The following is a 72,089-nucleotide window of genomic DNA, read 5'->3' on the forward strand; positions in this document are numbered from 1 at the left end:
AAGGAAGAGTTGCCTATAGTTCTTTGTGTAGATTTAAGGCCTCAGAGTGGACTTTGTCCATTTTGCCACATCAGCTGGTGTTATCAAGGTTCAGCTACCTATGATGTGACTGTGCATCCCGTTGGGGAATTCAGTCAGAACAAGTTCACAGAAGAGAAGTCTGAGCCAGCACTGTCCCTTTATGCCACTTCCTGATACGTTCTTCCTCCTGATGAGGAAAATGGCGATTAAAATAATATGATGTGTGTTAGAGGAATGAGAGTGATTGAAAAAGAAATCAATCCTCTTGAACAAACACTGGATATAGTCAGATGTCAGCAAGGCCAAGTAGGATCAAATTGGATTGTTGCTCTTGAACTTGTTTAAGTATTACTAAAGTCCCTGAGGGAGAAATCGCAGTGTTTGGGAGTTCTAAGCTCTACCTCCAGCCCCCTTTTTGATCAAGATAATTTAATACGTGATTATTTCAAAGCGAGACAAGCTACCTGAAAAATCCCAATTGTATAGCAGAACATGCTCATACATGTTCATAAACCTTCCAAAGTTCTATGATTTCAGACATCATAGCAAACAGCACACGAAAAAACCCATAGATGATATATTTTCTTACAAAACCCAGTAAAGTTCTTCGGAAATGTATTTTATTTCTTAATTTAAAAATTAAGAAATAAAGTCATCAGGGCTGCCATAGGGGCACAATGCAGAAAGCTGGATCAGCATTTGTTTCTTTCCACAAGGTTTCAAGGACAGCATTTTGTCGTAGGATACCACAGCTTGGTAACCTAAACGGGGAAGAATGTGGGCTCTTCCTCTCCAGTCTTAATTCCTAATACTAATTCTTCTATAACAGCCAGTAGACATGTCTTTATCTACATGCATACATATATGCAAATACCTATGGGTTTCGGAGTGAATACAAATCAAAAGATGCTGTGATGGAGTCCAGGGGGCTTCAGGGGAAGAGGTTATTGATGAGATAAACAACCAGGTCAGTTGGGGGGAGCTGCGACTATAGCTGCTGCTCGAGCAGATGCGAGCAGGTTTGAGAAGCTGCTGAGTTCAGCTGTGGGTGAAAAGCCAAACCAGAGTCTGAGATCAGGAAATGGTGGGTTAGGATCCAGACAAACACATGAATGTACAGGCAGTTGAACTGGCTGTGTGTGTTAGCAGCGGGGGACAGGGCTGAGTCAGAGCTCTAGGAATAAGCGTCCACAGTACTTGATGTGACCACCACCTATCAGGAGAGAGGATGCTGTGATGCCATGCCATCTTGGAATTAGGTGTCTGTCACTTGATGGGGTCCAAGAGCGGCAGTTACAGCCTTCCATCAATGGTCGGTCCAACAAGCTCTTGGGCCTTGTTTCCCTAATATTATTTTAATGAGCCAATGTACTCTTACAGTTTCAATTCACCCCAATTAATTTATAGAATGCCTTTCTTTCTATTCTCAGAATAAAACATTCACCTGTCTGTGATGGATGTGGGGCGTCTGAGAGATGATGCTGTTTCTGGATCTACCCAGGAGCTGTAGTCATCTTTCTCCTTCAAAATGGAGTCAAAGTTGCTTCAAGGTGGTGGCTCCTAAGACAGTTCACAGCCTAGAAAGCCACCGTTTCTACAACAGTGACTAACTAGAGAAGGACAGAGCCTGATCTCAACAGGCTCTGATGGCTAATTGTAACTGTCGACTTGATGGGTATTTAGGATCACCATGGATACATCATCTGATCACATTTGTGATGAATTATCTAAAGATGGGTTAATTTAAGAATAAAGCCCTGCCATGAGTGCGAACTTTATCATCCCATGGGCTGACGTCCTTGACTGAATAATCAGGAGAAAGCAAGCCGAACACAAGTATTCATCACTGCCTGTTGCTGACAGCTTCCACCAGCTTCCTTTTGACAGTGGGCTGTGTTCTCCAAACTGTAAGCCAAATTAAATCCTTTCTTCTTTTCTTAATGCTCCTTAGCCAGGTGTCCTGTCACAGCAACTAGGTGTGTAACCAGTACAAAGGCCACAAGAATGCAAGAGGATACAATAGTAAAAAAGACATTACTAGGCGCTCGGAAGGCAGACAGTAAGGAGCAGAGAAAGCTGGACACCAAATACAGAGACAAGAAGGTGACAATGAAACGAGCTGTCTCTTTCTGTAAGAACCCAGAGTAGCCCAGGCACTAGAGACACCAGCAAGCTAGATGAGCGGGAGTATTGAATTCCTGTGATAAGTCAGACGGTTCAATTCTCTTTTCCATTTAACACACCCAGGCAACTACCTTTTCCCCGCTGTAGCAGATGACCAGAGATTCTGACGCAGATTGCAGTCAGAAGGACTCCAACCCTTCTTACCCAGTGTTCTGGAGGAGATGTAGTCCGATGCTATAAAACATCCATTGCATATCATTCATCAACTTGTGATATAAATTTCTAAGCCAGGACCAACTGTGTCACATTCTTGGGAGAACTGGGGAAAATGGCACATCACCCTAATGCTTTTCAGTAAAGGACTGTGTAGGTTTTCCTTTGGGAATATAAGTAAGGGATTATCTCCATTAGTCATAAGTCCACCCCAGTGTCCAGAGCACCATTCCCTGTATGTGAGATCCTGGGTTGATATAAAAAGCCTTAACATGCATACATTGGTCTAGTCCTCTCTGTCTCGACTGTTAATATAAGGTGACTGTGTTCTTTAAGTTCCTGCCACCTTGACCTTCCCATGACGATGGACTATGACCTGGAGCTGTCATCCAAGTGAGCCCTTTATCATTGTAGTTGCTCTTGCTGGCACACTTCCCAGCAAGAGGGAATGACACTAAAATAGAGAGTAAAACTGGGCCAAGCTAAGACGAACACATAGTTTAAGATCAGAGACCAATGCTAAAACCAAATAGAAAAGTAGTCCCTGTGGACTACAACGAACTTATACAAACTGTAAAAGTGGAAGTCTTTTTCCTGTCAAAAGTCTTGTTGAATTATTTGACCTTTGAACCTGTATACACATACCCTGGTGATCATAATGTGTGTGTTATTAAAAACAAGGTATTCTGAGAACAGGCATATACTATACTATATTATACTATACTCCTTGGCATAGAAGGTATTTTTTTAATATTTACTGTTTTTAATACATTTGTATTTTTGGAATATTTAAATGTCTTTTGATTCTTTCCCAATCCCCCTTGATTTTTTTAAAAAATAAGATATGAGTATAAAAAGAAAGATGGAGAAGAACAATAAAAGGAATAATTAGGTTTGACTAAGTTCACAAAATGACAAGGTTCAGGGACAAGCCAGTTCCATAACTTGTTTTAGTTTATGAAAGTTACATTCATACTCTGAAAGGGTATGTGGCAGCATCAGTGAGGATATGGCATGGAAGAGCTATACCACAAGCATTCAGAGTCTCCAGAACCAAGACCTAGCATTCCTATAAATGCTGTTAAACTTAAGGCAACGAGACGAAATGGCTCCAAAGAATCCCAAAGAACCACAGAAGAAGTGTAGCGCCACTGGTCTACATTCAATGGAGAAGGTAAGGAACAAAGAGCTGCAGCCTAGGAGAAAACTCATAACCTTCAGCTAGTTTTAAAACATCAACAAAGGTGGAATTATGAAAAGACCTTAGCTGTGGCCCTTTCTGTGTTCTTTCGATGAAACCACCCTATGGATGCCATAATATCTATCTTCTAGGGACAAGTAGGTCTCAGGACTGACGTGATACAAGGGGTAGAATATAATTTTCCAGGTGCTTTGACTTAGCCAATGTTTAAACCTCTTTAGGATAGTGACTCGTGTCATCACACAAGAATTAAGAATTAGAAGGACTGGGATTATACCCAGTGAGTGTGGAGCCAAGGCTAAGAGTCATGCAAGAGGCCATAGCCGTAAAGGGCAGCTAACAGACAGAGGCTACACAAGATGCTCGCCCTGTGTTGTGGGAAGATGCTAGACACTGTGTAGGGTTCTTACCATACAAGCGTAAGTGACAAATCCCAGCATTTCAATGTCTTTGATGATATGATAGAATAAATGTGCATTTTGGGGTCTTAACAACTTGCTTTAAGTTTCAATCCTGCTAGGTACTGCTATTATTAAATTCTTCATTCAAAGTGGAGGCATTGCCATAATAAATAGTAGGGAGGAAGACATTATAGATTTTTCCATTTAAAGTCTGACCTACCAGTGTAAGGCCATACTACCCTGAATGCTTCTGATCATGCAAGATATGACCTACAGGAAAATCTGATAAATTATAAATCAGATGACTTCATAGTTTAAGCTGTCTCATCTCTAGTGTGTCTGTAGAATATGCATTCAGGGGAAGGGTGCTATTCTAAGACTACATTAAAAACTATCCTCTTACGTCTATGCTTTTCAAGACCAAGATAGACATTAAATATGGTGTGGGTCACAGTAGACAGTGGACATCTTAGCCGCAGCCACTCTCTCCCTCTTAGTCACAAGATGCTGACTGGAAGGTAAGACGTGATTCGGCAGGAGGAGAGCAAAACCTTGGAAGTTCCATTCATATCCTTACAATCCTGGAGAAATTGTCACTTCACAATTTCTAAGAGAAAGGGAAGAGGAAAGGGTAAGGTTGGATCTTTTAAAACTGGGTCTTTCCCCAGGGGAATTGGCACTTAGTTTCAAGAACTAGAAAGCAATACCTAGCAATACATTCTTACTAGTTGTGTAAGTCCCCCTTGCAATTGATTCCACCCCCTAAAGCAGTATCCCACTCTTTGAAAAACACTATTTAATGACATTGTCTACCTTGGAAATTAAAAACAAACAAAAATGTTTTATCTGTAAGGTGGCTGATGACATTGAGTTTAAATTCCACACTTGTGCGTGCAACAGTTGCCAGTCAACTCTAACACCAGAGATAGTTTAGTTGGAAACAATAACAGAGATATAGAGTGATGTATATCCACGTCCTTAGTATGAGAGGGAGAGGCATTTGGGGCTTATTGTGGTGACCCACTCCTAGTCAATAGGCACAAACCAGTCACATCAAAGAGTAGGAAAGGTATCCAGTTCTACCTCATATTATACTATTACATGCAGATCCTAGAGAGTGGGCTATACAGTTAAGAGAACTCACCTCTCTTGCAGAAAACTTTGATTCAGTCCCAGCACCCACTTGGTGTTTCACAAATACCCATATTCCAGTTCCAGGCTACTCGATGATCTCTTCTGACCTTCAAAGGCACTGCATATGTGTTGTACACATCTACTCATGCAAGCACACCAATCACGCCCATACTAAAGTGCAAACATTTCAAAGAATCTTGCATGGATAGGTTTTCTATTCAAATCCACTGAAATGGGAAGAGTTCGGAAATATTCATTGAAGCCACTTACAATTCTGATCGCTAAATGACCCAATATCTGAAAATTGAACAAATGTATCTGACCTTGTTTATGATAGTGTAAACTGAGCTGCCGTATGATAAACTCTATCCAGACCCAGTCACATGGTTCTCCAGAATACTGCAATATTAAAGTAATAGCGAACCCTCAGTGACTTACAATAATAAACATTTATTTTGGCCACAGATCAACTGTGCACCTGGGTAGCCCTTCTGCTCTAGCACAGATTTAACTGAGTTTGGCTGGATCTCTTTGTGGATCTACATCAGCTGGAAGTTGAAAAGGAGGTTGGCTGGTCTTGGTCTCTGCACTTGGTTGGCATATTTGCTCTCTATTTCAATTCAGCAAGTGAAGGGGACTTCTCTTGAAGCAGGTTAGGATTAAGAGAAAGAACAGGACCTCTTGGAACACAGCAGGGTTCCAATGTGTGAGGGCCAAGATTCCAAAGTAGTCTCCAGTTTACATAAGAAGTGCTAAAATTTCACATTGCACAGAACATGCTTACAAGGAAGGATGATAAATACACACCATTTGGGCAATCAGTTTATAATAGCAGTCTCTCAGCATCACAAAATTTACCCTGTGATTAAATCAAAAGAACTTAGTTAATGTCAATATGGTATCCTCAAAGGGAAAACATTAATTGCCAGAGAGCTGCTGAAAGCTGGATAAGGTATAGTTAATGCTAATATCCTTTCTTTCGTTTTGACAGTTCACCACAGTTATTGAAAGAGGAGGTGGGTAGGAGGGGATGTGGTATATCTGTTCTGTTCACGTAACTTTCCTATAAAGCTGAAATTATTTCTAAGCTACTCATTTAGATTTTGGGACCCATGATTAAAAAACTAACTTGGGACATCAGCAGTTTGATGGCAGTGCTCTTGACTCCATCCTGACGGAGACACTCCTGTGAGCTGGGAAAACTGAGCAGCATGAAGACCCCCATCAAGCAGGAAAGGGGCTTGGTCAGAGCCATGTCTCTGCGGGCTTCCAAGGCCCCAGCTCACACCTAGCCTCGGGTTTCAGTTGTGAGATGACAAGAGAAGCAGGGCAGGGGCTCTGTCAGTATCCTTTCTCAATGTGATGGATGACTCAGCTGGCTATGGTAGTTACAGCAAATGACACAGGGCTATTGGGCTGCAAAGCTGGGAACTTGTTTTCCTCCCCATTTAATGGAGTAAAAAGTAGATTTCATCACTTCCTTGTAATTTTGTAAGAGCGATAAAGTGTGTTCTTTTCCCCTGTGTGATACCTTTGAGCCCAATGTTGAGTCAAATGAGAAAGATAAACACAGAGCTACAGTATGAGGCAGTCAGCTTGAACAGTAGACACGGACTTTGTCCCTGTTCAGTCCCCTTCCTTCAAGGAACTCCAAACCCCTTCTAATGTGGTTATCAAGGGATCTCACCCCTACCTTTCCTATTACATCCTCCATGGAGTAAACTAGGACACACATCCCAAGACTAGCTGCTCTGAGCGTCCCTCCCTGGTTACTGGAATTAGCCAAGGGATTTTGATTGCCCTTCAAACTGAGCTAATTATAATTTCTCCATCATGTTTCATATAGGACCACTTGGAAGAGAAGGGTTTTTCTTTCAAATTGTAGCGCCTACTGTAAAGTTATCCGAGACTAAAGACTATCCGTGAGGAAAAACAAAATACAGAGAAAAATATCCTCATCATAAGGCAATTTACACCCCAGATGAAGGCAAATGGGGCCAGGGACACTGCTAGGACTTCAATATTTCTAGCTGGCTTTCTTCTACTTGTAACCCAAACAACCTATCATAATAAGAACACAATATACAAATTGTGGTATTGGAATGAACATATATGAGGATGTGGGTTGGGCTAAGAACCGATAAGGTACTAGGCAATTGTACTGTGTTTCCTTAAGTGGGAGGTCAGTGGTGTTTGTTTAGTAGCAGAATAGCTAGGGAAGATTTTTGCTTGTGTTCTGGAACTCAACTTTGTGTCTGGGGGACCCAGGTGACAAAGTTCAACTGAGGTGACCATGTTTTCCAGTCTTCATTAACTCTCCCAGCAGCTCTACTTCAACCTGTCTCTCTGAGGTCAGAAAGACCAGGTCACACCCTACCAAATAAAAAAGATGACATGAAGAAATGTTACTGCAAGCGTCATCCTTCGGCTTGAAAATAAATAACACGAGGATGTGGTGATACTGATTTCCTAGGTCCTCATCACAGCCTGCTAGCCCTCCATTCCCCACCTGTGAAGGCAAATTCTTCCCCACCTGTGAAGGCAAATTCTTCCACCTTCAAAGAGACATGGACAAGGATGCACCTCTACCTCAGTGTCCCGGCTCAATGTCCCAAAACTGGGAGACAAGAGGAGGAAACTCCCAAACCAAGCTGGATTTCAAGACCACGCTGTCCTGCAATCCTCTGGTCTAAAAGACCAGCTCACCACGTTTCCAGAATCAAACAGGTTGCTCCCTAAGATTTACAGAAGTGTCTCAGGTCCTACAGTTGTATCCAGTTGAGCCATAAATCCCCAGGGCCGGAAACAAAAGGAAAGGAAGCCCAGTATCTCTCTCAGTGGCTCTTTGTAACCTCTGGTAAGCTTGGGGAAAGGACTGTAATCTCCACATCCCAGCCTCTTACCCCATCACCTCCCTGCCAAGCCCCGTAGCATTCTCAGCAGCCATTGGCTATTGCATTTTCACCTCATTTGCTTACATATCTAATTCACGATCGACCCCAAAAAACATCAATAAAGGAAGAGGGTCAGCAATTAAATTGAACTCCCAACCCTTGAACCAAGAAGCTGACATTTTATTTTGAAGGCTTTAAGAGGCTTGTCACCAGTTCCCAGCAGGTTTGAAACTGAAAACACGGACACGGTGTTTTGTAAAGGTAACTGGCACGGTGCATCAGCCGGCGAAGACTGGAAATGAATCGAAAGGTTAGTAAGCAATGGGAGAGTGAGGACGGCTTGAGCTCATAGAGTCACTGTGAGCGAGCGGGAGAAGCACTGGAGGATGGGAGAGCTTATGCAGAATGGAGGGTGTGGCCAGAGAGGATGCTCTGCAGAAGCTGCACACCCTCCAAGAGGCAAACATCAAGCTTTGCGGGCTGTGCATGAATGCAGTCTTCTCTTGTTTTTCCTTTTGTTGGGGGGAAGCAAGAAACAAACAGCTGGGGTTTCTGTCTGAAACGGAAGGAAAGTTTTGAGAATCCCTGTTTATTTTTTTCACTAAAAGAGGATTTGTCCTGAAAATTGTCAAGCTGTATAGATGCTCTTAAGGGATTTTAGCCAGAAAAATACACACAGCTAAAAGTGCGTTGGCTAGCGGCCACATAGAAACCTAAATTTTAGTGGACATTGAGGGGCCTCTAGGTTTTCAGTTAGAAAAAAAAAGGGGGGGTGGGAATTGCTTCCTTTCTGAGTTCTTAATTACCAGGATGAGAATATGGTACAAAGGAATTCTGAATAGCACACAGACTATAGGAACACACAGACTAGAAACACTTACACCAAAACACACTTTGTGTTTACGAAGGCTAGAGGAGATGCCCAAGGGACTTTTTCATTAGCTTCTTTGCAGTGACAGTCATCCCTTTACCCACTGAGATCCTAGAGCATACTCATTCCTCTGCATACTCATTCCTCTTCCTTAGTCAAAGTTTTACTCAGTTACTAAGTAGGGTCAATTAAACGTCCTTTATATCTTAGTAAAATGTAGATTGAGTTTAGCACTTGTAATCCATCCATCACAACAAATATGTGACTGGAGTGAATGCAACATTTTAGTTCATGTGCTTCCTTTAGTTCGTGGAATATTAAGTGCTCACATGTGTGGTAGCCACACACGATCTCCTGTACTATTGGAAACTGCTGGGTTCAGCTGCTAGAAAGTTACAACAAGATTATCTTTCTTATTGGCAAGCCACTTGGCTTCCATGATCTTATGTAGATCTTGTGCGTGCAGGCACAGAAATAGTGAACTCATGTGTGCACCAGAACGCACATGTTGTTCAAGAGCTGTTTTCCCACAGATATCTGATACCTTAGGATCGTTTGATCTTTATCACCTCTTCCACAATGATCCCTGCACTCTCAGCATTGATAAGGAAAGGATTCATGAGTTCCCACTCACGAACTGAGCGGCCATTGACAATCAATGGCTACTAGAAAGAATCTAGTAGAATTTCTTCTGTGATAGAATAGCTTAAAAGCTACCCATCCTCCAGCAGATGGCCCTACGCCCATGCACATACAGAAAGTGCTATGTAGGCTTAGTGAGGGTTTTGTCGTGTTGTGTTTTGTTTTTAGAGCACAACTGGTGAGGAGATGGGGGAAGAATTAAAAGAAAGAGAATCGAAGTAAATTTGATCAAAAACCTGTCGTATGCAGGTATAGGTGAAACAAATGAAGGGAGAAGGTGGAAAGATAACTAGTGGTTAAGAGTGATTCCAGGTATCCAGAGTTCAGATCCCAACACTCAAGTCAGGGGCCTCACAATTGCCTATGACTCTAGATCCTGGGAATCTGATGCTATCCTCCACAGGAGCTCATACACACATAGAAAACACAGACACAGACACACACACACACACACACACACACACACACACACACATGATAAAACTGAAAATAAATCTTTATTATCAAAAAGGAACCTGGGAACTTAGAAGCTTAGAAAAATACACATTTTTTTGTAACTAAAGCATCTAGCACACCCCGGCTAGGTCCGACATTACTATTGATTGCACTTATGCTTCGAACTCCTTCTTACAAAGAGGAAAACTTATTTCTCATCAGCAGTGGGAAGTTGTGAGGCTCTTTCCCAGAAGTGGATTGAAGCTCTTTCCCCAAGTTGGCCAGCTACACTTGAATTCAGGGTATCCACCCCAGAAAGAATGTATTTGTTTCCCACTGGAATGAGTCACGAATTCTAAGCAGAAAAGTTTTCATGTCTTTAAGAGGAGCAGCAGCAAGGAGTTCCATTTTTATCCCAAAATAGTGCAAGAAGCAGACCAAAACTAGAGTCTGTCCCATCTCATTTCCTCTTCTCCATTCCCTGCAACGTGAGAGGCAAGGAGGAACTGACAAAATGAAAAAAAAAAAAACACTTGAACCCTGGCAAAAGGCCACTTGGCTTTGTAGACTCACCAAATAATCTTGGCCAAAAGAAAACGGTCCTTGAAGAACAGTGTGGAACAGTAAAGCCCTCTGGGATGCTCATTAAATGCTCATTATCTGTCTGTAGAGAGTCCTAAACCCCATTGAGTCATGCTGTCCTATTAGTCGCCTCTAGCTCTTTGGACGGCCCCACCCCCACCCCCATCTTCCTCAGAGTCTATCTCTAAACCTCCCACCTCCATCTTCCTCAGAGTCTGTCTCTAAACATAGGTCACTGGTTTTGAGACTTCATCTCTCGAACGCTAACCATGTGGTGATGAGGGATTTTATTAAGTGGTTTACTGTCCATTGTTATTTTTCAGATAAATCCAGACTTACACATGTGTAAATAGCCCAGGATATTTTTTATATAGTTGTTGAGGATGGGCCAGTTTCCTGTTGGGAATGTTTTTCAGAGTATGTCTTTGACTAATCACTGTATCTGCCCTGGGAAAGGTAAAGGATGCAGCAGTCATTGCACTTGGTGCAGTTCTCTAGCAGGCATTCAGTAGAAGGAGCTACTCTACTGTGCGCTTTGGGAAACATAAAGCTGAGGACACAGTCCCTGCTCTTAGCTTCTACTCAAGGAAAGGGAGCAAAGCAAAAGTCTATAAAGATTTCAGTTGTTAGCCAAAGCAGAAAATACTGAATGAATGCAACTAGGAGAACATAACTGAAAGGGTATTTTAGGAAGATCTTCATACTGGCAGATGGAGGAAAGGGATCAAAAAAAAAAACACAAAATCATTAGGAGAAATGCATTACTAAAGATTCCACAAGAAACAAAGACAAGAACCAGTGAAAGATGCCAATTAAAGATATATGGACAAACATCAGATAGATAGATAGATAGATAGATAGATAGATAGATAGATAGATAGATAATAAATAGATAATTAGATAATTAGACAGATGATAGATTATAGATATATAATGATAGATTAGATAAATGATTAGATGATCAGATAGATGATATATTATAGATACAGAAATAGATGATAGATTAGATAGTAGATAGATGATTAGATAAATAGATGATATATTATTGATATACAGTGATAGATTAGATACTTAGATGATTAGATAGATATTATAGATATGTAAATAGATGATAGATAGATAGATAGATAGATAGATAGATAGATAGATAGATGATAAGCAGTCATTATAAAATTGGCTTGTGGTATCACTGAAGGTGATTCCCATAATCTGTGTACAAAGTAAAGAAACTGTGATCCACATTTAAGAAAAGGTCAGTATCTAAGCTCATTGTTAATGCAAAGAGAGAGAATTCACTCGTCTGTCCTTCTGTTCTATCCAGGCCTCTATTTAAGTGAGATGATAACCACCTGTGTCAGGTAAGATCCAACGATGTCCCTAGTCTAGTGACTCAAACACTAACTTCTTCTGGAAGTCCCATCACAAGCACACTCAGGAATGTTAACCAGTCTGCAACCCAGTTAAGGTGACAAATAAGATTAACCGTCCTGGAGGCTGCTGGAAGAATCTAGGAAACACAGCAAAAGACCTGGGTTAAGGAGGTTTGTACAGGGGGAAGGCAGAAAATCTATGAAGACATTTGTATTGTAGAAAATGCATTAGGTGAGGATGAGGGACAGCGAAGAAATATGAACAAGAAAGTGAGACCCTGCCTCTCGCTGATTGGTGGGGAGCAGTGCTATTCACTGTTGGAGGGGACAGCAGAGGTGAAGGGCTTAGGGTCAGCTTGAGCATGGGAGCATGGAAGATGGTTGGGGACCTAGGAAAATACTATAAAAGGACAAAGGAGACCAGACAGAGAACCAGCAGCATGACAGGCAAGGCTTGAGCACAACCCTCACCCTTTCAGGGCCTGGACCTTCTTCTGCTGTTAGACAGTCCCGCACATTTCAGCTCTGGATCTCCGGACATTTTACCTGTGTTTCCTCAGCCTCTTGAGTCTTTAGCTATGTTGTAAGAGTAGAGGTGCACCAGCATCCTCCCTGGTTTTGACTTCTCAACTTAGACTGTAGGAAAGGTTTTAGATGGTCAGTTCTGGCAGAGCTCAGCCTCCAACTCACTGCAAGCCCATTGCCCTAATAAATCCCTTAAATCAGTCCCTCACCCCAAGCACACTCTGAGGGCACATCTTGGTTGTCACCTTGACTGGGTGTAGAATAAGACAAGAGACAAGGGACTTTTTCCACTGAGTTAATTGATGTGCCTAAAGGTGGGCACCATCCAGTGGCAGCCCAGGTAAAAGGAGACTTTCGTCTGCTGGTCTTCATCTTCCTGGAACATTCAACTACCCTGCTGCTGCCTGCTTCTGCTGTTGGTAATATCAGAAGCCAGCTTCCTCAGGATTCGAATGTGGAGTGAAAACCAGTGGTCTTTCTGGAATCCTCTAGGCATTCAGTACCAAACTGGGACTTCTGAGGGATCCAGACTTAGGGACAGAACAGTTACCAGGTTAGTTCATCCAGTGTAAAGATAGCCACAATAGAACTATGAGGACTGTATCATCAAATAAATTGCTTCTTAATATACAAAGACTAATTCTATCAGTTTGGTTCCTCTAGAGAATCCCAACATGCATGTACATTTACCGACACACACACACACACACACACACACACACACACACACCTCTAGAGAACACTAACATGCATGTGCATTCACACACAGAGAGAGAGAGAGAGAGAGAGAGAGAGAGAGAGAGAGAGAGAGAGAGGATATATTTATTCAGTGAAAAATAGTCTTTCAGGCAATAGAAATAATTGAAGTAATTCTCTTGGAAAAATTAACCTGAGCAATGAAGAGGCCTAGACTGTAAAAGGTTAACAGTGTGGTCTAAACAGTGTCTGGGATGTGGCAAAGACTCAAGTCTCCAGACCCTACAGCCATTTCCCGTAACAAGAAGGAACTTTGCCTGCATTTAAATTTGTTCTCTCTCTCCAAGTCTTCTTCCTTTAGTGGACTCCACAGCCTCCATAAAGGTCTTGAGCAGATACCTAAGTGCAGAAAAACAACACATGGGCACCCACAGCATTGTTTGACTAATGCCCAGAGCCAATCCCACGTTATTCCAGTTTATCAAAAAATTACAATAACCTGGTAAAACTGCTTTAGAAAAGGAAATCAAAGAAGAAAGCTAAAATAGAAAAAGTAAAAGAAAATGTAAATACTTTGAAAATAAATATAAATGGCTTGAAAATTATTTTCTTAATCACATATAACATAAAATGAAATTCATAGTACTGACTTCTGTTATTTAGACAACATTAATTAGAGCTACAGTTTATCAAAGTATCAGTCTTTACCAGAGGCTGTTTCATTTTCATCTTCACAAATAACTATTTGATACAGGAAAAAAACACACTTCGAAAGATTAAGCCATTTATCTGATGCTTCTCGGCACATGACGGATTCAGACTTTAAGTCCAGATCTAGCTTTCTGTCTGTTGTTTGCCCTTAAGCTCTTTGCCACTCTGCCCTTTGAAATGTTTGCCAAAGAAAGCTCAAAACAAGCTAGAAAGAACAGCAGAGTTTATCTTCTTTTAAGAGTAATAAACAGTGATTTTCTTGTGGCCGTACAAGCCATTATAGCAGACAGTTGTCTTTTACTTGGAGCCACAAAGAAAACCCACCAACACAAATTACAGCTCCCGATCACAGCTGAACTGTTTGCAAAGAACAAGAAGTTCTTATTGCCCTGGAAATAAAGACTGGAGGAGAGGAGAGAGTGGGGAGGGAGGAACTGCCATTAACCTCACTTATTTCAAATAAGCACTTTGATGAACAAAAGCAATCAGAAAGTTAGAATAAGCCAAATTCTAATGGGTGTGTGTGCCTTGTGCCTTGCGTGCCTTTATTCATATAGGAACTCACACAGAATGGAGGTGGGGGCTCTGAAAAGTCAATAGATGAAATTCACAGACTGCAGAGGGCTTTCATTTTAACTTCCAGACAACTACCCCTATGACATAGAAGATTGTTCATTGGCTTTTTCTTTAGATTAAAGCCTTGAGGTTGATTGTTTTATGAAGATGGTTAGTTGATAGAAGTTGGTATAATAGAGGAGCAAAACGACTATATTTTTAATGTTTTTACACTTTTACTTATGAATGAGGAATGTGAATGCACATGCCACCACATCCATTTGGAAATCAGAGGACAACCTTTGAAAGTTGATTTTCTCTTTCAGCTATATGGATTGTGGAAATTGAACTTGGGTAGTCAGTCTCTATGACAACTACTTATATCAACTGAGCCATCCTGTGACCTAAACATGATGGTATTTTTAAACAGAGACTTTAATCTGTTTAACATTAGTATCTCCTTTGCTATGATTATTCATAACAACAATGAATAATAAATGGGATTATTTTATGATCCATCTCAAGTAAATTTCAAGCTTGATGAGAAAGGCTCACCAGAAAGGGACCCCTGAGCTGAATTAAACTAAACACTCATGCTACTTGGGAAGGAATTAGAGGAGAAAGGAATGACCCAAAAGGTGGTGAAGATCATGGTTAAAGGAGCACATGGAGTAGGGCCATGTAGCCAGTGAGTCCCAGGACTTGCCTGGCTCTACTCCTTCAAGCCTAAGATACTAAGTGAGTATGGAATGCATTAGGTGGATTCTATTGATCAACCCCAGGTTCTCCTACTTGCAAGGCAAACTGTTTACCAGCTGAAACTGACACGTTTTTCTTGGTCCCATGATTCCTTACCTTTCTCCAGTCTTGTTGACCAAAATGTTTCATGGTATCTTCTGAATTATAAAGCCTTGGCCAAGGCTATCATGATGTCAACTTAAATAGATGCAGGGTATGTCCCATTAATTACATGTGACCTCTTCAGACAAAGACCTAGAATGAATCAAGGGGTAAAGCATAACCAGAAGAGACAAGCATGGAATGAAAAGGCCTAGAAGGAAAGAGAAGGAAATATGCACAAATACAGAAAGGACTCCAAATGGAATAGCTATTGTTTAAACTTTGTATTTGTGTTAATAAAACAGGTTGAACAGCTCAAGCAGTGTTAAAAGGGAGAAATGAGAAGCAAATCTTAAAAATCTTACCCTAGACCCTTAAAATTGTAAGTTAAAGAGTTGTAATATTTTGGTTGTGAGCCTCGCCTTTAAAACCTGATCCATCTATACAATTATGAATAATAAAAGAACTTCCAGAGGTATCATCATCCCTGATTTCAAACTTCACTACAGAGCTATAGTAATAATAACTGCATTGTTTGGCATAAGAACAGACATTTTTGATCAATAAAGTTGAATCAAAGACCCAGACATAAATTACACGCCTGTGGATACCTATAAAGAAGCCAGATGGGGGCTGGAGGGATAGCTCAGTGGCTAAGAGCACTGACTGCTCTTCCAGAGGTCCTGAGTTCAAATCCCAGCAACCACATGGTGGCTCACAACCATCTGTAATGGGATCTGATGCCCTCTTCTGGTGTGTCTGAAGACAGCTACAGTGTACTTGTATATAATAAATAAATAAATAAATCTTAAAAAAAAAGAAGCCAGAAATATACAATTTAAAAAAGGAAGCATCTTCTTCAACCAATCATCCTGGTCTAATTGAATGTCTGCGTGTAGAATAATACAAATAGATTCATAACTATCACCCTCCACAAAACTCAAGCTCAAGTAAATAAAAAACCTCAACATGAAACCAGATACACTGAGCCGGACAGAAGACAAAATTGGAAATAGCCTTGAATGCATTGACACAGGGCACGACGTCCTGAACAGAACACTGACAGTCCAGGTTCTAACTAAGATCAACAATTAATAAATGGGACCTCAGGAAACTGAAAAGCAAAGGACATCATCAACAGAGCAAAGTGGCAGTCTACAGACTAGGAAAATTTTTTCACTAATCCCACATCTGATAGAGGGCCAGTATCCAAAACACATAAAGAACTCAAGAAACTAGACGGCAACAAACCAGATAATCCAATTAAACATGGGGTACAGATCTAAACAGAGAACTCTCAACAGAGGAGCATCAAAGTGGCCAAGAAGCACTTAGAGAAATGTTGAATATCCTTAGTCATCAGGGAAATGCAAATCGAAATGACTCTGAGTTTCCATCTCACGCCCATCAGAATGACTAAGATCAAAAGTTCAAGTGACAGCTCTTGCTGATGACGATGTGGAGTGAGGAAAACACTCCTCTATTGCTAGTAGAAGTGCACATTTCTACAAGTACTTTGAAAAATCAATATGACAGTGTCTTAGAAAATTGAGAGCCAATCTACCTCAATACCTAATTCCAAAGCTCCTGGGAATATACCCATCCTACCACAAGTCCACTTGCTCAACTTTGCGCCTTACATCTTTACTCGTAATAGCCAGAAACTGGAAACAACGAAGCTGTCTATCAACCAAAGATTGGACAAAGAAAATGTGGTCCATTTACTCAATGGAGAATTATTCAGCTGTTTAAAGAAATGACATCCTGAAATGTGTAGGCATGGATGAAAATCAAAACAATCATGCGGAGTGAAGTAGCCCTGGCCCCGAAAAACAAACATGGTATGCGCTCAATCTTAAGTGGATATTAGCTGTAAAGTAAAGGGAAATCATGCTACACTCCACAGACTTAGACAGGCTAAGGAACATGGAGGCCACAAAGGGGGATATAAGGAGTTCCCTGGAATGGGGAATTAGAAAAGATTTTGTGGATGCATTGGGGACAGTTAGAGATGGAAATACACAGAATCAGGTGGGGGATGATTGAGGAAGAGAGTACTGGGAGAGACAACTGGAATTTAGGGGTACTTGGAGGATGAGGCAGAAACTTAGTCCAATGTAAACTCCCTGAAATCTATTAAGGGTAACGAAATAATCAACTCCGAGTAATAGAGGATACAGATGCAAATTCGGCCATCTTCTGTAATCAGGTAAGACAGTGGAGAGATTGGCACACCATCCCAGCCACAAAACCTTTGACCTATAATTTGTCCTGCCTGCAAGGAAATGCTAGGGTCCAGGTGACATAGACCCTGAGGGAGTGGCCAAGGAATGAATGGTTTAAGACCAGACTCATGCTTGACAGTGCCGACAAGTCCAGAAACCAGAGGCTGGATAGCCCAGAGACATAAACAAACAAACAAACAAATAAATCCTAATGATATTCTGCTATTCGAGTACACCTGAGCCTATGATAATCTTCTTCAGAGAGGCTTCATCCAGTAACTGATAGGAGCAGATACAGAGACCCACAACCAAACATTAGGGGGAGCGGGGGAATAGTGCAGAACATTGGGGAGTAAAGATTACAGGAGCCAGAAAGGTCACGAACACCACAAGAACACGCTCTCACAGAATCAATTAACCAGGGCTCATAGAGGCTCACAGAGACTAAACTGACAATCAGAGAGCCTGTATGGTTTTGAGTTAAGTCCTCTGCATATATGCTATGGTTGAATAACTTGGGGCTCTTGTGGGACTCCCTAACATTGGGGACAAGGACGATTTCTGACTCTTTTTCCCTGCTTTCGGACACTTTTCCTCCTACTAGGTTTCCTTTTCCAGGTTTGATATGAGGGTAAATGCTTAGCCTTATTGTGCCTTATTTATGTTGTGTTTGGTAGGTATCCCCAGGAGGTCTGCTCTTTTCTTAAAGGAAAAGAAGGAGAAGTGCAACTGGGGAAGAAGGGAGTTGGGAAACACTGGGAGGATAGGAGGGAGGGGAAACAGGTAGAGGTGTAATATATGAAAGAAGAATAAACCAAAAAGAAAATAGATCATTAAAATGTCATAATACACAGTGAAATGAAATGAATGTTTGTGAAGGGGGATATTATAAAAAAGAAATACCATAAACTGGACACCAAACTGTACATGTCTAAAGACCAAACCTATAAGAAAAATTGTTGACACAATGGAATTATCTTCTGAACATCTTCAATGAGGTAAAGATTTTTGACGAAAAAAAATCACAAAAAAGGGGACAGTATTCAAGATCGTAAGAAGTTTTAGACTTTAAGCAGTTATCTACAAACCCATGTTGCAGATAGCACAGAGTTCAGATCATGCCAAACGCTTTCTTATTTAACCTGTCCTATATTGCTCAGAAAAGGAAATGCTATAGTCAGTCTTGAGGATGCCTGTCAGTTAATTTGTAATCATTTTAAATAACAACATAAACCTGATGAAGGCAGAAGGGCCAACTTTCAGAAAATGATTTTCTCCTGAATACTTCTACAATTTCAAATCACATTGTTATTTTTAAAACATAAATTGTATTGTTTATAGCTAAAACACAAATGACTGTGTAAAGTAAAAGGCAGTTGTCCAATGGAATAAGCCCCATTCTGGCTCCAAGGAGACCTTGGTTCTGCTCTAAGCAAACAATGCAGTGGCCACCTTGCTTGGTGTGCAAAGAGCAACGCAAAATAATGTAAGGGGAGCTCGAATGCATCATCTACAGTCAGAGCCTTGGCCTTGGCAGCTTGACATTTTTTGGAAGGGAAGACATGAAGAGCTGGGAAAGTCTTTGTTTCTTCATGTCCCCTTGAGATTTCAGCCTGAAGACCCTAGAAAAGGCAAGAGCTTCGAACCATTGGAATTCATCGCACCAGCGCCCCCTTCTGAGCTCTCCACATCCCGTTTCTACCCTGAATGCACCAGTTCTTTTCTGACCTCAGAAGCTAAGCAGGGTCAGTTCCAGTTCCCACTTGGATGGGAGACCTCCCTTTAATATTCTAAACACCCCCACCACCGCCACAGTTAATGCTGTGCTGTGTGAAAGCATGCCTGAGAATGTGCTGTCACTAAATAGAGTAGTAAGGCAGTTTGGCTCATCCTGTTGTCCTACAGCCAGCGCACATAACAAATGTGAAATATCAGCAGAAAAAGCTCCCACTTCCAACAAGCAAACTGTCCCAACCACAAAACCACAGTGTGAGGCTTGGTGGTAAAGCACTGTACCGTCTGAACTAAGTTAGGTACCCAGCCTCGGGGCACAACTCCTCAGATCCCAGACAGATGAAGAGTTCTCTCACAAGTGGTCTGGGTTGTCAAATGAAAAATTGACTTCTGTGCAGTGGGGCAGACCGTTGGAGGAGCAAAGAATATTCCTGAACAGTCACAGTGTACCACCACAGGTCTCCTGAGCGCTGGGAGCTACATGAAACAGCATGACATCTTGCTCTTCCTGTGGGATGATTCAGCTTCTTATCTGAAGGAAGTAGCCAGAAGTGGAGCAGAGGGTAGAAAGGAGAGGAAACGGTGACGAGCGGAGGTCGGCCAGCCTGCGATCACGTGGCTTTGCTCTTAGCTTGTCTAGTCTCTGAAAACTGAAAATACAAAAGGAAATTGGGTCCTGTCGAAGAGTAACAGGGAACACAGGAAGTTTTCAACACGGAAAACCTCGAGGGAGTAATTAAAGCCCACCATACTCTCCTCTCTATGTTTATGTTACTGCCAGCACACCTTCACACTATACACACACAGACACACACACACACACACACACACACACACACACATGAATGCATGCACACACACACACACACCAATAAATACTCAATCACACCAAAAATATGAGAAATTAATGTAAGAATAGAAAAGGTGAAAATGTTAGAGACAAACTGCTTTCCTTGGTTTCCTTAACAGGAAAGACAAGCAAAATTATTTGAAGCTTCCTCACCCTACCAAAAACCTATTTCAGAAATGACTTGTCAGGCTTCAGGGTAATATGATTCAGGTCATTCCTGCAAGACAAGCATTCAAGAATTTTACTCACTGAGCTGTCTCCCCAACCTACCTCTGTGTGTGCACACATGCGTGTGCGTGTGTGTCTGTGTGCATGTCTGCACATGTGTATGTGTGTGTGTGAGTGTGTATGTATGTTAGTATGTGTGAGTGTGTGTGTGTGTTCTTTTATTCCATGTGCTGTCTTCTTCAAGTTGGGAGTGGGTTTTGTCTGTCTTTTCTATTTATTTCTTTTAACTTTACCAAATTACAGAGTAAGGGCCCTCCGATGATTGAAAAGGAGAATAAAATTTTAACAGTAAATTCCCCCACCATTTTTACTGTTTGGAAATGGACCAAGCAGAGCGTGGGGTCCCTGGGGAAAATATCTGAGAAATGAATTTAAGTCTGTGATTATGGTTCATGGCTCCCCACCTTTCTACCTGGGGGTCCACTCTGACCAACAGCTTTGTGAAAGATTCCGATGGGCTTCCCAGGCAAGCTGGTGGTGGGCGTGAGAGGAGACATTTTACTCCACTCGATTCTTGACATCTCACAGACACAACCCCAGCTTTGTGCTGGGAAAATATGAGAAGAAAAGTCATGGTCCTCTTACACATGTGTGTGTGACAAGCAGAGAAAGGGACTGTGCAGCAGGATGCAGGACCCATAGGACAGGAGTCAGCCTGCTCTGGAATGTGGAGCTACCTACACATTAGATACATTTCCTCCTTAGGGAGGAGTAGAAAGAGGCAAGAGATTCCCTCTCAAGCCTTCTCAGAGTCAGCAATGGAGGCATGCATCTGGTCCTTGTTCTGTAGGCCAACTTAAGGGCGTGGGTAAAGCCAGAGAAGATGTATCTACTAGAGTTAGAAGTATAGGCAGCAGACCCTGCCGACACCTCAGCAAACACTGTCCACCCACCCAGGAGGTAACTGGGCCTTTCCTGCTTAACTGCCGTTCTGCCTTTCTGCATCTGTAGAAACTCTCCAACAGGAGAAGGCTAGTCACCCTGGACACAGCTCTCAATTCATGAAAGATATGAGACACTGGACGCATGCATAGCTGCAAAAAGATTCCAAGGTATATCCCACGGTCTTCCAGAAGGTTACTACCAAGACAGAATGCCAATTACCCATAGCAGTAGTCCACTTATCGCCATCTTTATATAGGCTGGCATCCTTCCCTTCCTGGTTGTGTCTGTAAGATGTCAATCTTACTGTCTTTTGGTGCTTCCTGGAATAGCATACCAGAGAAACCACTTGCAGTCAAGCCTTTGATTCAAGTGCAGTTTGGGGTAGGTTACCCTAAGATACAACCTTTCAGGCGGGAGATACTGGTTCCACATTATCATTGGTCTTCTTCTTACTTTAAGTGCTTGGTTCATAGAAGGTCTAGTGTGTTCTCAACCCAGGTACTGGGTATATCCACATTTCAGCATATGTCTGGGTCAGAAACCACATGGGAGTCCTCAAGAGCTCACACTTTTTGAATGACCAATGTTTGACAGATGGATGGTGTTTAGCAATGTGGCTTCTCTTTCCCTTTCTACCGGGAAACGTGCTTACGTTGGTTCCTAGCTTAGCACGAATTCATGGTTCCCATGCGTTTTGTCAACATCACTACAGATTTTAAGGACTAGAACTTTAAGTTCTTTCATTTCAAATCAAAATTTTGCTCAAATGAGACAGACAGGGTCACTGCCCTCCCATAGGCATACGCTTTCTGATTTCTGCCAATGTGAACGGTTAGATGGAAGGATATCTTCAACTGGTTTTTTAAATATCAAGTTCATTTAGGACATGTATCATAATGATTGACCAACAACTTCCCAGAGAACACCAAGAACGTCAGATGTGCCTATGCCTGGGCCATGGAGAGAGGATGAAACACCTCTTGCCCTGAACCATTCTCCTACTCACAGTAACAGTCAGGCACAACATGAAGACTCCTGGTTTCCATGTGACAGAATTTTCATTTCTCTTGTTTCTAAAAATCAACCTTGCCTTCCAGTGCAAGCTCTCTGCTCGTTCAGCACAGGAAGGAAATCCGAGGCTCCTTTCTCATTTCTGTTTTCCAACATCTTGCCCTCAACTGTTCTTCCCTTCTCCTCTCACACATCCGTCTGTCTCTCACACGTCTCTCTCCCTTTCCTGAGCCCTTGCACCTCTTTTCTTTTCCCCTGGTTAGCATTCTACACCTAATCTATTATAAAAACAGACTCTCTCTATATATATGCCTTCCAGAAAACTCAATGGAAAAAAAAAAAAGTCACACCTGCATCCCTGGACCAGACACAGGTCTCCGGTGATGTTTTGAATTCAGTCCATGGGGGCTCTCAGGACCTCACTAAGAGGCAGAGTGAAGCCTTTAGGAAAATATCCCTTAGCATCCTGCACAGTGTTTAGCCCTTCCCTCTGTAATGTCTCTAAAATGAGGCAGAGGAAAACTCTTGTGATACTAGCGGAAGGATAGTGTGCCCCGGATAGCAATAACCGCATTCCCTCCTCAGTTGATCAAACAAAATATTCAGATCGAAGTTGCTGAGCCCAGACTTCACATTCCTCCCAGGATCCCTGAGGCCTCACCCTTCCTGTGCGAGCTTGCAGACTTCCCTAAACTACCACCAGGGACCACAACTGCTTGACTCACAACAAACAGGAAGCAGTGTAGGGGGGAGCCAGGTGAGATGAAGTCAAAGACACAGGAAATGCTCAAAGCCAGGTTTCTATCATCGCCCCAGATGATGTCCTACGCCAGAGTTAACTACGCGACCCAGCGTCCTCCCCAGGTCGAGGCAAAGCACAGATACCATCTGTCCGGATCTCTCACCCAAGGAATGAATTCTGACGGAAACATTCCTGCAGCTCAGCCAGGCAACTTCTGCCTGACTGTAGAAAACTTTGAGAAACAGGCGGACAGAGTCACTCCTCTCCTGTGCAAGCTAAACTGCCTTGGTTTCTCCCTCACTGCTTGCTGAACGCTTCCTATGGGGACCGTGCTATGTTCGTTTCCCTATGGCTAGGACGCTTGGTTTCACGGCCAGGCTCAAAGTCAGTAACTCCAGCCACTATAACGATGAGGTGTTGTGACCATATTATTACTTGCCACTGGTCTTCTTTGTTGTAGGTAAGTACCAGGTTTTAGTAGTTGTTAAATATTATGTGTGCTCATAAACTATGTGTGCTGAAAGCCCAGCGCTTGGGAGAGTGAAACGTCACCAATCCCACGCCATCCTGGACAAGAAAGCAAGATTTTGCCTCAAATAATTTTCAAAGAATTAATTATCATTACACACTAGCATGGATACTTGCCATTATTTAACTTCTTCCACATTTTTTTCAATACTCAGACAGAGGAGTAAGAAAAATAGTAGCACATCAATTTTCTTTATACTATCAAAACAAATTGAAAATATCAAAATATTTCAAGACTTTTTTTTCTCCATTTCATGTAGCACCACACCTGGAAAGAGTCGTCCCTGAAAGAGGAATGAAAAATAATTTAAGATGGACAGGAAGAAAGGGAACTGGATGGAAAAGCGGATGTCCAGATATTAGGAAGCATCCCATGGGTCTAGCTACACAGCGTTGATTATGTGTCTATTGGGGGAAATGCAGCTCTGTCAGTATAGAAATACGAAAGAAAGCTGCAAGCCACTTCTCCCTTCTCATGGCTTCTCATGGCTTGAGTGGCCAATTACTAGACACTGCCGAGACATTATAGTGCACAGGAACAGGCTGAGAATAGGGAAGGAGAACTAGAAAACTGGGAGACATGAAGAAACGGGAACGAGCAAAGCCCTGACAGAACAAGCCAGGAGTATTTGCCTCTCTTCACCACCACCGCTACCAGAAGATTAGCAAGGGAGTTTCACTGTCAGCCCCTGATCTCTCGTGTCCATTCTTGTAGCTCCACTCATGACAATTTCCACAGTGCTCAGCAGAAACATCTTCTACCCTCAGTATCCCGTCTGCACTCACAGCAGAGAACACAGCATACATACTGAGACATAAGACATTTGACAGAAGCAGAGGAAAAAAGCAGCTTCTCCCTGACTTCAGAGTGCATCTGGTTATAAGCAAAGTTGAGTGCGGGCTTGGGCTGTGCTCGGTTTTGCAGTGTTTTATTTGCTTTTGTTTTCCTGGGGATAACATCTGGTGAGAGACCTTCAAAATGCCAAGGTAACTCTGCTGCAGGTTTAGCAGAGAAGAGCTGTGTTTTCTGAAAGGCAGCTGCAGCCTTTGCGAGGAAGACACTTGCTGGAGGGTTATTTCACACTCCCTGCTTCCTGGGTTTTGACTTTTTTCCTCTGGCCTCTGTGTGCATTCCATTTGCATGGTGTTCTCCTTGTTGAGTGGAGCAGAACCGGCTGGGGAATCCAAACTGATGACTCCCAGAATCCTCTCTCGTGTCCTGAGAGTTCGACGATGCTGTTTCCAGTCCACTTGGGATAGTTTCTCAGGCTATCTACAAAATCTCTCCCATGTCTGTGAATTTATTATTGAGTTTGCTGTTTCTATCCGTCAACTCTTCCAGATGGGTTTAGTTGCCTTGGAAGCTCCCTGTTGTCTGTAAAATTACACCTGATGTTCGCATCAGGCTGCTTGGTATTCACACCAGAATACAATGAGCAGAGAGAGACAATTTTTTTAAAAAAGAGTCTTTTAAATGCAATAATAAAAGATTTAGGGTTTATTGTTATTATTTTCTAGTCACATCAGCGAAAGTTTTCTAACAATCCAAATGCCTAAATATATTCAGTTTACATCTACAATATGTCCAGAATGGTAACCTGGCTCTGAAAAAGAATACAGCCTTTATATATATATATATATATATATATATATATATATATATATATATATATATATATATATATATATATACAAGACATGGTCCCTGCACCCACACAGTTTAAAATTGAACTAAACCACTTAGAACATTGAAGGGACAAGCAGGAGCAAGAGAGGTCTCAGGGGGACCAGATCTGCTAACAGTTTTGAACAGTGAGGATCCCTGCAGAGGTAAAGAGAAGCAGGCTTCCAGCCTGGGAACAGCAGGATGAACACGTGAGAAAGGCAACCTTTGAGAGCATTCAGGAACAGCCAGTAGACCTGGAGGGGAAGCCAGCAGAGAGAGAAAATTAATCCCGTAAGAGAGTTTCAATCTTTTGAATTCAATGAAGAGTCCCCTTCTCTTCTCTTTAGGATATCAAGTACATTAAATAGGCTTTGCTTTTTCTTCTAATTTTCTTCTTTTTTCCCCCCCTCTCATTCATTTCAACCTCTATTTTCTTTTTTCTTCTTATTTTTTAAGCAAAAAAAAATTTTTTTCAAACAGTTTAAGACTCACAGCAAAGTTGAGGGGAAAGTATAGAAATTGCCAACCAGGATGGTTCATTTGTTCTGTTAATGAACCTACACTGACGTGGTAATTCTAACCAAGATCCATCACTTACTATGGCTTATGTGTGCTCACCCATGCTCAGTCTGGTAATGAATGGTTAGAAAGAACGGCAAGTACATGGAAGGTTAGAACATGAACTAAGCATCGATTGAGCTTCAGCTGTTCTGTTTGGGGGATTTCCTGGGCATTACTTGTTAGCATTTTATTTAGAGATCATTAGCTACTTTCAACTCCATTGGAAAACTAAGTTTTCACCAAAAAAACTACACACAAGAAAAAGACCATATATATATTTCACTAGAGTTTGGGATGACCTGTGAATTCCTTTCTCCTTTAAGGATGTGTAACTCCAAGGAGACCCCATACAGTCTACGTTTGAATGGAATCCGGCAGATTATTGTGAAATTTCTGCTTCTAATTTTTTACAACTGGAATCCCTGTAACGTTTTGTGTGCCATTGGGTTGGCATTCGCATAAGCTGTAAAAGGACCTACAGACAAAGGAAGAGAAGGAACTTTAGAAGTAGAGGCCTATGATGGCTAATATCTACCGCCAACTTGATTAGATTAATGAACACCTGACAGATTAATGGACACGGGAAAGGTATGCATTTGCAAGTATTTAAGTCAGGATGAAAGACGCTCCTGGACTGTGAGCCATAACGTCCCTGCCCCAGGCACCTAGACTGAATCAAAATGGAGGATGAAGAAAGCCACTTGAGCTGCTGCATTCATCCCCCTGCTTCCTGGCAGCCGAAGCCCTGTGGAAGCCTCATGGCCCTGATGTCATGCCTGTCCTGCGTGACGGTCAGAATCCCCTCAGACCATGAACCTAAACAAATCCATCTCTTGCCACAGCAATGATTAAAGCAGCTAACAGGATCTCACCCCTTCTCATTATTACTTTGTCAAATTATCTAGTGTTACCCTCACAATTTCTAATTAATCCTCCCCACTGCCCTACAAGACCAGCACTCTATGGCCATTTAAAATGTAAGGAAGAACTGAAGCTTAGAGAGGTTGAATAATGTTCCCTAAATCACATTCCGTCAAGTAAGCATGCAAGGATTTATGGTCTGTCCTAAACACCATGAGCAGGAGACAAAGGACGAGGATGAAAGATTCCAAAAAAGAAAAACATACGGAGAAAAGACCTCACAGATTGCACACATAGTAATCTAATGTTCTCCATTTTGTTTTGTTTTGTTTTGTTTTGTTTTGTTTTGTTTTTAAGTGTGAGGGCACTTGGGGCTCAGAGTGTAAGTGAACATTCTACTTTTCCAAAGGATCAGTTCACTTTCCAGAACCACCTAAAACTCTAACTCTAATGTTTCCAATGCCTCTGGCCACTGCAGGCACCTACTTTTCTGCATTCATGGCACGCACGCACACACACACATACACACACACACACATACACACACACACACACACACACACTTTATAATGATTAATAAAAATCAGCTTTAAAAGAGAAAAACAGCAACTGAAAAAATAGCAGAAGTTGATGGGAAAAACCCACAAAGAGAGCAAAATGCTTGGTCTCAGCCATAAAATATCTAACACTAAAATTCACTGCCTTTATCTTAAGCTGTTTGTGAGGGCTCTGCCTGGTCCAGCTATACTTCAGGCAGGGAATGTGAGCTGTTCTGGAAACTATAACCTTCTTCCTTCACAAACATTCATCCCTTCCAACAAGAATTTCTGGTTTTAAATTTTAGGATATATTATATATACATATATAATTTTAGGATATATTACACACACACACACACACACACACACACACACATTCATATTCCTCAGAACCACCTGAAACACTAACCTCAGGGTTTCCAAAGCCTCTGACCGCTGCAGATACCTACTTTCCTGCATTCATGATATATATTCAATATAATATATTGAATGTATATGTCCATATATTGGATGTATAGATTTTTCTTTTGTTCTCTATCTCAACCGAAAGTAGGAAAAACTCCGGTGTAATTTTACTCAGAGTGGGCAAATCTTAAATACAATTTTTGTCCCAAACTTAACCTATATAACATAAGAGGGCATTCAAGAAGCAACAAATGCCTCAAGAGAGAACCTGGGGAGCTCCAGGTAACTGATTTCTGCAGCATGTAGAAATGGTTTGCTCCCCTGGGTCATAAATGTCAGAGGCAACACTTAACCAAAAGGCATAACGATGTGAGAAAAGCGCTGTTAGCTGCAAATCAAACATGGCCAGGAGAGAAAGGGAGCCCTGGGAAAGATGTTTGCCCAGGAAGCCTATTGCACTGAGCTTTCTGGGGGGAATTGTTTTTGCAATAGTCAATATTTACTCACACACAAACGAGAGTTCTCCTTATGGGAGATTTTTTTGCTGACAAGGAATAGTCCCTCTTGGGAGCTTGTCTACTCCTTGATGGAAATGTGCGAATGCCTCAGAACACATTCTGAACATCTATCAAGATGTCTCCTTCCCATTCAATTCTCACATGGATGCTAGAGTTTCATGGAAGAGACTGCATTCCAACAGTCCACCCAAGGCAGGCCAGGGAACGGAGATGGACACAAGGCTACTGAAATTTTCTAAATGTTTAGAACTCTCCTGCTTTTGCCAGTAGGCTGGTTGGGGTGGGGGTGGGGGGCTCTTCGTGCTGTATCTGAATAGAAATGGCAAATAGAGAAACAACAACTTCCTCCATGTGGGCAGCAGTCCTAGACATTTGGGTATCGAAGAACCACAGTTTAGACTACAGATACGTATGACTCCAATCTCAAGTGGCCAAAGACATCCATATATACATATACAAATATATATATATATATATATATATATATATATATATATATATATGAGTGTCTGGTCTGAACCTCCACTGTCTGTGGCCTTTATTAGATGAACCATAACTTATAATGCCACCTATTTGCCAGAAGCGTTACAGATTTCAAGTCTTGGGTATGAGAACTTTTTGCTCTGCAACAGAAAGTAGTATTCTAAGCTGTGGGGCCTTGGATGTAAGGATCCCCAATATAGACAGTTCCTGAACTCTTCTAACTGCTGGGACCTACAGTCTCTCATGTTAACCTCTTAAATCAACTACGTCAATGCAACTGTGTCTAAACGTATGCTGTCCGTCACATGCAGGCGGATGTAAAACTGGATGACACAAACATCCAGTGCCTCAAACTGGAGAGCTACAGGACAGTTTTTAAAATATTGCAAAGGCACAGCAGACGTGATCAAACAGTGAGCACAGAGGATGTAGGTACTGAAGCGCTGGTGGCACTCATTCTTCAGTGGAACGGTCGGTCAAAGGGAAACGCTATGATCTTAAATGGCCGATGACCTGCTGGCTAAGGCGGCAATAAAGAGAATATAGGAGTGTTTGATTCCTCCTCCTTCCCCCCTTTAACCAATGATTCAAGGTTAGATCTAATGAATAGGCTGGCAGAGATGGAAGGATGCATCACTTGGCAAAGGGTAGCCTAGCTTTCTGTTTGCAGTCTCACAAGTCGACAGAACTCACGATCTGAAACTAAGCAGGGTTGGGGAAAAAAAAAAGTCAACATGTGTGCCCCAAATCAAAGAGGCATTTAACAGAAGTAGCAAAGCGATGGCCTTGGCAGGGCTTAGAATGGTGTCCTGACCTGCATTCTTCATAAGCCTACTAACCAAAAAATGAAGTGACATTTTCCCAAATAAACTACTATTAAAGTTGTCACCACAATAGGTAGAATGGGAATATGATAGGCAGAGGAAACAAGACTAAGGAGTTAAACACCAAGGAGACAAAGAAGGCTTAAATGCATAAAGGGACAAGTGTAGGAGAAAAGTTACCAGACAGAATACTTACAAAGTCTCTTCTATCAATCCCCCCTCATCCCCTCTCTCCAGAGGCTTCACTGTCTCTCACATCAGCACCCTGGAGACCAACCTTCTAACTGTCAAATGTTATCCATACCTGTAGCATTCTAAGCTCAGGCCCAGGCAAGGGTGGGGTGAATAGCTCGAAGTTTTCATGACCACATCCCTTCCTTCATCTTCTTGGTCCAAGCCCTGTCTTCTCTATAAAAGATACTTCTCACCCATAGAACTTTTGAGAGACAAAACAACTTCAAGACTTTTTGTGCTGCTTAAGGCATCCCAAACCCAGCTTACAAACACCAGTGGTGGACCAATGGTTAAAACAATGGCTCTATACCAGGGCCGTCACTCAGAAGGGGTACTTACCCCAAAGGGAGGCACTCTCTTCAGTGTCCAGCTCAGCATTAACTTGGAGACAAATGGAAAAAGCAGAAAGAACCAATGACAAAGCCAGAGGCCAAAAGCAAAATGATCAGAGGGTATCTTCTCATAGAGAATTTCTTTTTCCCCCCATTTTTATTGGATATTTCTTTTATCTACACTTCAAATATTATCCCCCTTTTCAATTTCCCCTCCAGAAATCCCCTATCCCACCCAACCCCCATCCCCTGCCTCCATGAGGATGCCCCTCCCATTCCCTCCTACCTCCGTGCCCTGACATTCTCCTATATAGGGGTCTAGCCTTGGCAGGACCAGGGGCTTCTCCTCCCATTGGTGCTCAACAAAACCATCCTCTGTTACACATGCAGCTAGAGCCATAGGTGTGTCCATGTATACTCTTTGGATGGTGGTTTAGTCCCTGGGAGCTCTGGTTGGTTGGTATTGTTGTTCTTATGGGGCTGCAAACCCCTTCAGCTCTTTCAATCCTTCTAACTCCTCCATTGGGGAATGGTTGGCTGTGAGCATCCTCCCCTGTATTTGTCATGCTCTGGCAGAGCCTCTCAGGAGATAGGTACAGCAGGCTCCTGGCAGCATGCACCTCTTGGCATCCCCAATAGTGATTGGGTTTCCGAAGAGGAAAACTAAGTTCTTCCCAGCAGGAAAAGACGATTACTGTGAAACAATTACCACCATTTGTTTCCCTTCTTTTTCTCAGTGAGGTTTTTAAATCGTGCTTTTATTTTTTTTCTTCCTCTGCTACAATGCATGGGGTGAGCCTGAGAAGGAACTGATTCAGTTTGATTTCTATGATGCTACACGGCTATACAAAGCCACATGGACACCCTGCTGAAAATGTCCCCTAGATGGAGAGTGGCATGCAGCTATTGAATGGAGTCATGGACTGAACTGTGTCTAAACCAAGGACATAAACTCTAGTCCCCAGTAGCCCAAACTGGAAATTCACTTAAAAATATGGCAATCACACACACAATTACACACCATATGAATGAGAATAGGCCCAAAGTCTGTTACAACTATTGTCCATATAAGAGCAAAATTTGTAGACAGACAACTCAAGGTAAGAACACCCTGTGAAGATGGTTAGAGATCAGGGTGATATCATTACTTACTGTCGCAATGGTTGTTGAGGTGTCACAAGCAGGTGACAGAGTGAATGGTGGAGACCTATGAAAGCACCAAGCAACAGGTACAAGAGACCTGAGCCATACAGAAAGAGAGAACCCTAAGAATTCTTGACTAGAAGAAGCACACATCTTTGGTTGTGGGTTCCGTGCTTCAGGAGTTGGAAGTTAAGTCCAAAGGAGGTGTGGGAAAGGATGCTTCTCTGAAGCCCAACCTCCATTTATTCCCCAGAGAACTATAGATGCTCCTAGATATGAAGGCCAAGCTCCAGGAGAGAGAAGATGACAAGGTCTTGAGAATCACTGTCCAATCTCCCTTGTATGTGACCAACTTTCTGATCCAGTTGGCAGAATAGAATGGGATTCTAAATATACCAAAGTTGAAAAAATAGTCCTTCACTGCCCTACCGTAACCCACCCCGTCCACCTGGACAGCACTCTATAAGAAATTTTTAAGTGTCTATTTCTAGAGTCTGGTGGACACTGAGTCCCTAAGTCTAGCCCTAAGTCTAGTGGATCACATTCTGTACATAGGGAAAATAGGTATGGAGTGAAGGAAACTCTTCAGTGGTGAAATAGGTTTAAAATAAAATATTTGCTGATGCTAATGTCTGAACCTTAACTCAAAACTCAAAAGCATAAATAAGGCCAGAAGGTTCCAGAAGAAAGGACCTTCTACATGACTGCCTGATTAGTAATGGTCACAAAAACTATCCAAGTATCAAGCCAGCACAGGCTGCCACTATATAGTAACTGTGATCGAAATAACATCTGCCAAGCAGCTGTCAGTTATGTCCAGGCTGATGTCACTCTTATTATTTACTGGGAAAAAAGATTATTGTCTCATATATTTGATGCCATCCTCCTTCCTACTGTCTTTAAAATCTCTCCAATATCGGGGTCTTGTCATTTGCTATGCAATTCGTATGCCTTTGACCATAGAGCGCTGTCCAGGTGGACGGGGTGGGTTACGGTAGGGCAGTGAAGGACTATTTTTTCAACTTTGGTATATTTAGAATCCCATTCTATTCTGCCAACTGGATCAGAAAGTTGGTCACATACAAGGGAGATTGGACAGTGATTCTCAAGACCTTGTCATCTTCTCTCTGCCAGCACCAGATAAGTGTTGCTATTCTATTAGAAAACCCGTTGTGGTTTTCTTCAGGTTGGACAGTCTGAAGACAGTCTGGAAACATGGTATCCTTTCTCCTTGCAGGGAACACCCTGCTTTTCTTCAGCGGACTCATGAGGATCTCGAAGAAGACAGTGGGATTCAATTTGTTCCCATTTCTTTTTCACATCGTGGCAGTGAATTGAGGGCTTTGATCTGCCACAAGTTCCCACCATGATAGCCCGACTCATCACACACACCCAAATCCACAGAGATGGAACTAGAAAAATGGCTCAGAGGTTGAAAACACTTGCTGCTCTCCCAGAAGATCCAGGTTCAGTTCCTAATACCCACACAGCATCTCAGGACCACCTGTAACTCCAGTTCCAGAGGATGTGATATCCTCTTCTAGTTTCCATGGGCACCATGCATACAGGCATTACACAAACATAGAAGCAGACAGTATACTCAGACACATAAAGATAATTAAAAAATCATTTTTAAAGGAACAGTGCCAATGGACTGTGGACTGAGCTTCCAAACTTGTGAGCCAAACTAATCTTTTCTTCTTTTTTTAATATTGGCTTTTTGCAGCTATTTATAAAGTAAGAGAAAGCTTGCTAATAAATGTTAATCACATCTAAATTGTAGCTTCACAACAATATTCATGTTTAAAAAATAAATAAGAGCTGGGTACCATAACATGGCCATATCAGCACAAAATCACGTCATCATAGATGCCAGGAAGCCTGGATCCTCTGTTCCCCAGTGTCCTCTTAGCTTTATTTCGTATCTGGACACTATCCCTGCTTACCTATCTTCCACACGTGTAATACATCAGTGGGGAATCCTGATGGTCAAGAGACACCTTCCTCAGTCCTACGACTGGAGCAATTCTCTCCTCTCTAGAGTATGGAACCACAGATGAATATGAAAAACAGGGTGCTTAGCCCCCACACTCTTACATAGCTCATAAGAGCTCTTACAGAGCTCATACAAGCTTTCTGTCATAAGAGTGTCTTAATTAGGTTTTCCCTTTCTGTGATAAAACACTGTGACCAAAGCAACATGGGGAGAAAAGGCTGTACTCTTCTTATGCCTCTACATCACAATTCATCAACAGAGGAAGCCAGGACAGGAACTTAAGCAAGGCAGGAACCTGGAACCAGAAGCTGATGCAGCTGTCATGGAGGAGTGCTACTTATTGACTTGCTCAGTCTGCTTTCTTATAGAACCCAGGACCAGGCACCACCCATAGTGGTCTGGGCCCTCCTTCATCAATCACTAATTAAGAAATGACCTACAGGCTTGCCCACAGCCCGATCTCATGGAGGCTCCCTCCTCTCCGATGACTCTAGCTTATATCAAATTGACTAGCCAGTACAGAGAGTTCTATTAGATAACCCACAAATTGGACCGTGCCACACACTTTTACACTTAACATTCAAGCAAGACAACTGACCTATTTAGAGGTCACTCAGAAAGTATACATCACCATTTAAGTTTAAAGTTGGGATTTTAACTACTTGAAAATGTATATACATTTTAATGTAATTTAAAATTAATGCATAAACATACTCATTGTTTTCAGAAATAAATGCTATGCTCCTGTTGTTGGTAATGAAAATAATAGCACTGAGTTAACAGAAGATTCATCCCAGGCTTTGAAGCCATTCAAAACTGAGGAAGACATGGAAAAATGTGGGAAATTAAAGTCACATGCACACACACACACACACACACACACACACACACAAACACACACAAAGATTCACACACATATGCACACACACATACACACACATACACATACACACACACACAAACACACACATACATACATGCACACACGTATACATACATATACACATACACACAAACACACACATACACACAAACACACACACACAAACACACACACACAAACACACACATACACACATACACACAAACACACACATACACACACAAACACACACATACACACACATATACACACATACACACATATACACACACAAACATTCACATAAATACACACACACATACACACACACAAAGAAAGGAAGGAGACAGCCCCCTCACTCCCACACTACTGCTAATCTGGGTGATCTTTCAGACAGCTGGCAACCAACAGTTTAACACAACTGACCATACACTCAGGACCTTGCTCTTGCTCTTGTCAGTTTCCTGATCTCATGCTCTGGGTTGAATGACTTTCAGATAAGACACATATTATGGCACAGGGGACACATGAGGTGTTCTCAAGGGTGAGAGTAGATGGTGGCAAAGGGCTGGGTCAGGAAACACTCACCAGATGGCAGTGGAATGGGGGCTAAAGAGACGAGGGCGCTGTCAGGCTTGTTTAGGTGGGCTTTATTTTACTTCCTGAAGCTTCTGGACTAGACAGCTCTTTTGGCTGGTCTCTTCAGGTCCAGATAACTGAAGAACACCTGGAAGACCTCTGGAGAGAGGGGACAATAGCATGACTTTGTTCCTCAGCAGAAAGCCTCTCCTGTATAGAAACCTTACCTCATGTGGATAGTTTTAGAATGTCTTATCTCCACCCAAAGCCAGAAACAAGACCAGATCCCTTCTATTGGCCAAAGGACACATTTCAAAGAACTAAAGTAGGAAGAAAATGAGTCCATGAAAGCAGCCCTACATCATGAGAAGGAAACAGCCTATACTTAATGGGCGCCCACCAAGCTCTGTTACCGCCACCCTACTCAAATTCCTGTAATGTTTTTAACCTTAAGAGGAGCAATCATTATACCTTCCCCTCCATTAAAATTAGTGTGTTCTCAGGGACACAATATGTGAAACCAAAGTCTGTCTTGATGGGCAAGTCCACACCCTCACCCATCTGCAGCCCCACTAGTATCTGACTAGCTACCTAGACAGCCTGTGCAGCCCCTGCGTGCCCTTCATTCAATCTATCTCCACCTGGCTTTTTTGAGGCAGGATGTCTCACTGAACCTGAGGTGAAAGACAACAGTAGTAAAAGAGTTAATGAACCATGCATGCTTGCCCTGAATTAAGTCTTAAACCATTTTTGCCGTTTGATTTTTAACCTTACAAGCACACTTCTCTCCTCCACAATCCTGAACAATGAACCAGCTTATAATATCGTGTATAGAAGGAAATTCTTCTTGAGAAGAGAAATAAGCAAACCTGGTCCTACAGCTTTTGCTTAGTTTTCAAAACCCAGCTTTATCTTTAAACCTCATTTCGGATCCTTTGAATGATGTGATTTCCAAAGCCAAGAAATGAGAGGGAGATGGTTCAGTAGAATGCTTTCCATGCAAGTCTGAGGACCTGGGTTTTGTCACTAGAGCCAATGTTTTTTTAAAAGCCACAAGTAGTGACATGTACCTATAATCTTAGTTCCTGGGAGGCAGATAGGGGAAGATCCTTGGGGGTTTCCAGGAAGTCAGTTTAATCAGAGAGCTCCATGTTCAGTAACAAACCTCATCTCAAAACAGTAAGGCAGAGAAAACAAAAAATATCATCCACTAACTTCAACCTCTAATACGTGTGCGTGCGCGCGTGCACACAACACACACACACACACACACACACACACACACACACACACACACGGCGGGGGACGGGATGGGGGGTAAGCATCTTTAAGACCCTCCTTCTGCACTGGCCTCTATCTCTTAAGAGCACACTTTTCTTAGTAAACTCTGCTTTGTCCTCATCCTGAAATCAATATCCCAGCTATGCCTGAGTGAGATCCTAAGGGGTGAGGACCCTTCAGGTTGTACAGCGGGTAGTGATACATTGTGTCTCCTGCTGCCTCTGACAAATGGGTTCTGAAAACCTTGAGTTCCATTCCGAGACAGAGAATGCCCAAAACATAGCAAAAGGAAACAGGGAGAGCACCACCTTAGGGAGCGCTCTTTTTCCCAGAGCTAACACCACCACACTCACCCACAGAGATTTTGTCAGCTCTGGGAGCCAAAGAAGAGGCACATCTCATAGCAGAATAACCCCCCCACCCCGAAATAGGAGCAACAGTATCAACACGGGGGATTAAATTCATGCAAGCTGTTCATTTGCCAGCAAGACAATTACAAACAACCCTCCAATCCTAAAGTGAGTTACTGCAGACCCAGGTCTTGCTGGAGAAATCAAATTAGTTCCTCTATTCTTAGAACAATAGATTAGCCCGACAGTAATGGATGTCTGCAGACAGCCCAGAGGAGCCTTTCCCTAAACCGGGAAGTGAGCGCTGGTTTCTGCTTCATGCTGGCCCCTTCCTGAAGAGTGGACCAAGCCGCAGGAGCCAGCTGATTTTATAACCTTTCTTACTAGCGTCATCCTGGACAATTAACGTTTACCGTTTACCAAGCAAGCACCAAGGGCTCCTTAACCACCAAGGCGCAACCTGAAGTCGCCCAGTGGACTTTGAGAAATTGCAACAGCGGGGTATATCAACAACCACCAGGAGTCCATAGCAGGAGGACTCAGCCTTGCTTTGTCAGACTTTCCAGTCACACAACAGGAAAAAGAAGCAGCTGAGGAGGACTTAAAAAAAAAAAAAAAAAAAAAGAGCTCATCTTTGGAAATGTGCCCCTCCTTACCCCGTTGATATCCCTTGTAGAAGTTTTATAAGAATGGATTATTATTTACAGCCAACCATGATCAAGAACTGAAAATTGTTCCAGATTTCCTGGTGCATGGAGTAGGCTTTGAATAAACGGAAAAAAAAATTTTTTTTACCATTTAAATTCTTGTTAGATTCCCTAGTAAAAGCACAATCTAAAATTAACTATGGTTGGCACATCTTGAATTTGAAGTATAAAAGGAATTTCCTTATAACACAAGGAAAACTGGTTTCTGTTTCGCAATGAGGCTCTGAGCCCTTGCTGAGAGACTTTGTACCCTTGTCACGTGACCTCGGTGACCGCACTTAATGTTTGTGTTTCGGCCAATCAGAAGGGTGAACCCCACCCCAGAAGGTTGTCTTGAGAATGAAATGCAGTAAGTCACATAAGACTTCCCAGCAGAGCATCAAGTATCTAATATGTCTGCACCAAGTGTTGTGTTAATATAATTACACTATGAGGTCACTTGGCAAACTGCTAGGCAAGACATCAATGCAGGATACCACACTGCCCTTCTGTGGCACAATCTGTTTATAATTACTTCTAAACAACATGTTTTCTTTTTGTAAACAGACGCGTATGACAAAACATACGCCACATTGAAGTGAGCTCCCTGCCTGCCCCAAGGAAGTTGAGGTAGCTAAGAGCCACCTTCCACAGGAAGGTGAGGGGGGTAAGCTTTCCACCCGGCTCCATCCTCGCAAAGGTGGAAAAGCTTAGCCCCCTGAAGATCATTTTGTTTCCACACAGGCACCAATCTCATCTTACGGAGCATATGAAGCCTTTAAAAATATTCAAAAGGATGGGGCGATCATTCAAAAACGAGGGCGCGGAAGTATCACCAGCACCCGGGCCAGGAGACAGGAAGACCATCAGACTATGGGAAGAGCCCCACCATTGACCTCTGGTCTCCACCTGTATGCTATCAATGGTAATGGATGCTAATAGAAGTGGGCCACGCACACGCACACACGCATGCGCACGCACGCACGCATGCGCATGCACACATGCGCACGCGCACGCGCAGTTTCAGAGACACGCCAGATGACGGGAGTTTGCATGAACGGCAGGGATTATATGCTCCTTGACCTCCGGCCGCATTCACACTTCTGCCTTGTGTCCTGCACTCTGCACAACCTACATTCCTCTCCCCAGTCCACATCACTTAGCTACACTTCCTTCCTGTGATCTGAAGCACAGCATCCCTAGCCAAGGGATTTATCACACTCATGTACCGTTCTCCCCATGGTCTGGTACCTCTTACATCTCCACAGTACCTAGAACTCATATGCTCTTAAATCCCTGACACATAACACAGAGCCTGGCCCACTATTAGACTCCACATAAGTACCTAGATGAATATAGCACGCGTGAAAATGTCCAGACCGTTCCCAGTAACTGCATCATTGTCAGCTGAGTAATGGCCTAAGGGTACTTGTTGTAGTACTTTAAAGGATGAAACAAGGAGCTGTTCTGCTTTCTGTTCTGTTTCTGATTTCTATACTTCCTGTTAGATGTCCTTTCTCTCCTTTCTTTTCCTTTCCTTTAAAAATCCACAACTTCAAAATAATCTCTCAAGTCAAGGGGTTAAAAGAAACTTGAGGTCACAGGAAGGAGGTGACTAGTGCAAACTGCCAAATCCCTCCCTAAATAGGAAGGTCTTTTGCAGCCATAGCAACAGATAAGAACAGAGAGGTCCAGCCCACTCCACTTGAAATAGCTGAGGAAGACACACTAGGAAGCCACAGGCTACACTGCCCTTCGCTTATATTTATGGACGCTTCGGGCTTCCCCCAAACCGGCAGTGCTCCCATGATGCATTGCTACTTACATGTCCTTCTACTTCCTCTTTCCTTCTCAAGCCTCCAGCTTCACCATTGTCATTGGCTGAGGACTAAGTTTAGCTAAGAAGATGGAACCTCTCTAAACAGACGTGCAAAGATAGATGCCGGAAAGAACTGAACTCCCCAGAGCTTGCTCTGGGGACACAGCCACACCCTAGAGGCTGCTTTTGTCTGGCAGAGGATCCTATCCCTTCTTGACTCTTCAGGGACACCTGACATTTATATTTCTTCTTGACTCTCTTCTGCAGTATCAAATCTACATTCTCAGTGCAGCCCTATCCAATGAAAGAGAACGGTTCCTCAGAAATTCTCCACCAACTCTCGAGATCAGGGCTTTTATCTTAACTCTTCCTGTTGTGCTAGGAATTCACAACAGAAACACTTTCACCTTCAAAACCCTCCTGGAGCACTCCAGAGAGTGCCATTCCGCCAAAACCATGGTTGAATACCTGTCTCCATCTTGTTGACATTTCAGCAGCAGCGTTTGAGACCCATCACAATCTCCCTTTAATATCAACCTCACTTAGTTTTTCTCCTTAGTTCTTTCCTGGACACTCCATCTCCCTTGGCTTTCTGGTTCCTCTCTATCTCCCAAACCTCCATATTTTGGGTTACCCTAAACTTAACCTTCGCGTCTCTAACTATGCTCACTCCCCTGAAAATCTCAAGTAGGTGCATAAGTTGGAATGACATTTGCATGCAATAACATCAAAAACAAATGACAGGTCTTTCGAGCTTCCATAAAACTGAGCTCTGAGGTACACCTCCACGTGTCATGATGGTGGATTGCAGCTCCATCTTGCTGTGTCTCAGGCTCAAACTCCTTACAGTCATCGTGAATTCCTTTCTCTATTGTGCCTGACATCAGCATTGACAGCAAATTTGGTTGCTACACTTATTTTTATTGAATTGGCATGTTCTACCATTATTAAAGAATTCTATGCCCCGGGCAACTTCACAATTGCAATCAAGGATGTCAAGGAACCCAAGGGACCCCAAGAATAAGCCACAATGCCACCGGTCCCCAAGTCTCTCCTCTTTCCCTGTGGCCACAAGCTTCCTTATGCCTCTTCTCTCTACCAGGCAGCCATACCTTTTAGCATTTGTTTAGAAAGAAGCACAAATTCACAGCAAGTATTTCAGGGGCAGTGTAACGGTGTTCCAGGAAGCCTTCTCCTACATCTTTCTCCCATGACTGCATCTTCAACTGCAGCCCAGTATCAAGACAGGAAACAGACATTGTCCGTGAGCTAAATTCCAAATCACCAGATGCACCTGGTGTGTGCAAGGTCACACACCCACCTGTGCAGCTGTTTGTAGAGATATTCCCTCTCCACGGAGCACTTCTTCCCATGGCACATCCCTCACCCTCATTTCCAAATCCCATCTCTGTAATTATGCCATTTCTTTAATGTCATGCAAATGAAAACAGACAGTATGTGACAATTTGAGGTGGGTATTTTCTTTTCTATTAAAAAGAATGCCCTTGAGACTCTTAGAAATTATTGGAAGGAAACTGTAGTTATTTTCTGTTTGCAGATATTGCAAACAAAACTCCCATGAATAATTCTGTACAAGGCTTCGTGTAGACATAAGTTTTCATTGCTCAGTGATAGGTGCCCAGGAGTGAAGTTGTAGGGTTGAATGATAAAAAAATAATAATAATAAAATGTGTTTAGTTTGGCTCAGTTTTGATACCTTTTGTTTACATTGTGTGTGAGTGATAGTGGTTTTCCAGAGTGCCTTGTCTAGAATCTCAACACCAAGCCAGCTCCCTCACCATGTCACTCTCTGAGGTCTATGATGCACAACTGAGGTCTCTTCAACTGTCAGTCTCTCTGTGTGTGTCTGTCTCTCTGTCTCTATCTCTCTGTCCTTCTGTCTTTCTGTCTCTGTGTGTGTGTGTCTCTCTCTGTCTCTGTCTCTCTCTCTGCCCCTCTCTCTCTCTCTGCCTCTATCTCTCTCTCTGTCTCTCTCTCTCTGTCTCTCTCTCTCTGTCTCTCTCTCTCTCTCTCTCTCTCTCTCTCTCTCTCTCTCTCTCTCCTACCCAGATCCTCTCAAAGCAGCACCAGAGTGATCCCAGCAAAAGGAGAGTCAGATTGTCCCCTGAGCCTATGCAAACAACGGCTCCCCCTCTCCTCTAAGTAAAATTTCTCCCCTTGACTATAAGACCCTCTATGGTGTTCTCCTTCTCTCTCATGGGACTCCATGTCCAATCAGTATCTCTGTCAGTCACTTCCCTCCAGCTATTGTAGTGGTTTCCCTCTTCTTCCTTACTCTCTAGGCATTGTCTTTGAGACATTGTGATTGCTGTCCCCTCTACCTGAAGTGCTCTTGTCGGACAGCTCATGCCCACCCACCCATCAAACATCATCACTTCCCTCTTAGAGAAGCATTCTCAGTCTCCCTGTTCCAATCGCCTTTCCTGCACTGCCTTTCCCTGTAGCACATCCCCCCCAGCACACTTGACTTATTTTGCCTCATACCCTTCACTGGATTGTGTGCCCCGTGAGGCAGCCCTATGTCTTGCTTGTTCACTGCCGAATCCTCTGTAACTAGAATAATTCCTGGACAGATGCTTGTTAAACGTGTTTTGGGTGGTGAACGGATGGGTAAACAAATAAACAGTCACTATGTGGAAAAATACAGTCGCAAGCACTTAGTGTTCATTTGTAATGTGCAATGTTGAATACACAGTGAAGCAGATACCAGACAACACACAATGAGACATTAAACAGGTTCCTGGAAATTAATAAAAAAATATGTACTTGAAAGTGGGCTCCTCACAAAGCACCACCTGAATAGTTTTCTCATCGTTTTACTTCACCAGAACAAAATTCTGGAGCGGCTCCAGGTCTGAAGCCTATTGTCTGGACACACAGGTTAGGAAGCTAAACAGGAAACCCCCAGAGCACACCCAAAAGCCCAGAGAACAAGGCCAAATGCAACCAGCATGCTCCTGTGGCTCTCAGTGAAAGCAGAAACACGATGTCCTTTACTCCCATGATAGTTTCTCGAACCCTAGGAAAATAAAATCTTGTCACACTATCCACTGCATTGTACTTTTGAATCAGTTTATGCTCAATAAGAGATAGAACGTAATTATATAACAATAGGGGGGGGCAATTTTAAAGCAGGTGTGAGGACATCCAATGCCAACATAACGGATCATTTAAGATCTGAGAGAGAGCAGTGTACAGCACGGACAAGCCGGATCAGTCCAACCAGCTAGCTAATACTTGTTAACACCAGTTACTATTTTAAGCACTTTATTTGAAAACAAGTAGTGTTTATGCAATACACACTACACACTAGGGATCATTCTAAGAGCCTTGCATGTGTGTGTGTGTGTGTGTGTGTGTGTGTGTGTGTGTGTGTGTGTGTGGTGTGTGCTCTCATGCATGCACTGTGCTTTGTGGATTGAATGTGCCCCCAGAGTCATGTGTTAGAAACTGGATTCCTAATATGACACAGTGCAGAGAGGTGGGACCTTCAGCCATGATTAGTTCTTGAAGGGAGGTTAATACCACCGTGGCAGGAGTGGGTGACATACCATCAACTGCTTCTCACCAACTCTGTTCACACACGTCCTATTCCTCCCGCTCCTCATGAAATAACACAGCAAGGAGGAGGCACTAGCCACATGCAGACCCCTCACCCTGCCCCCAGAACTCTCTGAAATCCGCTGTATTCTTTTTAATTATAATCTAAGCAGTCTCGGACAGCCTCTTACCACAGTGGAAAATGCTCAAGGAGAGTATGTTATCTCTGAGACCTGCTCTGAGACCACCTGGGACCACGCTATAGATCCATGGTTCTCACCCTTCCTAACACTTTAATACAATTCCTCATGTTGTGGTGACCCCCAACCATAAACTTATTTTCATTGCTATTTCATAACTATAATTTTGCTAGTTATGATTCTTAATGTAAATGATTTGGACACAAGGATTTGCCAAGGAGTCACAATCCACAGGTAGGGAACCACTACTGTAGACTCTCTAATAGCCTGCACATTACAGACATTTTACTGCTCTGTCCAATCCATATAGCTAATGAGTGAGGCCCCAGGACATGAAACCCAGGCACATAGGTTCTGGAATTTGAACTCTACATGTTACCTTTCTGCCCCATGCTAACATCTGGCTAAAAGCACATGCCCCTGTTGTTACAATGAATGTTGAAAATTACTTCCAAAAGTAACAGGGGACGTACAGGGGGTTATTTAAACTTAGGAGTGCCTGACTCTAAAGTCCATTGCCAAGATCTCTTCTTCCTTTCACCATGCCCAGTGGGAGGCTGCGGTATTCATCATGCCCGCCCACACCGACAGCTCTCCCTTACAGACTGAAGGAGTCAACCCATGGCAAGGAACTACTATTACATCTTTCCTTTTGATAGATTATGCTGTTTAACTCAAATAAAATTTTTATTGGTCAAGCTTCAGACCCTAAGATAAAAATCTTGGACAGCATAATGGAAATATCTTTGTCAGGGAATTTAACTACAAATCACACCTCTGGGCTCTTAGCTCTGTGAGCAAGAAGGCTAACTAAAACCACAATAAGACTCGCTGGTTGTGCAATCTCTGACAAGTATGCAATCTCTTTGCACCTCAGAGAACAGAGAGAGAGAGAGAGACAGAGAGACAGAGAGACAGAGAGAAGGACAGAGACAGAGACAGAGGCAGAGAGTTTTACAATGTCTATCTTGGAAGGTCCCAGGCAAAAGGTAAGTGTAAAAGTATTTGCATTTAGCATCACATTTATCCCATCTCTGGTTGCTGGAATGAGAAGAGCCAGGATTCTCCTTCCTTTCCCAGGACACAGAATGGGGAGCTAGGCTTTCCCCGGGTCTGCCTCTCCTATATTCTCCTCCCTTTCCACTCCTAGCTACCAAGAGAGCTTGTTGTCCGCCACACGGAGTGGAGAATTGAGCTGACTTAACAATGCTTACTATTTATATACTGCTTTTCTTCCTTAAAAGACCTCCGCACAACCACCATTTCTGTCCGTGAGGCTAACCACAGGAAGATCCTTCAAAAGAAATTTTCTTTTGAAAAACTTGTCATGGACCTTCTTTTCAGAAACAGCCTCAGTGGTTAAGGTCTGCTTACCTGAGAAATGTTACACAAACCTCCCAGAGAGAAGAGCTTCCATGGGGCAAGACAACAATGCTGTTCAAACTGCAGACAAGTTAAGATTCGCTTTGCGGACACTGTGGTTAGGACAAAATGGCAACCAACAGATTAGGAAAAGATCTTTACCAATCCTACAACAGATAGAGGGCTTATATCCAAAATATACAAAGAACTCAAGAAGTTAGACCGCAGGGAGACAAATAGCCCTATTAAAAAATGGGGTTCAGAGCTAAACAAAGAATTCACAGCTGAGGAATGCCGAATGGCTGAGAAACACCTAAAGAAATGTTCAACATCTTTAGTCAAAAGGGAAATGCAAATCAAAACAACCCTGAGATTTCACCTCACACCAGTGAGAATGGCTAAGATCAAAAACTCAGGTGACAGCAAATGCTGGTGAGGATGTGGAGAAAGAGGACCACTCCTCCATTGTTAGTGGGAATGCAGACTGGTACAAGCATTCTGGAAATCAGTCTGGAAGTTCCTCAGAAAATTGGACATTGCACTACCTGAGGACCCAGCTATACCTCTCTTGGACATATACCCAAAAGATGCCCCAACAAATAACAAAGACACATGATCCACTATGTTCATAGCAGCCTTATTCATAATAGCCAGAAGCTGGAAAGAACCCAGATGCCCTTCAACAGAGGAATGGATACAGAAAATGTGTCACATCTACACAATGGAATATTACTCAGCTATCAAAAACAATGACTTTATGAAATTCATAGGTAAATGGATAAAACTGGAAAATATCATCCTGAGTGAGGTAACCCAATCACAGAAAAACACACATGGTATGCACTCATTGATAAGTGGCTAATAGCCCAAATGCTTGAATTACCCTAAATGCATAGAACACATGAAACTCAAGACGGATGATCAAAATGTGAATGCTTCACTCCTTCTTTAAAAGGGGAATAAGAATACCCTTGGCAGGGAATAGGGAGGCAAAGTTCAAAACAGAGACTGAAGGAACACCCATTCAGAGCCTGCCCCACATGTGGCCCATACATATACAGCCACCAAACTAGATAAGATGGATGAAGCAAAGAAGTGCAGGCTGACAGAAACCGGATGTAGATCTCTCCTGAGAGACATAGCCAGAATACAGCAAATACATAGGCGAATGCCAGCAGCAAACCACTGAACTGAGAACGGGACCCAGTTGAAGGAATCAGAGAAAGGACTGGAAGAGCTTGAAGGGGCTCGAGACCCCATATGTACAACAATGCCAAGTAACCAGAGCTTCCAGGGACTAAGCCACTACCTAAAGACTATACAGGGACTGACCCTGGACTCTGACCTCATAGGTAGCAATGAATATCCTAGTAAGAGCACCAGTGGAAGGGGAAGCCCTTGGCTCCTGCCAAGACTGAACCCCCAGTGAATGGGATTGTTGGGGGGGAGGGCGGTAATGGGGGGAGGATGGGGAGGGGAGCACCCATAAAGAAGGGGAGGGAGAGGGGTTAGGGGGGTGTTGGCCTGGAAATTGGGAAAGGGAATAACAATCAAAATGTAAATAAGAAATACTCAAGTTAATAAAGATTTAAAAAAAAAGATTTGCTTTGCATTTCCCGGTGCATGAGAGTAAGTTTGCTTACTCTTGTCACTTGGCTGCTTCTTCTGCCTCTTTGCGGGAACGTTGAAGAGAAGGAAAAGAGGCCAGTGCAATAAAAACCAAATCAGTGTCTGCTGCTGTGACTGGAAATGGTGGCTAAGCAAGACGACCTCATCTCCTTGCACAATCTGCAGGCCATGCTGACCTCGCTTGATAGAAACCTCCGGGTTTCCCCTCTTTCGGAGGGCTGCTCGTCTTCCTCATTGCTCATCTATCCTCAAGCTGTGGGAATCTTCAGCTGTTCGTCCTTCACTGTCTCGTCTCTTTGAACACTAAGAAAGTTCTCAAACATAGAAGCAGGAGCTGGGTGCTGCTCTCCACAATTTCAGAAACAATGCCCACCTGACAATAATCCATCAGGATATGACAACATAGCACTGAAAGGAAAATTTCTCCAAAAGTTATGGATGGAAGCAGATAAATGAGAAAGAACTAGCCTGCATAGTCAGAGATGCTAAAGGTTTCCTAGACATTACAACAAGAGCCACTCTGCTCCCTGTAAGCTGGGGACATGTTCTCTGGTCCCTGAAGGTAGAAATCTGTATTTAGCCACCTGGGAATCTCCTCAGTGTGGCCTGTGATTAACTGATGGATTCTAATTCTACTTGTTTTCCCTTCATAATGTCTGACCTATAAAATTAAAATATTGGGCTGCTTGTCCTTGGGGACCCCTGTTAGCCTGCTTCGCTACTTAGTCATGCTTAGCATATGACGCCATCCCTAAGAGTGTGTAGATTTGCCTGGAGGCTGGAGCAGCAGACTCCTGGCTGTCAGTGGCTATTACAGAAGCTCTCAGCTGTCTCTTTCGTCTGCTTTGAGTAGACTGCCTGCCTTCAACTCACAGAAAGGCGATTGTTTCGGCATCTCGTTCTCATGCATCCTGTTCACGGGCACAGATGAGAAGAGTTGAGTCCAAACAAGCACATGTCCTCTTCATTAGTTTGCCAGATGAAGTTCTCAGGTTGTGAGTGACTTCAAGCCCACGGCGGTCAGATTTCAGGCGAATCTGTGTTGCTGCCTGGATGCACAGGGAACGCCTGTCATGTGGCTGCTGTTGCTTATTTTAGTTCTTGTTCCCATGAGGTCTCCTTGACATCAGTGTTCTTGGGCTTTGATGAAGAAGACATTATCTTAATAGAGTAGAGCCATAGCTTTCATTTATTCACTTGGTCAACCAGTGTCACACAGTTCTACGATCACAGAGTAGACCAGCCCTGTACACTTGTCTCCAAAAGGACGACAGGTTATAAATAAGAACAGCTTAAAATGTTGCTAAGGCAGCATGAATCGACAGCCACAGCAGATCGAACAACTCAAAAGCACCCTCCCCACCAAAGGTGGGTTATTTTTTTTTTTTTTTTGAGACACTGTGTGGTTTATACTGTCTGCAAATGCATGATTTTCCTCCCTAAGCCTCTCTGATGCTGGGATTACAGACATGCGCACTACAGCCCAGTAAGACGGGCCGCCTTTCTTGTGGAGCTAATTACACTGACTTTAAGAGAGTTCCGTTCTGAGTAGTGTCCCTCCGATGTTATGGAAACTCCATACCAGTGTCTAATTCCTCAGGTCAACAACCAGTCCATACAATGTCAAAGGTTTACAGTTCACTGTCTGCAAAGTGCCAGCATCGCCACCAAAGCCTCCTTGCAGTTCTCTCTAGGGTTTTAAAGACTAAATGGCAACGGAATCGAATATCTCCTCAGATATTCGGCATGCTATCATAACTTATTATATGAACAAAATCTGCATTCCCTCTGTTTAATAATGCTCACCACTTTGACATGAAAGCATAAACAGCCTGGTGTCAACATTTTTCATAAAAATGGATGCCCTGTTTCAAAATCATGCCCCATCCAAAGCCAGAGGAAGATCTATCCCCACTGAGGCATTGAATTAAATTCCCTTTGCCAAATGTCAGGGGTTATTCAAACTCATGACTAATTAATTCTCTTGGCTCCAAGCAGAAATGGCACAAGGCTGAAGTGTGTACCATCATAGCACACATTTATTTACTGTACTCAACCGGTGGCATTAGGTACTTAAGTCAGGCTTGGGAACATAGGGGACACAGTAGTCTCATAGACCTAGTAATTCTGTACACATTGATCGAGGAATCACGTAAATCCCTTGAGTTATGAACACCACGCGTGAACATGTATGGTCCAAATGACTGTAAAATAATCCGAACCCCACAGTATCGCCATTACACTGACCAAATACAAACAAATATGAAAGATCACTTTTGGTGTTTTGTGGGAAAAAATTTGACATAAATGCAAACATATTATTGACCTACAAATCATATACAGTCAAAGGTCATTTTGCTACAGCGTACAGACTCGGCTATCTGCTGAGGTCATGGGTGAGAAATAAAGTTTCGATGGTTCTGTATATAAAGGCTCATTTTTCAATTGGGCAAAATGATCTGCACGTCTGGGCAACTGTCCAGGGCAAGTTTATTCAAGCAGTGAACTAGATCCACTCCACTTGCTTAGCACAGCACTGGTGTCTCAGACTGTGCGTCCCAGGTCACATTGCAACAATAGAGATGAAGAGAACAAGAAATCAGACTTCATGCCTGGGTGACTAGATGCTCTGTCTCATTGCAAAGGTGGAGGGAAATGTGATGAGAACACGGGTATGGAAAATGTCTTATCTGTGAGTAGGAAGAGTAGGTGTTCAAATGAGTCATGTAGCTTTTCTGAAACCATTTGTTCATTGATCAAAATGGAAGGGTAATTAAAACTACCACCCAAGGGTTAGGGGTACATGAGACAGCCTTATACATTGCAAAGAGAAAAACCACAGAGAAAATCCACTACCGTTATTTGTACCAAAAGCCCTGGCAACATTCATACAGCACAGAGGAGGAGACTAAAAACTGAGTTACAACCATAACTGGGTTAGAACCACAGAATCCAGTTCAGTGGAACAAGGACCTCAATATGGTCTGGCTCCCTGCAGCTTCAGGGCAGAGCGCAGTGAGTGAAAACAGCACTGGAGCAAACTGACACAGGCCCCAGAACTCCCCTAATGCCCTGCAAAGTCCAAGTTGACTGCACTTTTACCCAGTTTTCCTACTGGGTTAGTCTAAAATTGCCTAACCGGGTTAACAGACCCAGTTTTACAAATTTAAAAATAAAGCTTAATATCCCTAGTTATATAAGTACGTTCTTATTCTAGAGGAAAAAAAAAATTACCCTGGGTCAGAGCTGTGGTACATTGCTTGGTAAGCGATGCTATTACTCCTTATTTTCCCATTATGGAATCAATGGCCCTGATCTAAATTCCAGACCCTTCTTCGCTAATCTAAAACCCAAGAAACCAATAAAAATGAAATTCCTGGTTAACAAAATGGTTCCCAATTGTCTTTGGCAACATGGAAACTCAGGTGGTGTTTATCTATTTGAGCAATATTTTATTTATTTATAGTATGTTAAGCAGCCATCCAGGGCACCGATCTATCTGCTTAATGCTCTGCCGTTTATTGCTGTACTGATAGGTACAGCCATTAGGTGAGAGCAGCATGAGAAATGTACAGTTGGGACCCTGCAAGAAATGATGACAGGTCTGCTTTTGTCATGTGCTTTAGTTTTCTCTCTGCCTCCACAGGCTGTGAAGAGGCAGAGCAAAGCGGTGGCATGCAGGAGTACCAAAGGCAATATCAAAATAAGTTCAACGTCCCATAAAATAAGAAGAGAATGACTGACGTGGGGGTAATTGGTTGAAAAGAAAGTGTCAGGGGCTCCAAAGATAAAAGTGAAAATCCAGAGACTTGCAAAATTAATTTACCCGGAACAAGGGGATGACTCTTAAAAAAGAGTAACCTGCCAAACATTGTGGAAAAATGAGTAACTGTGTCAGAAAATTCTATGAAAGTGAAAATCCTGAAATGCAGAAATATTGAAAGGACCTGTTAAACAAAATTATGTTCAAGCCAGCCATGGTGGTTCACACCTTTAACTCAATCTGTGGGAGACTGAGGCCTGTAGACGTGAATTAGAAGCCAGCCTAGTCAATATATGAAGTTCCAGCATCCAGAGATATATTGGTACATGCTACATGCTGCCCCAAACAAACCAACCAATCTATGTATATGTTTTAGGTTTATAAATGTATCATTAATGCATGTCAATATTATAGTGTATAATAGCAACATGTTTAGATCCAGTACTTTTCTTTTTTTTTTTTTTTTTAGACTTTAGTTTTCTTTTCTTTCATGCACACGTTTGTGTGCCTGGGTGAGTTTATGAGCAGCACAGGCGTGTAGGGGCTGGCTTAGGGCAAAGGGCTGCTTCACCTCACCCAGGAACAGGAATCAGGACGCAAAGTATTAACCACTAAACCAATCATAAAAACATTATGGACTTTCCATCCGAAATTAGAGCTTGAGAAATCAAGAAAGATGGGTAAATGGTTTAAAAACTATCATTTTAAAAGGAGCAATATACAGTTTAGAAAACACCTAGACTAAGGACAGAACAAAGAGCATACTTAGCAGCAGGACCATTCTGCGTCTTAAAGTTGGTTTTGCTTCTTCCTGGTGAAAAGAAAGGGCAGCTCTGGGTGAGCTCAAAGACGCTCTCACTTTTACTTTCAAATGAGAACCTGAGTTTTGGAGTGTTCCTGGGGGAAAATGATTCATGAGTGATCTATTGTTGCTAATAGAGACTTGTTCTGAAGTAGTACAACATGTGACCTTTCTAGCTTAATTTGCGGACATTATCTGCACAAGAATGCTCTGCCCTGGGGCTTGGGGATTTAGCTCAGTGGTAGAGCGGAAGCGCAAGGCCCTGGGTTCGGTCCCCAGCTCCGAAAAAAAGAACCTAAATAAATAAATAAATAAAAAATAATAAAATAATAAAAAAAAGAATCCTCTGCCCTGTGATCATGAATGTAAACATGTTAGGGAATCTTACCAAATGTTTATATATGTACTGAGGCTTATGACTGTCTATCTGTATGAATATCTGTAAGTAGTTTCCCGTATGTGCAGTATGGTGAGTGCACAGAAGTGTGAGCGTGCGTACGAGCAGTGTATCTTCGAGTTATGCCATCTGTGAACACACACACGTGTGTGTGTGTGTGTGTGAGAGAGAGAGAGAGAGAGAAAGCATGCAGGAGAGCTTATAGGGGAGTGTGCACATATGAGCACAGGTGAGCAGAACACCTCTAACAAGGCCAAACCAAGCTGGTCTGAAATTTGCTGTGTAGCCCGTCTCCACCTGGAGTCCGAGGCTCTCTAGCATACCCTGTTGAGCAGGAATCCTATAGTTGTTTCTCTCATCGGTTTTTGCCACTGCTCTCTATGCTTAAAACTTGTTACAAAGGTTGGAAAAGTGGTCTTTGATGAGGAAACTCCTAGAGATGTTATTTGTTATTTGATATTGTGGTTGTAGTAATGGGGTCATAGGTGTTTGCCTACAACTCCACAGTACAAGGAATTAAAGTCACACGATTGTCCCCACAGGGTGACTCTAATACACAGTAGCTAACGTATTCTTAGAAAACAACCAAGTCTTTTCAGGTACCATCTTCCCTCTGGTGGGCATTTTGGCTAAGGTCACTCCCACTGAGTTCTGGGAACCTCTCACACCCCAGGTCTATGTAACTTCCTAGAGGTTCCTCCCACACCCCACCCCCAGCAGCTGCATATTTCCATTCATTCTCCTGACCTTCTCCCCTGTCTCCTCCCATACCTGGTCCTGTCCCTCTTTGCCGTCCTCCTCCCCTGTCCCACCCAGGTCCTCCCTCCCCCTGACTCCCTTAATGATTTTGTTCCTTAAGTGGAACTGAGGCATCCTCACCTGGGCCTTACTTCTTGTTAAACTTCCTATGGTCTGTGGGTTGTATTGGGGTATTCTGTGCTTTTTGGCTAAGGTCCACTTATCAGTGATAAGTGATACCATGCATGTCCTTTTGGGTCTGGGTTAACTCACTCAGGAGGGTATTTTCTAGTTCCATCCATTTACCTGCAAAATTCATGATGTCCTCACTTTTAGTAGCTGAATAATATACCATTGTGTAAATGAGCATCATTTTCTATATCCATCAGTTGAGGAACATTTGGGTTGCTTCCAGTTTCTGGTTATTACGAATAAGGCTGCTTTGAACATAGTGGAGCACATGTCCTTGTGGTATGGTGGATCATCTTTTGAGAATGCCCAGAAGTGGTAGAGCTGGGTCCTCGGGGAGAACTATTTCCAATTTTCTGAGAAACCACCAGATTGATTTTCAAAGTGGTTGTACCAATTTGCAATCCCATCAGAATTGGAGGAGTGTTCCTCTTTCTCCACATACTTGTTAGCATGTGCTGTCTGTCACTTGAGTTTTTGACCTTAGCCCTTCTGATTGGTGTAAGGTAGAATCACAGGGTCTTTTTGATTTGCATTTCCCTGAAGACTAGGAATGCTGAACATTTCTTTAAGTGCTCCTTGGTCATTTGAGATTCCTCTATTGAGAATTCTGTAGCCCATTTTTTCAGTGGGTTATTTGGTTCTCTGGAGTCTAACTTCTTGAGTTCTTTGTATATATTGGATATTAGTCCTCTATCAGATGTAGAGTTAGTAAACTTCTTTTTCCAATTTGTGGTCTGCCATTTTGTCCTATTGACAGTGCCCTTTGCCTTACAGAAGCTTTTCAGTTCCATGAGGTCCCATTTGTCGATTGTTGATCTTAGAGCCTGAGCCATTGGTGTTCTGTTCAGGAAATTATGCCATGTACCAATGGGTTTACCAGTAGATAGACTGGGGCTCCAGTAGAGGAATGGGGTCACCAACCCACCTTCAAAATTTTTGACCCAGAATTGTTCCTATCTAAAAGAAAAGCAGGGACAAAAATGGAGCAGAGACTGAAGGAAAGGCTATCCAGTAACTGGCCCAACTTGGGATCCATCCCTTGGGTGGCACCAAACTTTGACACTATTTCAGATGCTACGTTGTACTTGCAGACAGGAGCCTAGCATGGGTGTCCTCTGAGGGATTCTATCAGCCGCTGTCTGAGACAGATGCAGATACTAATGATCAATCATTACACTGAGGTCTGGGACCCCTATGGAAGAGTTAGGGGGAAGACTGAAGGAGCCGAAGGGGATGACAACACCATAGGAAGACCAACAGTGTCAACTAACCTGGACCCCTGGTAGCTCCCAGAGACTAACCCACCAACCAAAGAGCATACATAGGCTGGTCCTTGGCCCAGGCCCACATGTAGCAGAGAACTGCCTTGTCTGGCCTCAGTGGGAGAGGATACGCCCAATCCTATAGAGACTTGATGCCTCAGGGAAGAGAAATGCCTTAGGGGCTGGAGACCCTCATGGAAGCAAAGTGGAGAAGATAGGCTGAAGAACTCTGGGGGGGGGGGGACAGGAGAGGAGAAATATTTGGAATGTAAATAAATAAAATAATTACTTGAAAAAAAAGAATCAAAGGACTGGAATAATGGGATGCTAATTCATGGGATAATCAAAAGGAAATCTTGACTAATAAGTGAATTATAAATAAATAATAACTGATCTATAAATAAATGACTGGGATTTTGACCTAAAAAAAAAAACCAAAACAAAACAAATAAAACAACTACATACCTGGCACGGTGCCAAAGAAACCTACATTTCTGTTGTGATTTCCACATTCCTTTCAAACAGCTACCTTCATGATCATCATTTTAAAGACAGAGAATATGAAATCCAAACTGCTTATGTGAGAGCTTTCTCAAGTATGCTTTCTCTCTGCGGGTTACATTGGGCAAAGTCTGCTGGTCTGTCCTCAACTTCATGGACTGCTTCCTCTCCAACTCATCCCTTCTGAGTCATTATAAAAAGGTTCTGCTTTCATTCTTCAATATCTCCATTTTAAGAGCTCCATGCATTTCTGTGCATAAAACATGAGTAAGTGGATGGAATTAGTATTATTAACATCACCATCACCATCACCACCATCACCATCACTATCACCATCACCACCACCACCAACACCACCACCACCATCATCATCATCATCATCATTATCATCATCATCATCATATTTGGCTTTTGATGGAAGGTTTCTCTGCATAGCCCTGACTGTCCTGGAACTCATTTTGTAGACAAGGCTGGCTTTGAACTCAGAGTTCCATCTGCCTGTACTGTGATTAAAGGTGTGTACCACCATACCCTATAAGAGTGTATGGATTATTAACAGATGATAGATAGATAGATAGATAATAGATAGATAGATAGATAGATAGATAGATAGATAGATAGATAGATAGATAGATAGACAGACAGACAAATACATAGATACATAAATAGGTGATAAATATATAGGTTAAAGGAATGTGGTGATGAAATTTCCTAATTTTCTCATTTGTTTCAAAACATTGTACACTGGCTTCTGAAACATTGTACATGATAGTTCTAATATTCTTAAATTTTAAAACTCTGATTCGTTTGATTGTCTTTTATTGTTTAGACTATGACTTTTAACAATTCTGCCAAGTGATTTTCCACCGAATCCTGGGAATTTTTAATGTTTTTACAGAGGCTCCAGGCCCCGTGTAGTTTTCTAACAGGTGACCCTCCCAGTAGTACAAGGGAGAAGATGAGATTCTTCAAGTCCACTGATCGCTTCAGCAAGCACCAGGCAGCTGCCCACACCACTGACAATGTTTGCCACTCGGTCTCCCCTGCTGTTCTGTTGACCACTTCCTGGTGAAAATGCTGAGACTGTAAGTTTCACTTCACTGGGCTCTAACAGTCACTCATAGGAAAAGAAAGAACAGAAGCAGAACACCGACTGGCCCAATTTTCCATTATCTAATTTGTCACTACTGGCTGGGAGTGGAGGTTCGGTACCCTTTGAGTGACAACCAGGAGAACTTCAGTGGTGCCTGACCACAGCCAGCAACTCTCCCATGCGGCCCCAGATCACTCCCAGATCTTACTGACAACATCCTGGCAAGAGAGCCACGCTTCGGCAGCACATATACTAAAATTGGAACGATACAGAGAAGATTAGCATGGCCCCTGCGCCACGCAAGCTTGGTTCCTGTGGGCGGGGCATGGTTAACGGGCTGCCCACCCGGTCCTGCCAACACCACCAGGTGAGAGATTTGAAGCATTACCTTTCATGCTGTATTCAGTGGGAAAGAATGCCTTCTCTCTCCGCCCTGGTTACATCACCTGGTAGAGTAAGTGGAACCATATTCTATCGTTTCTACCCAGAGAGGGGAGGGAAGAAACAAAGAGGCATTTATCATTGGTTTAGAAATAGTAGTGCCAAATTATGACGCTTGGCCAGAGTACTTGGCAAGAACAGGGTAGGTGGTGCCAAAACGCTTCCAGGCCTCTTGCTAGAAAATACATTTTTCTTGGAGCTTTTTATGTAGATGCTTGTCAACAGCTCCAACTTCTGTGGCACTTTGCAAAACCCATGGAAGATAATGAAGTCGCCCAGGAATTCACCAGGTATCATTCCTCAAAACCAGGGTTCCGAGCAATCTGTTCTCTCACCTTTCAGAAGCTCCCTCTGCTTGCTCACGGCACCAAAAATTGTGCCAGACATGTTTCAAGAAGGAAAAAGACAATGGAAGAATGATGAAGTCCTTTTATTTTTGTGGAACTTGAATTGTCCAAGGGTTTACAATTGGTGAGGCCAGAATTTGACCCTAAAGAGTCTTCACGGAAACAAATTAGCAGTAACAATAAAAATAACTTTGTGGGGTTGGGGATTTAGCTCAGCGGTAGAGCGCTTGTCTAGCGAGCACAAGGCCCTGGGTTCGGTCCCCAGCTCCAAAAAAAAAGAAAAAAGAAAAAAAAACAACTTTGTATATATCAATTTGTTATGAATGCCATAACAAAATATCACATGCTGGGCATCTTAAGCAACAGAAATTTGTTTGCTTACAAGCTCTGAAGGTTACAAGTATAAAATTAAAATTCCTCTTGAGATCTCTTTTTTTGGGCTTCTACATGGCTCATTTCTTGCTGTGTCTTTGTATAATCTACCCTCAATATATCAATATGTCTCTTTGTACAAGGCTAGTAAAGTTGGGTTAGGACTTAAATAAATTACTTCATTTTAATTTTATTACTAAAGTGAAATTTGCACTGTGATGGTTCATGCTATTTTTTCTAACTTTTCAGGATCTTGAATCATTTGCCTAGGAGACAAGCCACCACCAGACATATCTGTGAGGGATTGTCCTAAGGGTGATACTGTTCTCTGGACCAGATCTGTGACTGTATATAAAAGGGAAAGTGAGCTAAGCATATAACGTTCATTGCTCTCTGCTTCTTCAAGATCAGCTATACTCCTGAACTGTGAATCAGAATAAAGCCTTTCTCCCTTAAGTTTATTTTGTCACAATATTTCATTATAGCAATGGAAAAGTAATATAAGATACCCACCTTCTGATGTAATGGAGAATCATCAACATAGGAATATTCAGGGGCTACAACTTAACCAATAACAATGTACTAACAATATAGTATGCAAAACACTATGTTACATAATGATAAGACCATACAGATGTGTATTACCTATGAGAAATTGCCTGACTGTATAGTTAATTTCAGGTGAATTCACCAACTAGCCCATTAGCCATAATTAACACCCAATTGGTGTTAATGAACCTGGTCACTCTTTTTACTAACAATTAGACATAGATTATAGCTGATCATGGGTGTGATAAAGAAAAAGAAGCAAGCATTTCTTCTGAACTTCTTTGATAAGAACTGGAAATCATTGTGCTACTCCTAAAAAGACAGCTACCGTGGGACTTTCTCTCCTGCGTCTGGAAAAGGAAGGCTACTGGAGACAGTTAGAGTCTCTTGGCTTCGTATTGGAGGGCTAATGAGTTCAGCCCAGTCCTTGGTGCTCCATTTTCAGTTAGTCCAAAAGCTCAGACACTTGGGCTTCAGCTACACTTAACAGCATGGAAGAATTATAGCAGGATAGCATTAGATTTAAGAAGTCCCAGACGGTCTTCTGCTAGGGAAGAACACATCAATGCCCACCCAGTGCCAAATGGTCAGCCCTGAAAACTTAGATCCAATTAACATTATATAGGCTGAAAGGTTACATCTAGGAATATATATTTGTATACATATACAGCAAACACATATACATATATGCAGGCAATGACAAATAATGAACAAAGAGGCCATGAATTTAAAGGAGAATAGACAGGGATAGATGGGAGGCTTTAGAGGCAGGAAGGGGAAGGAAGTAATATTGCGATTATATTATAAGCTCAGAAATAAAATAAGTTCCAAAGTACCATCCACAACATGTTAGTCTCTTTGTAATGTCAGGAGCAACTACATAAACATGCATATACTTTCTGGAACTATCAGATAGATTAAGTCATTTACAGAGAGCAAGCTGAGACGGGATTGAGGGTAGGTGGACAGTAGTCTGTGGTACTTACCTCTCTCATTCATGAGATAACTCCATCACTGATACAGTTTAAGAAAGAAGGGGTTAATTTTACCTCACAGTTTGAGAATAATCCATCGTGGCAAGGTGGCATGGCAGCAGGATAGTCACGTGACTCCATTGCATCTGTAGTCCTGAAGCAGAAGAGAGACCGTTGAACCTTGGCTCGCTATCTTTCTCCTTTTCGTTCAGTTTTAGAACCTCAGGCAATGGGATGGCGCCACCAACTTCCAGGGTGGGCCTCCCCACCTAGACTAACCCAATTTAGAGTGGTTATTCTGGGTCTTGTTGCAATCAATAGAAGACATCTCAGGGGCATGCAACAGTATGGGATTATTGGCTGTCAGCATCCCAAGTTTGAGTTGAAGTGGTTCAAATGTCATTATGCTATTTATTATTTTATTTTTCTTTGGATTTTTGGTTTGTTTTGTTTGTTTTCAATACATCCTGACCACAGTTTCCCTTCCTTTCTCTCTAAATAAAATTAAAACAATAATTACACTATTTAAAATAATGAAATAAAATAACCAACTGAATCTGTGGAAGAGGGAAACTGGATAGCCAAGAGCTGGACTTACCGCTTTCTTTTCTCTCATTCTTCCAATAAAGAATTGACCCTTTATTGTTGGATGATGCAGTTTTCCTATTAACAAATTAGCTGCATCTTCTCAGGATGAAGAAATAGTAAATGAAAATCCAATGAGTCCTTATATCCTCGCCTCTCTTCAAAGGAGGAATTTTCCAGACACCCCCTACCCTAACTACATAGGTCCTGATTCAAGAGCTAGAAACTTCTATTTTAATGCTGAACATCAAAGCCTTCCTTACAACCTTGCCCTGCTTTCGATGACATAATTTAGTACATCATATATATTATTGATGTACTATCATCTCTCCTTAAAGACTCACTTTCGTTATGTCATTTTCTTCAACAATTTCTGCTGATCAAATTTAAATCTCTTCCTGCTTTTTCGAAGTCTTCCACAATCCAATTACCCAAATTTACCTCGAGCATCCTCCTGTGGACACAATTGAATACACTCCTAGCATCATAAGCCCCTCTATCCTGTTTTCTGCAGCAATTGTTTGGAAAACTTCTCCTGAGTCTCTTCAGAGCCTGCAAATCTCCCCAAGCCATCTCTCCCTCCTACGTAAGCCTTTTGTGGCTCTGTTATCATGTTAGAGCCTCTAAAGTCTCCTGTAAAGTGATGGTTGGTGTCTTTCTCTTTAGAGGGAGCAAATTTCTCTTGTGACTGAAATTTTTTTTATTTCTACTCATCAGTTCATATTTTGGATGATATTGTGATCTCTGTGTCTAAGGTATCATCGACCTGCTTCTTCCTTCCAGGAGCCACTCCTAGGCTTTATGTATCTGAAGGTAACATAACAGCCGTCACTGATTTTCTTCGATTGGGTACCCCTCAAATCCAAGCTGGACCCTGAGCTCTGTCCACAGAGAGTTTAAACCCAGTGTCCCAAAGCAGTAAACCAAGAAAAGGGAAGTCTCAACACAGAGGGGAAAGACACAGCTTAACAGAACAAGCAGAGCTGGAAAGGAAGCACTATGTCCTTGCCTTGAGGTCATGAGCCCTGAGTGATATCTAACAGGTTTAATGAAACACATCAGCAATGGCAAACATACTCCCCTTTCAGATTAGCTATTCTAATAGCTTCTTCATTACTTTCACTCCAAAGAATCAATTTACTTTATGATCTATTCTCTCTTTCTCTCTCTCTCTCTCTCTCTCTCTCTCTCTCTCTCTCTCTCTCTCACACACACACACACACACACACACACACACACACACACACACACACACTGGCATCTGCCCATCATTCAGTTTTCCTGAACTCTCTTTCAATGTGCCAGATGCATAAGGAATACTGCAACCACTCGTGAGACATGGACCTTGGTCACTACTGTTCTCCACAGCTACTCAGGAGGAAAGTGGTCATCAAACCCTTAGCTCATGGATCCTCAGGTTCTCCCTTGCTTCTGAAACTGACACTCCAACAGCCTGGAGCTACAGTTCTCACCCATTAATTAAAAGACAGACTACTCTAATACTTCTCTCATGTTTAGCAAAGATCACGACAAAGCATCTTATCATTGCAGAGAATTCACATCCCTAAGCTTCAGAGCATGAACGATCTCCTTAATTTTTACTTATGAAGAACAAAGCATCCAATCAGTGCACATCAGGTTGCCAGGTTCTCTGGCAATTATTTTACTGGTGTTTGCATATTTATATACCATATTTCCTTATTCTGAAAGGGAGGGTTTCAGGAAGCAGTAAGAATTCAGGACATATTTTAAATATCTAGAGTAAATTAGTTAATTATTTGCTCTGCTACCAATGCCAGGCTATTGCATTCCTCCAACCTGGGCTTCATAGATAACATTGTGACTGGTGTCCCAGGCCACGCAGTGACCGTAAAGAAATGTTTTCAGTTACTCTGAACTGAATCTACAAAGCGCACATATTTTTGCCTGTCAAGTACGCACACCTTTGAAAAACTCCTTCTGTCATTATTATGAATTCTGTGGTGCCTGTGGTATTTTACCATGCAAAATAAACAGTTGGCATTGGTAAATGGTCAGTCCGAAGATCCTTTGGGTCCCACGGAAAATCTAGAACAATAGAAGGTCAGAAACTCAGCTCTTGCTCACCCCTGGGGTCTGTCCCTGTGGACCAATTAAACAACACATTCAGATGTTGGCAATCCTTCTTATTTCAGAAACACGGAAGCCATCACTGGGCTCCAAACAGGGACATTTTATAGCTGAAATGATTTATAGTCAATGTTTTCATTGCACAGTACGTGTTCGCCTTTGTTAAACAAAAGTTCACAGAGAAAATCTGCAACTGAGGGGAGAAAACCACGCATGCAAAAACATCTAATTCCCAAAGCCAAATGCAAATCAAGGAAAAAGCAGCAGTCTTTGGACCTCAGCCCTCAGTCTTCTGGAGTCAATGCCAAGTGTATATTTAGAGACACCGCAAAATATAACCAATTTACAATTTGTTTTTTGCCTTTGTTCGAAGAGCTGCTCTGCGATGGGCTTCATTGAATCATAAACCTAATTCAGTTACTAAATGCCAGAAAGAAAAAAAAACTACCAGTCAATCTTTTGCATTATGATAAACCAAGACCAACCAACTAGCAGAGAGAGAGAAAGAGAGAAAGAGAGAGAGAGAGAGAGAGAGAGAGAGAGAGAGAGAGAGAGAGAGAGAGAAAGCCTTTCTCATTGTTAAATGTGTAACTTTCAAAAAATGTTGGAAGTAAAGAATGGGAAATCGCTCTTGAAATTTAGTGCAGTTATAATGGAGAATCAAGCTTTGTCCCAAGTTATCTCAGGGTACATTCCCTGGGGTCAAGCAAGGGAGGAAATATCCACCTCACTGATATAAGTGCCTAAAATACAAACAAGACCGTTCTTCCTTGACCTGTGCTACCACAGCCTGCCTCTCCCTCTTCCTCTCCATCTTTCTCCTCTTGCTTCTCTTTTTTCTAGTGTATGTGGATGATCATGTGTGCGCACAGGTGTCTGTTGGGGGAGGGAAGTCTGCATCCCACACAAGTACACAGTGTATGGAAGTCAGAGGACAATCTGGGGTACTTGTCCTTGGGTTCTGCCCAGCCCCTTTTGTTGAGACAGGGTCTCAGTAGCATCAAACACATTGATTATGCCAGGCTGGCCAATCACTGAACCCCAAGGATCTGTCTATCTCTGCCTATAAGAAACCACATAGGATAAAAAAGAGATTCAGAGAATACTAGACGTCAACTATTAAAACCCTCCATATTCAGTAGATTCAGTTGTTTTCCATGAGGAGAAAGATTTATCCACCAAGGATTTTTTTATATTGTGGTTGTCACCATTATAAAGAAGATATTTTGGTGTCTAGTAGAACAAGGTCATAGATTCGGTTAACTATCCCACAATGGAAAGGGCAAACAAAGGATTATCAGGCCAAAATGTCAAAAGACTAGAGTTTGAGCAATCATGCTTTATACATTTCCATGAATTAATTATCAGAGCCTTCTGAAAGTTCAGCCAACCGAAAGCAGATTTCAGCAAGGTTTTACCTGGCCTAAGCAAGGAACCTAGGGGTGTGGAGGGATTAAGGAAAGGACAGGGGGTCTTCGAGGAGGAACTGGTCATGAGGCTTCCAACATGGCTAGTGGGCTTAAAAACCAATTACCTGCCAGAGCTCTCTTAATAGTCAATCTTGTTACATTGTCTTTTCCTAAAAGAGAATCTGACTAAAATTCATGCTAAAATTTTCCATTAATTTCTTCCTATTTCTTCCTTATAAAAGAAAGTTCATTAAACTCCTTACTTCTTGGGGCTCCTTTTGGAAGCCTTATATCCAGAAACTTTGAATTTGCTATTCAGGAAGCACACACACACACACACACACACACACACACACACACACACACACAAGGCTTTGTTTATAATAACTTTAATATATATACTTCATTTGCAATTTCACATTACTCACTAAAAATTACATTTATGTTGTTGTTTTATTTAATCAATTTATTCACTTTGCACCCTCTCCTTCTTGTACCCCCCTCCTTCAGCTCCTCACCCATCCCCCTTTCCCTTTGCCTCTGAGAAGAGTGAGCACCGCCCCACCTCAGTGTCACTACCACCACCATCCTCGCATCCTTCAATTCCCTACCCCCAATCCGACATATCAGTCACTGCAGGACTGGGTACTTCCTCTCTCACTGAGGCAAAACAGGCTGCCTCAGACAGACCCTGACTCCAGTTACTGGGGGGCCTGTATGAAGACCAAGCTGCACATCTGCTCCATATATCCAAAGGGCCCAGGTACCATCTATGCTCTCTCTTTGGTTGGTGGTTCAGTCTCTGGGAGCCCTCTAGGGTCAAGGTTGGTTGACTCTGTTGGTCTTCTTGTGAAGCCCCTATCCTCTTTGCGTCCCTCAATCCTTCTTCCAACTCTTCCACAAAACTCCCTGAGCTCTATCTAATGTTTGGCTGTGGGTCTCTGCATCTGTTTCATTTACCTCTCAGGACAATTATGCTAGGCTCCTGTTTGCAAACATACCAGAGTATCATTAATAGGGTCAAGGATTGGTTCTTGCCCAGGGAATGGGTCTTAATTTGGGCCAGTCATTGGTTGGTCATTCCCTCTGTCTCTATTGTATTAGAATGTGTTGCTGGTGGATTCAGTGTCTAGAGAGGGGTTATTCTACAGATAGCATTGGCACATGATAGGAAGGAAGACTCCTGAGACCTCCTGTAGCAAAGGAAGAGGGAAGGCAGCTGGATTGACATACTCTTTGCATCTTTTAGATCACTAAACCCACTCAGTAAGTCCCCTCCCCCCTTATATCTTGCTCTTCTCCTGATGATTCCTCTCAAGACCACCATCCTGGCAACTAAAGTTTCAACATATTGATTTGAAAGAACACAATTAACATAGTTTAAGATGCTCACTCTAATTCTAAACTCTAAACTCATTTTCCAAACTCTCTTGGCCCATGCTCACTTTCTTGAACTGAGCATTCTTTAGGGCCAGTGTTCCACATTACCATTTGAAGTAAACAAACCACATTCTATATCCGGAAGATTTCAGGTTGAGAGACATCTAAAGAGGACATGATTCCTGCTGGTTGTTGTCTAAATAACAAGGAGCAAAAGATTAACAAAGGTTGTGATGGCACATGCCAATAGGATTTGCTGAAGGAGGCAGAGGCAGGATGATCACAAGTTCAAGGCCAGCCTGGGCTACACATTTTTAGAAGTCACTAAAAACCTCCTAACCAACCAACCAAACAAACAAACAAAAACAAAACAAAAAACAAACAAAACAAAAACAAACAAACAAAACAAACAAAAACCGAGAGCCAGATAGATTTAGCTCAGAATTCTATCAGACCTTCAAAGAAGACCTGATACCAATAGTCTTCAAACTATTCCATAAAATAGAAACAAAAAGAACACTACATAACTCATTCTATGAAGTCACAATTACTCCGATACCTAAACCACACAAAGACCCTCCCAAAAAAGAGAACTTCAGACCAATCTCACATGAATATCAATGCAAAAATGAATTCAAGAACACATCAAAACCATCATTCTTCACGATCAAGTAGACTTCACCCCAGGGTTCAATATACAAAAATCTGTGAAAGTAATCCACCATATAAACAAACAGAAAGAAAAAAAATCACATGATCATCTCCTTAGATGCAGAAAAAGCATTTGACAAAATATAACACCCCTTCATGTTAAAAGTATGGAGAGATCATGAATTCAAGGCCCATAAAAGCAATTGACTGCAAACTAACAGCCAATATCAAATTAAATGGAGAGTTACTTGAAGCAATCCCACTAAAATTGGGGACAGGACAAGGATGCCTACTCTCCCCATATCTATTTAATTTGTACTTGAAGTGCTAGCTAGAACAATAAGACAACAAAAACAGATTTAGGAGATATGAATTGGCAAAGAAGAATTAAAGGTATCACTATTTGCAGATGATATGATAGTCTACATAAGTGACCCCAAAAATTCTACCAGAGAACTTTTCTAACTGATAGACAACTTCAGCAGTTTAGTTTAATTCATTGGCAGGATATAAAATTAACTCAAATAAATCAGTAGCCTTCCTTTATACAAATGATAAACAGGCTGAGAAAGAAATTAGGGAAGCAACAATAGCCACAGATAATACAAAATATCTTGGGGTCGCTAACCAAACAAGTGAAAGATCTTTATGATAAGAACTTCAAGTCTCTCAAGAAAGAAATCGAAGAAGATCCCATAAAATGGAGGCATCACCCATGCTCATGGATTGGCAGAATTAACATAGTAAAAATGGCCATCCTACCAAAGGCTATCTACAGATTCAATGCAATCCCCATCAAGATCCCAACACAGCTCTTCAAAGACATGGGAAGATTAATTCTCAAATTCATCGGGAAAGGCAAAATAAACAGAATAGTAAAAACAATTCTTAACAATAAAATAACAGTTGGGGGAATCACCATTCCTTACCTCAAGTTCTATTACAAACCAATAGTGATAAAAACTGCATGGTATTGATACAGAGACAGACAGGTTGATCAATGGAATAGAATTGAAGACCCAGAAATAAAACCACACATAGTTATGCACACTTGATCTTTGGCAAAGAAGCCAAAATTATATATATATATATATATATATATATATATATATATATATATATATATATTCTTCCAATATATAATGGAAGAAAGAAAGCATCTTCAATAAATGGTGCTGGTCTAACTGGTTGTCTGTATGTAGAAAAATGAAAATAGACCCATATTTGTCATGATGCACAAAGCTCAAGTCCAAGTGGATTATGGATCTCAACATAAAACCAGATACACTGAATCTAATAGAAGAGAAAGTGGGAAAAAGCCTTGAACTCATTGGCACAGAGGGAAATTTCCTAAACTGAACTCCAATGGCTCAGGCTCTAAGATCAAAAATTGATAAATGGGACCTCATGAAATTAGAAAGCTTCTGTAAGGCAAAGAACATAGTCAATAAGACAAATTAGCATTCTACAGATTGGGAAAAAAATCTTCACTAACCCCACATCTGATAGAGGGCTAATACCCAAAATATATAAAGAATTCAAGAAGCTAACCACCGAAAACCCCAAACAACCCAATCAGAAAAATAGAGTATAGAACTAAACCAAGAATTCACAACAGAGGAATCGTGAATGGCTGAGAAGCACCTAAAGAAATGTTCAAAGTCTTTAGTGATCAGAGAAATGCAAGTCAAAACAACCCTGAGATTCTACCTTACACCAGTCACAATGGCTAAGATCAAAACCTCAGGTGACAACATATGCTGTCGAGGATGTGGAGAAAGAGGAACATTCCTCCATTGCTGGTGGAATTGCAAACTGGTACAACCACTCCAGAAATCAATTTGGAGGTTCCTCAGAAATTTGGAAATAGACCTACCTAAAGACCCAGCAATATCACTCTCGGGAATATATCCAAAAGATGACCCACCATGCCACAGGGGCACATATTCTACTGCCACTATGTTCATAGTGGCCTTATTTGTGATAGCCAGAAGCTGGAAACAACCCAGATGTCCCACGACAGAAGAATGGATACAGAAAATGTGGTTCATTTACACAATGGAAAACTACTCAGCTATTTATAACAAGGACATCCTGAGTTTTGCAGGCAAATGGATGGAACTAGAAAATATCATCCTGCATGAGGTAACTCAGACCCAAAAGTACATGCATGATATATTCTCACTAATAAGTGGATATTAGAAAAAAAAAGTACAGATTACCAAAATACAGTCCACAGAACTCAGAAAGTTCAACAAGCTGAAGGGCCCAAGTGAGGACACCTCAGTCACACTTTGGAGGGAGAAGAAAGCAAACACAAGTGGGGAGGGAGGGAAGAACAGGGAAGAGAAAGGGGATGAGGGTGGGGGAGTGGGGAACATGATCTGGTATTGGGTAGGGGGAAAGTACTGAAGCCCCCAGGGCCAGCAGAAAGAATGGAAACAGGCAACCTCGGGAAGAAATAAGTTGGGAGGACCCTTTAGAATGTGCCAGAGACCTGAGAAGTGAGAGATCCTCAGGACTCAAGGGGAGGGGGAGAGTCTAGATGAAATGTCCTACAATGGGGAGAGGGAATTTATTGAATCCACCTCCAGCAAAAAGGGCATCAAGTGAAGAATGGGGATGGTATCCCACAGCCAAAGCTCTGACCCATAATTCTTCCTGTCTGAAAGGGAAATGCAGGGATGGAAATGGAGAAGAGCCTGAGGAAAAGAAGGTCCAGGGACAGACCCAACGTGGGATTCAGCTCAAGAGAAGGCCCTAAGACCTGGCACTATTACTGAGGCTATGGAGTGCTAACAAAAAGGAGCCTGTCATGACTGCCCTCCAAAAGACCCAACAAGCAGCTGAAAGAGTCAGATGCAGATATGTGCACCCAACCAATGAACAGAAGCTGCTGACCCCTCTGGTTGAATTAGGGAAAAGCTGGAGGAAGCTGAGGAGGAGGCAACCCTGTAGCAGGACCAGCAACCTCAATTAACCTGGACCCCTGGATCTCTCAGACACTGAACCACCAACCAGGCAGCATACACGGGCTATGAGGGCTCCTACACATATATAGCAGAGGACTCCGGGGTCTGGGTTCAATCAGAGGTGCACCTAACCCTCAAGAGACTGGAAGCCCCAGGTAGTTTAGAGGTCTGGTGGGGTTGGTGGAGTGGGACATCTTTGTGGAGCGGGGGGGTTGGGGGGGAAGCAGGGAGGGATTGTGGAGGTTGGGGGGGAAGTATAGGATGTAGTACAGTCAGGAGGGTGGACAGGGAGGGGAATAAAATCTGGAATGCAAAAACAAACAAATAGAATTCTCTAAAGCCTGGTGAGAGGCCACTCCTGAGAGCAGAAACACAAGAGCTTCAGGTTTTTGGAGACTCCCTTTTCTGACTGACTCCAAACCATGCTTCCTCCCTGAACAGCTGGAAAGTATTTGAAGCCACGGGAATCATTTTCTTTCCTCTGGGAACAAAGTACATTAAAATAAATTGCCAAAGGAGACTTGGTGACTTGCAAAGCATGTTGGTCCTCTGTCATCATCGCTTCTTGGAGGCCGAAACAATGAAGTGTTACGAGTGAACGGGTTTCCATATCCCCATCACAACTTTTATGCTTTTCAAACTTGCCTGCGTTCCTTACTTTTATAGTCAATATTTAATTAGGAACACAACTCGGAGAACATCTGTATCTGGGGAGCAAGGGAAAGTCACCTTAAAAGCATTGTATCCTGTAGGTCACATATGCTATAGTGAAGCCAAGAGGAGTGGCTGCAAAATAAAACCAGATGTGATTCTGATATAATCACAGCCATCCCTTCCAACATGAACAGCACATTCAAATTCACATTTTCTTTCCACTTGGAATCAATTGCATCACTGGATTCTTTCGAATAAATGAAAAATTGAGCAGCACTTGCCAGGAAAAAAAATTACACCACGAAACTCCCACATGAATTTTGAAAACCATTTGCATTTGAATGATGCAAATTGTGATTTGATATAATAGCATGCACGTTCAGAACGAGAAATTGTGTGAGAAAGCTAACTTCCAGTCAAGTCTACCCCTAATCCTAATCCTGATGTGCTAACTTCAATCTCTCTATCCCATCAGAAATAACCCTTCACAGAATAAAATAAGTGATTATCCTGACCTTGACACACCCATGGGATTTATAAGCAAATCAAATATAGCCAACACATGTGGTCATTTCCTAGAAATGTAATCTCAAGGGTTCCTTGTAGATTAAAGCTGCTTTTATCCAAGGCTTCTTCAGTACTGCAGGTAGGGCATTCTGGAGCCATAATACAAGGGTCCTTGCTAAGATACATACACTTTTTGGTTATGAATTAGCATGGTAAAAATGTGCATTATAAAAAGTCATAACTTTGCTCTAAAAATATTCATCATTGGTCAACCCAACTACACACAACTGTGAACATGTTTCTTTATGTTCAGATACAAACAGGTAAGGGTATAATCAACATTGTTTAATCGCTTCTTAAATTGTTTGATTCATTTAATTTCTAAATATGAACACCACAGTGCAAGAGGCAGGGTTAAGCTAGCTCAGTTTGGGAAGAATATGGAGTTAAATACCATCTTTCTTCACTTCCTGCTCTGTCCCTACAGCAGGGCCCTTGCTGCCTACCCCATACTTAAGGTTTTCAAGCTTTTTCACAAAATTGTAAGTTCTCAGGTTTCGAGCGATATTGAAAATATCTAGTGTTCTCACCAAGCCCCATCTCTAAAGAGGAATTCTTTTTTATTTATTTATTTTTACACGCCAGATTTTATTCTCATCCCCGTCCACACCACCCCTCACTCCTGACACTTCTACATCCCATACCTCCTCCTTGCCCTTCCCCCTGTGACTCCACAAGGATGTTCCCACCCCGCCAATCCTACCAGACCTCTGAACTTCCTGGAACCTCCAGTCTCTTGAGGGTTAGGTGAATCTTCTCTGACTGAAGCCAGACCCAGGAGTCTTCTGCTTTATATGAGCTGGGAGCCTCATCTCAGCTGGTGTATGCTGCCTGGTTGGTGGTCCAGTGTCTGAGAGATCTCAGAGGTCCAGGTTAATTGAGAGGGCTGGTCCTCCTACAGGGTTGCCCTCCTCCTCAGCTTCCTCCAGCTTTTCCCTAATTCAACCTGAGGGGTCAGCATCTTCTGTCCATTGGTTGAGTGCACATATCTGCCTCTGACTTTTTCAGCCTCTTTTTGTGTCTTTCGGAGGGCAGTCATGATAGGCCCCTTTTTGGTGAACACCCCATAGCCTCAGTTATGGTGCCAGGTTGAGGAATTTCTTCTTAAACAATAGACAGAAAGTTCTCTTCAATGAAAAGGCAGCTGGCAGATACATCAACGTAGGTGGTTAGGTGTTCTCTGTGTTTCTACTCAAACTATGCTTCCATCAACAAAACCAGCTTCCACAAAACTTCCCAGCATGCATAGGAACATCACAAACTAAGTCTCGTCAAGCTTACAGAAGTGCACTGTATAGCTCCGGATGGGATCTACTCCCCTAGAGAAAAGCTTCTCACACTAACTGGTCCTTACTGCTCATGTGAGGGGGAGCGCAGAACCCAGCATCCCCCCCCCCATTCTCTGACATTCCTTTACAACTCTCGTCCCTCCATCCACCGCCCTTTTGCTTCTGTTCTCTCCTTTTCTTTCCCTGATTGTTCCCCTCCCCAGTCACAGTCTTACTGGCTCTCGATAAACTACAAGTTCGCCATCTCCTAGACAAATCCTCCTTCTGAACTCCACCCTTACCTGTGTCTCCGATGCACATGTATCGAAGACATCTTTCCCCTGTGGCCCCCATCACAATTGGTGACATTTACCTTCATCCATGTATATGTATACGTATTTGTTTTTTGTTTTTGTATGTGTGTGTGTATATGTTTGTATGTATGTATGTATGTATGTATGTATGTATGTATGTATGTGTATATATAGGGATCATGAGTAGTTCCCTTTCCCACTTTTTTTTGCATTTTTCCAGCAAATCTGTTTTCTAAAACAGTCTTGAACTGTGTTCTCTTCCCTATTTTCTTCCACTCCTTCCACTCAGGTCACCGGACTTCCCAGAATTGTGTTAATTCTCTCACTGAAGGCTCCCACCTCCAATCTCATCTTACCTCCCTCACTGCAGTCAAAGTGGTCATCTCAAGCCACAAGCATAATTGAGCTGTGCCTGCTTTAATCACACTCAAGTTAATTAATCAATCTCCTTCTTGTCCTGAACAAGAAATCTGTACCAGACGGTTTTTCAGATAAATATAAGCAAATAAATTGTATGTTTTATTTAATTTTATTTTATACGAATGCTTGTTTTGTCTGCAAGTTTGTCTGTTCACTCTGCTCATGTCTGGAGCCCACAGAGGCCAAAAGAGGGTACTAGATCTTCTCAAACTGGATCACAGATGGTTGTGAGTGATCATGTTGACCCAGAGTCCTCTAGATTGCAGCCAATTCTCTTAACCACCGAGCCACCTATACATGTATATGTGTTCAGTGCTTACAGTTTTGTAGTGGATAAGCAATTGGTGTGCTAGGAAAGACTTTCTCTCGCTCTTAGCATCCTTTAGTTGTTTACAGGTTTTGTCTAGGGTTGAAACCTTCTGGGATTTCCATATTGCAATATCCATTGTTGACTAGATTCTTGTCATTTGGGTAGTCATGTTGGTGAGACTTTATAAGCATGGTGACTGGCATTCCTAAAAGATGCAATATCACTGCAAACTCCCTGTTGCTTTGACTCTTCCAGTCATTCTGCAAATTTTTTCTATAATCATCTCTGAGCCTCGGGTGCAGGAGCTGTGCTATAGATGTATCCAATTGGACTAGGCTCTGTAATTTGCATTTTCATTGTTTATGGGCATCTGTAATATGTACACTGTTGGATACCCTCCTTTGGAATCTTCTCATGGTATGTTCTGGAACCATGAATGTTAGTCCTTAGGAGGAGGCTTTTAAGTCAATTCCAGCTCATAGTTTCTGGTCTCTATGTCTGAGGTACTCGGCGTCTTCAGCAACAGTCACTTACTCTCTACCACCTGGGGACAACCAAGGGCAACAGAAACAGCCTATGATGTTTTGGGAGTCTCTTGGAAAACCCTGGCCTGCAACTCAGAAGAGGACTATAAATGCCTGCTGTTGAAACTTTTATTAGTTGTAGCTTTGTTCGATGGCCTATGGCTCTCAAAAAACAGTGTCAGTCCAGATAGGAAGCTTTCACTTAAACTATATATGTGTATTTATATACCAAATTGCATATATTATAGGTATTCTGTGTACACAACTGTATTTTTATTAGAAAAAGTTCGAGTTAAATAAAAGAATAAGTAGTCAGAAAGGAAGGCTTGCAACTTCGCAAAGGACTTCCACACAACTCATCAATCCTAGGCTGTTAGTTGACAATAAACATATGGAATAAACTACTAAATGAGATACAGAGATTTAAAAGGTCCATCAAAATATTTCTCCATCTAAATAAAGCATTTTTCAGACCTTTACACTTGGGTAGAATCAAAGGAATAAGTCTTGAGATTCTTTTAGGCTTTTTAAAAAGAAGTTAATCTTTCATTTCCAACTATCATTAATAAAACCATGTTTTTTTAGGGCTGTCTATCTACTTGGATGACTGGAGTTTCTAACAAAGTTCTCTACTCGGGATACATGCACAGGAGGGGAAGGTTTGAAAAGGATTGTGACTCGTAACCAAGACAAAAATCTTTACTGCATTTTTTTCATGAAAGCTGATGACTTTTATATCATGTGAAGTGTCTCGCTTATGAGCAGTTGCACAGTGAATGGTGAAATGGATCCAATTAGTCTTCAACCACATTTATGGAACAGAGTGAGTCAATAAGATATTCTTTGGCTCCCTAAGTGTCTTTGTTAGTGTTCTATTACTGTGAATAGAAACCATGACAAGGCAACTCTTATAAAGAAGCCTTTAATTGGTGGCTTTCTTATGATTTCTTATGGTTAGTCCATTATTATCATGGCAGGGAGCATGGTGACAGACAGGCAGGTGGGTTCTGGAAAAGTAGCTGAGAGCTCACATCTGTTCAGTAAGTAGCAAAGAAAGTTATTCTGGGCCTGCTATGTACTTTTGGAATCTCAAATCTCACTCCCAGTGACACACCTCTTCCAACAAGGACACACCTCTTAGTCTTTCCCAAACAGTTCCACTAACTTGAGACAAAGTATCTAAACATAGGAGCCTATGGGGCCATTCTCATTCACGCCAGCACAATAAGTAAAACATTCCTTTCCTCTGTCCTTTTGTTTTTCAATGACCATACATCAAGACACTTAATGTTATCTTCAGAAGTTCCCAAATAAAAGGCCCTTCCTCTCTCTCTCCTCCCAGTCTCACTCTTACAGATTCCTCTCCCCATTACTCCTAGCTCTTCTCCTCAGAGAAGAGGACGTCCCCTGGGGCTTCCACCCCACCCTGAGACATTATTCACAGGACTAAGCATCTTCTCTCCCACTAAGACAGACCCAACCAGGCAGTCCAGTTGGGAAAGGGGATCCAATGACAGGTAACAAAATCAGGGACATCCCCTGCTCCAATTGTTAGGGACCCACATGAAGACCAAGCTGCACATTTGCTATAAATGTGGGAGGCTAGGTCCAGATCCTGCATGGTCTTTGGTTGCTTATTCAGTCTCTGTGAGTCCCCATGGGCCCAGGTTGGGTGACTTTGTAGGTCTTCTTGTAGGGTCCTTGACCACTCCGACTTGCTGACTAGCTCAATTCTATCACCTACTCCTCTACAAGACTCCCTGAGCTCTGCCTCATGCAGGTGCAGAGACTGTGCGTCTCTATCTGCTTCCATCCTCTGCTGGATGTGAAGCCTCTCAGAAGACAGTTGTGCTAGGCTAGTGTCTCAAAGAATAGCAGAACTCATTAATAATGTCAGGGGTTTCCTCTTTCCCTTGGAATGGGTCTCAAGTTGGGCCAGTCATTGGTTGACTCTTCCCTCAGTCTCTGGTCTGTCTTTTGCTCCTGCACATCTTGAAGGCAGGACAAATTTTGGGTTGAAGATTTTGTGGGTGTGTTGATGTCTCTCTCCCTCATCTGGAAGTCCAGCTTGGCTACAGGAGGTAGCCACTTTAGTTTCTCTATTCCCTGCTGGTAGAGATATCAGCTAGAGTTACCCTCATAGATTCCCCCGTGGCCTCTGTCATTTTAGGTGTGCCTGGGTCCAC

At 42.3% G+C, this 72,089-nt stretch overlaps 2 long non-coding RNA genes and 1 pseudogene across 3 annotated transcripts; 2 read left to right on the forward strand and 1 right to left on the reverse strand.

The window, feature by feature from the left end:
• Nucleotides 1–3,295: 3,295 nt before the first annotated feature.
• On the reverse strand, nucleotides 3,296–54,552 carry LOC102546300 (uncharacterized). 2 transcript variants are annotated; one of them, XR_015638477.1, is made up of 11 exons: nucleotides 22,499–22,871; nucleotides 19,457–19,824; nucleotides 15,231–15,368; nucleotides 13,303–13,508; nucleotides 12,623–12,943; nucleotides 12,360–12,524; nucleotides 11,868–12,025; nucleotides 7,343–7,467; nucleotides 5,902–5,953; nucleotides 5,105–5,321; nucleotides 3,296–4,567 (listed from the first exon to the last, which is right to left on the reverse strand). It is a non-coding gene; the product is annotated as an uncharacterized LOC102546300 (long non-coding RNA). The 2 variants fall into 2 exon arrangements; XR_015638476.1 differs by lacking the exons at nucleotides 3,296–4,567; nucleotides 5,105–5,321; nucleotides 5,902–5,953; ... (1 more) ...; nucleotides 11,868–12,025; nucleotides 22,499–22,871 and adding exons at nucleotides 8,148–8,280; nucleotides 52,929–53,214; nucleotides 54,446–54,552 and having other exon boundaries at nucleotides 13,427–13,508.
• Nucleotides 54,077–55,673, forward strand: LOC102546379 (uncharacterized). Its single transcript, XR_015638478.1, has 2 exons — nucleotides 54,077–54,424; nucleotides 55,467–55,673. It is a non-coding gene; the product is annotated as an uncharacterized LOC102546379 (long non-coding RNA).
• LOC148001108 (U6 spliceosomal RNA) lies at nucleotides 54,285–54,353 on the forward strand (annotated as a pseudogene).
• Nucleotides 55,674–72,089: the final 16,416 nt, after the last annotated feature.

This window comes from Rattus norvegicus, chromosome 15, assembly GCF_021556685.1.
Source record: "Rattus norvegicus strain SHRSP/BbbUtx chromosome 15, alternate assembly SHRSP_T2T, whole genome shotgun sequence".
NCBI classification, from domain to species: domain Eukaryota; kingdom Metazoa; phylum Chordata; class Mammalia; order Rodentia; family Muridae; genus Rattus; species Rattus norvegicus.